A 53015-nucleotide genomic window follows, 5' to 3' on the forward strand; every position below is an offset into this window, starting at 1 on the left:
CGCAGAATAAATATATCAAATATTTTAATGGAATTTTTAAACTCCTGTCAACTATACAGAACTATCATAAAAACATGCCAGTAAACTCCTATCGGTTGGGTTGTTATAAATCTAGTCTAGAGTGGGCAACTTTTTTATAACATGGGCCAGAATAAATTTTACGTTTTTTCCGCGGGCCGTAGTAGTTAATTGACGCCTTCTTGTGACTTGTAATTTTTTTTAGTTTGCAAATATGAAATAAATAGATAAAAAGTTAATTACTACATTTATTTCTCTTATCGTTTTCCAAAATTACGTACAAAGAATTGGAAAAATAACTATTAATTAGTTATTTTTCCAATTTAATAATCTATTAAAGATCTCGCGGGCCGGATAGAAACTTTTCACGAGCCGTAGCTGGCCCGCGGGCCGGGGGTTGCCCGCCGTTGATCTAGTCTACTCATGATTCATATAATCGGGCGTAAGCGGCCGAATATCTAGCAGGCAGGCGGCTAACAGCGCAGAACCGCTCCGGGATATAAAATTGGATGCTTTATGCGTGTGTTGCTTCTACCAGTTAAACAGGGTGAGGTTGGTGCTCTGTAAACCGCGTGTGCTAATGCCTATATAATCTGGCTGATTGGAAACTGACCCGGTTTCGACACTCCTTCCGCCACTGAATTATTCGAATGTACAATAGCAATCATATCGTTTTTTTCACATGTAATATAGAAATTTGTAAAAGATACATAATGCAGTTATAATAAAATATTAATTTTAATTAATTCAAAATACGTTAAAATATGAAAATTTATATTTCATAGGGTACGTTCGTTAAGTCGAACGAGTTAAACGCGTTAGTAACGAATCGTTCGAAAAGTAGTAGTCTCACTCAGTGCGCATGCTCCGCGGTGATGACGTATCGAACGAAACCCTAACGAAGCTCACGAAGGAAAGAGTTAGTTTACTTCGTTAAGAAAATGGCGCCCGACGATATCGATGTTTCTAGATCTACTCGAGTGTTTAAATTGTGAATTAAAAAGTGAAATGATTGAAATAACTGTCCATCCGAAGCAACCTAAGAAAAATATTTTGGATAAGGCTGCACTAGCAACATTCATATCTTCGATTTTAGAAACAGCCATTTAGTTATAACGAATCGTTCGAAAAGTGTAACGAAACAAGAATAACGATGACGTCATTCTCGTTTAACTCGTTTGACTTAACGAACGTACCCATAAAATACAAGGGAAGGTCATTGGAAGGTGGAAGCAGCGCTTCCATCGCTTCCAATGACGGCACGCCACTGCACTAACATGTAAGAGAAATATGTTTATTAAAGCAATCGATACTTTATTTTCAATCAATAATTAACTAACAAGTAAAATTAAAAGTACTGTTAATATTAATTTTAGTTGATCGAGGGCATTTTCTTTTACAAAGTATCGTCATCTTCTAAGCTTTTTAGTTGATCTTGATCGGAAATATCAGCAATGTTTTCATTTATTTAATATTTTTATCATAAAAATAAAAATGTTATTAATCGAAAATGTGTTCTAGAGGGTCGCGTTTGTTCAGTCGAGAACCAAGTTAAATTTTTTCCAGAATATGTGTTCGAATACCGAATTGTTCGAGTACCGAGTACCGCCGTATTTCGTTTGTCATTTTTACGAATGATTACTTATCTACAGTAAAAGTAGTTTAAAGTAGTTTAATAGCACTTACCTAAAAGTGTTAAATAAACTTTACTAAATACGATATTAAATCTATAAAAAGAAAATACAGTGACAGTCTGAAGGCAACGACAATGACATCTGGTTGATAAGAAAGCTAAGGAAGAAAAAATTCTATCAGTTTTCATTAAAGTGAACCTGACAAAAGGCACAAAACAAATTGAAAATTTCAATATTGTAAAATCCGTAGTCAAATTTGAGACAAAACGTGTGCTTACTCGAATAAAAAACATATCGAAGAATGAAGTTTACACTTAAAAATTGTGAAATATTGTATGGAAGATTTTCAACACCGTGTTAGAGCGAAACCGAAAGTCGTGTTATACAGGAGATATCCCCAATTTTCAAACCGTGTAAGAATAAAACCGTGTTGCACGAGGGATACCGGTACTTTGCCTTTTCACAATAGTAACTTATATTCTTATAAAGTTTACGATTTACTTCTAATCCAGTTTTAGTTGTATTTTATTAATTATTCCACAGCCGCAAAAGAAACGAGCGTATTAAAGTTAAATAAAGTTAAGTAAGTTATAAAAAATTTACTCATGAAAGCCTGTCATTTTCTAAATAGAATGGTTCTCCATATAGCAAAGCGGCGTTGGATATCATATTTATCATATATCTAAATAATTCAGATAAATATGTGTGCAAATGCAGTATAGTGAGGCGAGAGTGGAAATCCGCTTCCTTCAATCTCTTAAAATGATCAAAAGTAAAATTCAGTCAGTGATGTCGTTCATAAATGATATTTTAGACATAAATTCATTGTAGTGATGTAGGCCTATAGCTCAACCCCCAATGTTTTTAAAAGCGTTTAAAAAATTGTTTTTTTTTTTAAATAAATTTATTCAAAATTATATCCACAAAACAATACATATACACAATAGTAAATTTTAATTAGAATTTTGTTGAGAGAAAATTAATGGATACAGATCCAGACCAAAACTAGATACTAAATAATTAAGTGATAGTATAAATGTTTCAAATCTTCAAAATTAATTTCTGCTTTTGAGGAGATATTATTTGCGTATAATAAAACTCTCTTGTATCACAGTAATTATGAATCTTGAACAAATACTAAAATCAAAATCAAAATAATAGACATATATCATTGTTATTTTAATTTTTATTTTAAGGAAATATTAAGGAGTTGGGACCATATCTCCCGAACCAATGGTCCGAATTTCCTGAAAATTTCTACAAACATTTCCCCCTAATACAGAAACCTCCTTGCAAAATTTTAGAAATTTTCGACCAAAGGCATAGGAGTTATTAGCGAGGTTGAGGCCGAAGTTTTCACCGCGAAAACGTGTACGTCGGACGTTCGGCGCCGCTTTCCTGTAAGCCTAGAAGCTTGACAATGGCGTTTGGAATGTCGAGCATGATTCCACTGACTTTCCAAACACCATTGTCAAACTTCTAGGCTTACAGGAAAGCGGCGCTGAACGTCCGACGTACACGTTTTCGCGTTGAAAACGTCGATCTAAACCTCTCTATTAACTTTCAAAGTGCGTGAAAAATCATGCTCCCAACACACTAACATCCATACATACGGAAACCTCCCTTTTTTTTTACATTTTTGACGCTTGGAGGTTCCTTGTGCGCAAAATATAAAAATCTTGCCGGATCATTTTTTGACTGATCGTCATACTTTCAATCCGTTAAATAACAGCCAAGAAAGCAAAAAATGCACGAATGACAATAAAGGGGGAATTCCCTATAAAAGGATTTCCCCCTTATTTCCTAAGAAATTCCCTGCGACAGTTAAGAAAATTAGTTTTATGAAATAAATTTATTAAAATTTAAAAAGAATTTCGAATTAATATTAGTCATAAAAATTTATTTGTAATTTCATAGCTGTATTTAAAAAAACGACCGTTTTATGTTCGAGAGTAATAATTTAATGAAGTAAAGTCCGGGGAACGAAATAAAAATTTTTTTAATTATTATATTTAATTTTTTTATAAATTGTGTCAAACTGAAAGTAAAAATAAATTTTATATGTAATTATATTCAATAAATTTTTGTTTGAAAGTTTTATATTAAACTATTTTAAAATTCTGTAAATAGGGAAATTTCCCTACAGGAACTATTGCGGCATGAATATATGCGAATATTGGTCTATAAATACGAATTATTTTTATACTTTTATTAAGTTTTAAAGTAAAATAATGAAAATTTGTGTTTATATTTATGATTCAAATTTATTTTTTTAAACATTTTACTCTTTTGTATCGCTTTCTACAAAGACATTTGAAAAGACGCTAACCTAATCACTGTTCAATATCGGTTATTCTTGCGACTGAGTAAATAAACCGAAACAATTGTTTAAGTACAGAATTAGTCGACTGATTAAATACGAAATTATTAATTTATAAACAAAATTATTTATTACTCTTTAAATATTTCCAATATAAAACATAAATAAAGAGATTTTTAAAAAATAATCGTTCGGACCGTGAACTTACTATTTCGACCCCGTCATTGAATGTGCACGTTCTTTATTTCCAGCTATTTCACGGTTAAGCGGGAAAACGTGTCTCTTGTCTTTTTTAGACAATATTTGCTGTTAATATACAAGAAAGTAAGTATTAATCTATAACATTATTAACTAATTAATATCAAAGCTATTTAATAACATAATTTACGTTAATAGACATTAAGTAGTATTTTTTACTCACGTGTTTCATTAAGCCTAACTTTGATGCCGGCCCGAGTCATCATCGGCAAATTATTACCGTTTAGATTCAATTCTTCGGTAGATTTATGTTATTTTTGGTAATATGTTATGGGAAAAGATCGGATATTTCAGTAACGATCGTAGTTTTACGTAGAAACATTTTGATATTTAATCACATGACCCATGCCTTAGTTAACGTGATGCTTTTTATATTCGTTATAAAGAAGCGCGAGATCCGTTTGTAAGTCAATGAATCTATAAAACTGCAATCGATTCTATGAAAATCCCTCGTGGTTTTATTATTACTATACGTGTTTAAGTTTTAATACACGTATTTACGATGATAATTAAATTAAGCTGTGATCGTAACAATGGCTCAGTGCGAGTTTTTTTTTTGCTACGTTAATCCTTCCGTTATTAACCGTGGAAGCGTGTCATTGTATCATCCAGCGAATCCTTTACCATCTCGTATTATATACAGTTATGAGTAAATATAATTTGAAATTGTTGATTACCAATGCTAATTTTTTTCATTTGTGTTTATGGTCTACGAAATTATATTTTGTAAAAACGAAATTCCAGTTGAGATTCAAAATTTTCTAGGTGAATATGTTTCTAAACTTTTTGAATTTACACTGGAATGAAATCTTTAATATTTGTAATTGTATTGAAATCTGTCAGTGCACAAAGATCAAAAGATCATATGGGTTTAATAATGTTATATTACACAATTTTCCTATTAATATCGTGTTTAGGTGATGAAAAATAAGCTTTTTTAGAATTAACCGCATTTAAAATTAAGTGAGAAAACTGTAGTTGTTTAACTATTTAAAGTGGTTAGTTGTTTCCTTTGTAAACAATCTTTTATTGATAACTAATATTTTCGTAAACATACTGATTAAAATACAAATCAGATTTAGTTGATAATTAAAATAAATTGTTGATTGTCTTAAAATTAAGTGGACGGAATAGACAGGAAGTCTTGTATAGTGTTTGTTATTGTCTTAAATACGGTAAATATAATTGAAATTAGGAAACAAATTATATGCAATAGAGTTGAAAAACCAGACTAATTTGGGCATGACCCCATCTGAATTTTCAAATATATTGTAAATTAACTTTAGGTGTTTTAAATTCAAATCAGTATTTCCCAAAGAATATAAGATTCAAAATATATTTAAACAAAAAATACACTAATCATAATTTCAAAATTAAAAAATTACAAATTCTGAATGAATGTTAGAACAACAATAAAGTTACTATTGAAAGAGTTTATCCATTTTAAATCAAAATACCTTCAAAGCAATGTAGATGGTTGATTGTTTAAATAGTGTTAAACTAGGTGTTTTTATGCAGTTAATTAAATATTGGCTATTTGGCTATGTTCATTGTCACTTTCAGATTATAGTGTTTTGAGGAACGCTTTGTTTATCTGTTATCAAACAGCATTATTGACACCCTATTGGGTTTTTGGCTAAATGACTGTAGCTTATGTTAAGATAAGACTGGAAGACAAGAAAACACAAAAATACTATAACAGAAATCATTTTGGTTAAAGGAAACTGGTTAATGCACGAAAATACACCTTAATTCAGCTGAACTAATTCACACTACTGCCAAACTAGTTTAGGTCATTAAACTAGTTTGGCAAACCACATAGAATTTTAACTTTTCTAGTGTAAATGTAATATAGCTATTGCATTATGACTATAAGACTTATATTTAAATGGATTAGAGTTTATATCTTATCTAGATCCTGATAATTTATAAAAGGTAGTAGTATTCCTCCAATCTTCATCTTTGTGATAACTTTCCATTGAAACTACCAGTATACTCATACTATGTTTACACTGGGAAAGTTGAACTTTTTCAAATATATTCAAATTAGGGGTTGGTCTGGAAAATTTTTAAAAATTGTCAACCGTTTTGTCAGTTTAAAATTTTTGTTCATCACATCAAATTATTTATTGCTACCAGTTTTACTGATTAATGCAGGTGCTGGTAGCCTTATTGGTTCGGAGTCTAGAAAGCAAGGGTAACTTGTTAAGCTGTCACTTAGAAATAGGAATTAGTTTTTGAATAATTTTGAATAACACATTTGATGACAATGCTTAAATAGCATTTCATGTGTTCTGTCATGTAAAAATTTTTATGCTTTAGTCTACTGAAAAAAGATCAAAAGTGAAAAAATGTCACATGAAAAAAAACCCCAAAATTTTTTGGTCAGTTGATAGATCCCCTATCTGGAAATGCTGGATAGCATTGCATGAAAACTACCTGATTCCTGCTTTCCTATTTGACTTTTTATGTGACATCATGAAATCACTAGGTGTCGTGTGCATGGTACTTCCATCGCATAGGAGCTCAACATTCTGCTGTTTTTCCTGAAGTGTGATTTATGATTCAGTTTCATGCTGAATGTCAAAATAAGTGGACTAGGTGTTTTTATTGCCACTTTAATAAAAAACAAAAATATTGCTGAGTAGTGATAGTGGCACTATGCAGCACAATTTATGCAGCACTATGCACCCTGCCAAATTTAAAATTAAATGTGTTTAACTACTGTGCTGTTCACATTGACAGCAATGAGCTTATTACTAAATCAAACCACAATAAACATTATCATATTTACTCACATATAAGATGAGGATTTTATTCATTTATGTGCATTTGATATTTTATTTGTGATTAAATGAAATAAAATTAGAATTGTATTAATAAATGTAATTTTCTTTATTTTGATCTTTGAAGTCGCCTCATCCTATATGCGAGATCGTCTTATATGCAAGTACTGTAATTAAACTACAAAAGGAGTTTTATATTCTTAATCTACAATGTTACAGTACATATATTGAAATCATAATTGTGGTCAAAAGAATATCCAGATAGCAAAATTATATATATCTGAAATGATTGAAAATATGGTGGCATATACAGTTCTGTTTGCAACTGTTATCCAGTCAAAATGCGTAAGTATGCAACAAACAAGTTTAAACAACTTAGTTATATAAGTTAAACTTCATTTAACTTGGATAACTTCATGACATTTTAAGTTAGTTTGACTGAACTAATTCTGTTTTTACTATGACTGTATAAACTAACTTGTTTAACTTTCCTAAACTACAAAAGGAGTTTTATATTCTTAATCTACAATGTTACAGTACATATATTGAAATCATAATTGTTGTCAAAAGAATATCCAGATAGCAAAATTATATATATCTGAAATGATTGAAAATATGGTGGAAGCAGATCTATACTGATGCCATGTAATAAAATTCTATTAAGGAAGTATGTTACCGTATTTTATGGACTATAAGACACACCTTAATTTTTAAGCAATTTAAAAAAAAAAAATACCTATAAGATGCTATGGACTATAAGACACACCTGAATTTTGGGGGCAATTTTTCGAAGAAAAAAGTGCATCTTATAGTCCGTAAAATACGGTATTTAAATATTAATGCCAAAGTTATAAGCAGGTTATAAATCATAACTGGAAAGTACAAATGATAAAAATTTCTATTTTCTATTATTAATGTAATATTCATATAGATAAAAATTAATAAGTTTAAAACTTTGTCAGATGTTTTTATCTATTTATATTCTATGTTGCAAATATTGAAATTTCATTTTTCAAAACAGAAAACATTTGAAAGTAAAATTATAAAAAAAAAACTCTTATAAAATTTAAACTATTTGTTTTACTTATCTGTAAATTCAATTGTATCACTAATTAATTTTAAGTGTTTTGTTATCTATAATTAGTGATATTGTTGTTCTGTTTACCAGAGGTTGTGATTTGGATTTGTTACAAATCATTTCTAGATTTTATTTGTTTTTGTTTTTTAGAAATTTCACAAGGCAACTTGCTTACACTTTTTGATACCATAAATAAATAAATTTGCAGTATAAAATTCATTGTTATATATATTACAGAATAATGTGTGTGTATGTATGTATGTATATATATATATATATATCCTAACATTAAAACTAGTAATCCTTTACTGTTCCAAAAAAAATGTAAAAACTAAAATGATGACTTGACATGATTTGTTTATGTAAATATCATCTGTAGAATTCTAAATGAATCTATTGTTTTTGGTTTAATGTGAACTATTTTCAATAGTTATCAAACAAAAACACTTGCTTAATACATTCTCCAACTTAGTTTTCTAAAGATGTAATATACAGTAAAATACATTTTACAGGGTTATTGATAGTTATGCAAATGCTTGTGTTGTATTTAACAATTTAGAATAATGCACAAAAGTTTTGGTCATGTGTGCAACAAATCACAAATCCTTACAACTTTTATCTATTTCTTGTCGTCCTCCAGATTTCTGAGTTCTGAACTTTATTTATTATAATACTACCAGACAAACAGCATAATCACATTGCTAATACGTACATACATGATATAGTCTGTGTTAAATTTCATTTATGTTGCAATGTGGATTGTATATGTTAATAAAGCAAAATTATTTTAATTGCATTGATTGGCTATGCACAGGATAGATACTTAGGCTTGAAAAAATGTAGAATGAAAATCTTTTTAATTAAAAAAAAAATAAGAAAGTAAATTTTAAAACTGGACATTGTTTGTATATGTGGGTGTGGGGGATGCAGTTTTGTTCACCTTTGAAGCTTAATAACTCTTGTGATTTTTATCAAAAATTTCTGAAATTTTTTAGAGGTTGTGTACTAGTGGGATTGATGCTTTTAAATTTTGGTGAGTGAAGGTCAAGGGGATAGGGAGATAAAGTTTTTAAATAAAATATTCAATTGTCTTCTAAAAGGTGGAATTTTTGATTAAATTATACATGCACTTTTCATATGTTAACAGCATTACCAGTTAATGCTGAAAACATACGAAAAGTGTTTGTATAATTTAATAAAATGTCATAACAGATGTTGTCATACAGTTTTAAATTTTGCCAGGAAAGTTAAGCAACTGGCTGCTGGGTTTTTTGAGATAGAATAGAGAAAATTTAAACTTTAGTTATTTTATGAGATTTCAGAAAATGTGTTGTTCAAACATTATAGTTTCTATAGTGTTTAACAATATTTTGTGAAAGTTTGAGTGTTGAATGGGTGTTATGCAAGTAATAAGTTCATGTTGAAATGCATTAAAATGTTGCAAAGTTTAAGAAAAATATTCTGATTTGCTTTAAACAGTAAAAATATAGTTTTCATTACATAAAAGTAATGAAAACTGTATTTTTACTGTTTATATCCTTGATAAATTTGTATTTTGGACTTACAGAAAAATATGTAAAGGTAATTAGTGAATGAACTAGATGTTACAGAAGTTAAAGTATAACATTAGTTATATTCATTCAATAACTAAATGAATTCAAAGTTTAAAATTATTTTACTGTTTAACAAAATATAAAATTTTAAAGGCTTCAAGTCAAAATTATTATTTAACATGTTACTAATAATTAAAATTTAAAGTAATTAAAAAACACGCCTTTGCACTATTCCAGCAGGTGATCTCTTATATAAGCTAATGGTTTTAGCCAGTTTTATGTTATGAAATAACATTTGCTTTAATGGTTCTCACTATATTTCAAACTTGTGATTAAAAGGTTAATTTTTAATTTGATGAAATTTATGTTGATTATTTTATTGATCTTGATAAATATGTTGTAATTTAAAATAATAAGTTTATTGCAGGTGGAAAATTTCTTTTAGTATATTTTAAAATTATTGGTTAATTGGTAATTGTGAATAACAGTAATTTTAATGAAGTTGCTTGCTATTTATTTCCATCATATACAGTAGAGCATCAATTATTCGAATACTTATCAACCAAAAGCATTCCAGTTGGCAAATTCAAATTTCCACTAGTACTGTGGTGCTGCAATATTTGGCTGTCTTCAGCTACTCCAATATTATTTTTGTTGGTGTTCCTGTTTTAGCTGGCAGCACTGGTGGGACCATGAGAGGGTACTTAAGAACGTGCCAGTATTTGAACTAGGCTTTTTTCTCATTGTGAGTGGTGAGCTTTGCTTGTTTTATGTGGTGTTTTTCTGAGGACTGTGTGTTGGGATGTGTGTTGTGCTGAATCAGAACGTTTTTGATACTAGATTAACTTTCAAAATATAATTTTTTTGTTTTTATATTTTTCAATATATATATTTATTTATTTATTTTGTGCAAAATAAAGAAATAATTTTTAACAATACAATAGCCATGATTATTATATTTTAAAAAATTACGTTTGACTTAACATCGAAAATTCAATGTAAAGCAACACACAACTGAGAAAAATTTCAACATGGGATAAGTTAATATATTTTTTCGTACATGATCAGTTATCTGAACAACCTCAGTTTCGAATTGTTTTGGATAATTGATGCTCTACTGTACATACAGGGTGTCCCATAAGTTTGTAAATAGTTTAAAATTTCACAAAAGTTGAAAGAATTGGTATATTTCAATGTGGTTTGCATAAAAGTTATTCTTGCAAAGGGTGATTTTTGTGGGTAGAGAAAAAGAAAATAGTTCAAATTTTTGTCAACAGAGGATGCTGAACGCAAGAAAAATCACTGAAATTGTGCAAATCTGAATCTTATAAAATGCAGGGTGTACGATTAACAGCTCATTTCTGAATTTTCCTGTTACTGGCGCTGACATATGGATTTCATTATGATGTTGACGTTGGTGGATAAAGAACTATTGGTGAAGTTGTTTTATTTCAGCCACGAATCTCCAGCTGAAACTTTATGAAGGTTTAGGACACAGAAGAGAATGAAGAAAGGTTCAGGTCCAATCACTCCTGTTGGATTGGTTTCCCTAGTATGATGTTTTGAAGAAATGGGAAATTTGTTTAATTGTCCATGCAGTGGTGCACCACATTTATAAGAGGTTCATACCTTTGATGTGGCTTTGCAAATAGAAATTTGTAAAGTTTCAGCCTGAGATTCGTGGCTAAGATAAAACAACTTCACCAATAGTGCTTTATCCACCAACGTCAACATCATAATGAAATCCATATGCCAGCGCCAGTAACAGGAAAATTCAGAAATGAGCTGTTAATCGTACACCCTGCATTTTATAAGATTCAGATTTGCACAATTTCAGTGATTTTTCTTGCGTTCAGCATCCTCTGTTGACAAAAATTTGAACTATTTTCTTTTTCTCTACCCACAAAAATCACCCTTTGCAAGAATAACTTTTATGCAAACCACATTGAAATATACCAATTCTTTCAACTTTTGTGAAATTTTAAACTATTTACAAATTTATGGGACACCCTGTATATATAAATTAGCATCTAAATGTTCAAAATTGTGGATTTGGTAGGAATGGTCTAATAAATAAATTAAATAATATATATTTATGATGTTATCAGTAAACTTTTTTAAAAATATTAAAATTTATTTTATTAAAATTACTTGATGTAACAAAGTACAAAAACTGGAGGGTATATCAAAAACTTCTCACAATCTATTATTTAAATATTGTGAGAAGAAATAACTGAATAGCATTAGAGTTTATATAAAATAATATGTTGTTGTTTATGCCAGTTTTACTTTCCTGGCTGTAATATAACACAAGAGAAAGTATACACCTGTATACTTTCAACGATGTTATATTAGTTAAATCTTCTTCCCATCCTGTTTTATTTATTTATTTCTTGATGTTCTGAAATTCCAGAACCGAAAAATGTAAAAATAAATTGTATTTGTGTGTCAGAATGTATTTTGCATTATATTAATATCTCAGGATTGGAGAATGCATTTTTTTTGCCCACTCCAACTCAATTCAATATTTTCAACTTTCTGATATGATACCTAACTCCTTAGTATTTACACATTATCCATAATTTCATCACTAACATGTAATTCATTAGGCTAATTTACTAATGATGATTATAGGATTGTAGTTATGGTTTTTTTACTCTATTTAAAAGACAAAAATTTACAGTATGATAAAAAGGTGCATAACTTCATTCTAAGGTATAGATGCTAAACAAAAACTTCTTATGTACCTAATTCTGTTTTTACATGATAGATTGTTTCTAGAAATTACATATAAGATTTTTTTCATAAAAAAATTTAAATTTTGGGAAGAACTAATTTTTAAATTGAAGTTTGAAATTGTTTACAGTTAAAAAATTTTAACTAATCAAAAGCATAATTTCAGTTTCTGAGTAGTGATGCAAGGATGAGGAGTCAAGAAGGTACACATTGACATTTTCTGTTATGTTTATAAACTTAGAAACAGTGTAATGTGCAAAGGTACTTTCTGATGATTAATTAAAAACTTGCTATACTTAAAATGTTATAGCCGTCGCAAACTACAGGAAGCGAGAGCTAGCGTACGCTCGGTCGCGCTCCCAAGCCCCACCTTTTTTCCCCATGATGCTATGGGCCATTTTTGCTAGGTAAGCTACTCAGGCACAAAGCAGCCACAAACTACACAACGTTTGCTCGCGTAACGTAGTCCACATGACATGGATTCCACAGATGTGGATTGGCTATAGAACAAAGATTTTATTATAACCCATACTTGTAATCAGTCAGTTTTCATTCCAAACTTTGAAACAGCATGGGAAAAATATGCCTACTAGTTTAGCTTCACCGAACTAGGCTTAAGCCTATTTATAAATAATTATTTATTATTTTAATATACAATGTTTATACCATTTCTTTTCAATACCGAATGTATTAATCACGTAATTTACGTACATCGATAAAATTCTATTATTTCTTTTTCGACATGTGGCATGTTTATTTAGTCATCCATTTTCCCCTGCTCTCTTTTGCTAGCGTAATGCTCTTGTTGAATACGGTGAACAGCGAGAGTACTCGCATATTGCTGCTCTAGCAAAGGAAAAACCACGTGGGCAATAAAAGAGGGGCAGAGCCTTTGATGTCATCGGTTGTACTAGGGCACATTTGCTAGCATTCTGCTCTCACAAAGTGCTAGTTTGTGGCGGCTCTTATATTTTAAAAATGAGGTGGTTGAGAATATTGTCATTTATTGATACCATTACCTGAAGAATTAGATAGGATTCTCTTAGAGGCAACAGCCTAAATTTCTCTTTGTGCTAAAAAAATAAATTGATCAAAATTTTTTTTTTCTTTTTATGGATTTGAAGTCACTTCTGTTCTCTGATTAAATGCTTTTAGAGATGTGTTCATTTCATTTCAGATTGGTTCAAATCAAATATTGGCAATATAGAAGAAATGTCTACATTGCTGAGATATTCTACTGTATTTCATTTTCATTATTTGCAGCATCTTTTATGAACATTAATCCATGAATTGCTTTAAGCCTTTTTAGTGTTGGAAAATGAAAATCTTATCTCAGTTGTCATGTTTGAAAGTGATTTTGATATTTTGCAACAACTTATTGGTTTTGTTTATAAGCAAAAATTACTCTGATGTCTGTAAAAAATTTGTTTGCACATTAAAAATTCATTCATATTTTCACAATATTAGTTATACCATCAGAATTGTATGAAATCAGCATGCTTAATACTGAGAATTTATTATGTAATTTGTTGTTTTGGAAGTAAAAGTTGTCAAAGCAAATTGCAATAAGTGACTAGTATGCTTATATCTAAATTATTAGCAGTTCTGGAGGCAAAGATTGGATGGAGGTCATGTAGCTTAATCTACACAGTAAGCAGAAGTTGAGGGCTTGAGTCCTGTTTCAAACTAATTTTTTTCCAGAATTTTCTAAATTAAAATTTATCAAGAGATGGTGGCATGAAGAAAGAAAAGGGTGTCAATAATTGCTTTCATACAAATAGCATAATATTGTTTTTCAACATAATGAAGATATAAAATAATTTCAGATTACAAAAAAAATGAAAGCTATTGTTTTGAAAAAAAAGAAAGTGACAGTTTTCAGAATTGGTTTTAACAAACCTTAATAATAAAAATTTGATGAAAAACTCAAGTTAGGCCACGACTCCACTAGACTCTACTAGCGTAAAAATGGCCGTAAAAGCTTTTAATCATGTGACCTATTTGTGTTTGCACTCAGATTGCGGTGGAGGTCCAGTTAGCGAAGCTTTTTACGGCGACAGTGCTATTACGGTTGTATACGTGATATATCAATATAAAGACAATGATTATATTTTACAAGTTTTTTTCTGTACTATAATTACAACTGTAGTAAAAAATAATATCTTTACATTCATATATTAACCTTTATTATTGTATTATTAAGATAATATACAGCACTTATAAGCTTAGCTTTTTTATTATATACGCCTCTAAATGAAGGATTTTCCTTTGGCCATCCATATCTCATGTTTTAGGCATTCATTATTATAATTGGGATACCTCTTGTCGTAGATACATGAATACTTTCAGATGTTTTCGATAAATCTTTCCAGATCTATTCTAGTTCTTTTCCAAGTAGCCATGAGAGAATGTACACAAAAGCTTGTTTTCGGCCATTTTTGCACCGTGTCACAATGACCTAGATTTCACTGACTTCTGATTGGTGGATGGTACCGTTTTATTTGCTTCGAAAGTTGAACACTGCTCAACTCGCTGTTGCGTTGGTTTTACGACCTGCTCAGGCGTATTTGCTTCGAAAGTTGAACACTGCTCAACTCGCTGTTGCGTTGGTTTTACGACCTGCTCAGGCGTAAAATATCATGGTCACGTGAATAAAAGCTTTTATGGCGAGGGGTTTTACAGTCGTTTTTATGCTAGTGGAATCGCGGCCTTAGTGTATGTGATTTGCAAAATTTGTGATGACTTGTAAATCGATTTTATAAATTTTTATTTTTCAATTTGATATAAAATATGAAATTAGGCTGCATTTGCATGTGCTTATTATATAGTTTTATAACAATGTTTCACTTAGTAGGCTAATAATAGTAAATTTGAAAAATATAATTTTGTTATTTAAGTAATATAAAAATTGGCTTTATTAATAAATGGGATGTTGTATAGATTACTTCTGATAGAATTTCGGGATTTTGAGTATATATGTGAACTCAGGACTGAAAAGAGTTCAACGATATCCTACTTTTGAACCGGAGACAAAAAATAAGAAAGTTATCATATTTACAATTTCTTGCCTTTCACAATGCATTCTATGCCATTTTAGAGTTTTCCACTAGGTGGCGCTACTTGTAGTTCAGTATACGTTTTCTTTTGTTCAAGAACTACCTTGAAACAATAACTAGTGACATTAAACACTGGGTGGCTTTCCTCTGGGTGGAATCTGTCGAGAGCACGAACATCCGAACGCCACCTAGTGGAAAACTAAAATGGTGTAGAATGCATTGTGAAAAGCAAGAAATTGTAAATATGATAACTTTCTTACTTTTCGTCTCGGTTCCCTGAGTTCAGATATATACTCAAAGTCCCAAAATACCACGGGGAGTAATCTGTACCACAGCCAATAAATGAATTGCATATTTGTTCAACAAATGTCATTGTTTGCCATGAGAACTGTATGACCATAGTCATACTGAAAGTATCTTTTCTGATGATGCATCTCACTACACCAAGTGCTCATATCCTAAAATCACTTTTGTATTTTAAAATATGAAATTTGAAAATGGTGGAGAAATTGTTCTTGAAAATAGTACTAAGCTAGTAGTCAGTTTTTGATATTGAAGATGTAATAGAAATAGCCTAATCACTGTTTGTTGCTTTAATACTTTATAATTCCTAAATATATTAGAAATTTTTTTCATAAGTTAATAATAATCAAATATCTAATAATTTGATGATATTGGTTCTAATTAAAAAATAGCTTTTTCTAATAAGTAAGAAAGACAAGATGTTGGTATACTTTGCATGATACATAATACTAATATATATTAAAATGCTTGAAGTAAAATATTTTGATATTTTTACTAAGATGTAATTAACTATAGGAAAAAAATTCATAGATTTTTTAAATTTTAATGGATTTTAGAGTATTTAAAGCATTGGCACTTTGAAAAGTGTTCACTAGTGGCAGAGTGGATAAAAGTACTAAACTTTGTAGTTCATACAGATTTGTGGCTGACCAGGCTGGTTTTGTGATGTTTTCATGTTTCTAATATCTACTATAATTTTGAATGGATAATCTTCGGGTTATATACTGTTTTTAAATTCCAATTGCAAGTTATACTATATATGATTAGATGATGACAGGCAACAAACCAGAGCAACTATTATCTATTGGTACATTTGCAAGAAATGACACTAGTGGTTAACCATATTCCCCACTGTTTTTATAACCCTGACCCATTTCAATGGATTAAGATTTGATTTTTTTTAAATAAATACTTGCAATTAAGATACAGATCTTCAATCTAATACAAGAAGCAAAAAAATGAATTTTTAGGCAATATTTACAATTTAAAAAGATTAAGAAATGATTTTAATATTGATAATAAAATTATTTTATCATCATTTCACAAAAGGAAATTAGTCATAAGATAAAAATGATAAATTGAATTGTATTTATCTTTACATAATTGGAACAATTCATAACATCTGCAATCAAATTACAAGAGTGAATTTCTCAGTATTTCCAAATGATATCTCAGTATAGCCACTTCCTTGTTAAGGCTAAGTACTGTGTCATATGCAAGGATCTGCAAACCAGGGCTGCGGAGTCATGGATTTTATATTAGTTATTGATAGTTAGTCAAACTATGGTTCGAATAATTTAGAAATTAATGTGGTGATTATAGAATATATGGGCTTTGTTGTTTATGTGATTTGTTAATAGAAATGAAACAGAAAGCAATATTTTTTTGTGCTTTCAATGGCCACACTGGAGGCATGGGGTATAAGGTTGTGTTGGTTATATGAAGGTTTTGTTTTTGTTCTTGAAATTTTCTGTAGGGTATATGTTGTCACGGGTTATCTGCCTAAAATTATGGTAAACAAGGGCCAGTTTTCAAGGAGGCAAGACATTGACAATCTGTCAAAGGCAGATAATGTGTGTTTTGTGTTGCCTATCACATCAGTACAATCCAGCACTTTGCAAGAAAGTTATTTCTGAAAGCAATGATAATTTTAGGAATTTTGGAAAGAATGCCTTTTAAGCATGAATCAAAATGAAGGATTATTTTGATTACTGTGTGTTAATTTGATATGTCAGCTTATCATTTCCAAACTCAAATCAATATGTTGTGATCAATTAATCAATTTTCCAATATAATATTTCAATGATTATTCTGAATAAGGGACATTAAGGGAATGAATTTAATGTGTACTTTAAAAAAAATGAAAGTGTCAATAAAAAATAATTGACATGTCAAATACAAAATCATTAATTCCTAGCAACTGCATATTTATATTGCATGTCTAGTGTTTGTGACAATACATTTGTTGTATTAGTACCTATAATAACTTTGCATGAAAACTTACAGACTACTGTCATTAACAGTGTCAACAATCACAGATAGAACTGAGATATTCTATAATATGTAAAAATGCAAATAAGAAAGTACTGGTACAAGTGAATAAATACTAAAGGTTGATGAATATCATGCATTTTCTTTGATGCTATTTAGTGGTAATTGAACTTAATGAATTTCATTTTTCTTTATAATGATAGTCAGTTATAAACAAGACTTTTATTAATATTTTGAATGTTTTTTTAATAGCATGGCTAACAGGAATGGGACAAGCAGTGATCAAGAAATGGCTGAAGACAGAAGAGATGAAGATGAACCAATGGATCAGTCAACTTCAGATGTTCCTGAACAGATGATAACTGGTGATGGCTCAATGGATGTCTCCAGCGGCCCTCCATCAGAAGAACATCAAAAATTATTGGAATATGGATTAAGTGAAAAAGTTGTGAGAAAATTAGAGGAAATATTCAAAACTGGTAAGAATTATTATTAATAATGTCAACTGTAAACTGCAATTAATTTCATTTTAAATTATAGAATATAATAAGTGTGAATTTTTGGCAAAAAAGCTTACTCTACTAAATGTAGAGATTTATGTATTGTCACTCACTACAATTTATTGACTTAATATGAATATATAAGCCATTTTTAAACACAAACTTTAACAGATTTGTTCATAAAATTTCTGTTTTATATCAGGGGTCACCAAACTTTTTTTACAGTGGACCAGATAACTGAGAGAATGATTAGCAGGGCCTTCATATCCGTTTTGTTCAATACAGTACACTGACTACACATAAAAATTGATAGATAAATATGTTGACACAGTCAACATATTTATTTATTGATACACAAACACAATCACTGCAGCAAGGTCCTAATCACTTTTCTTAGAAATTTCATTGCAGATACTTACACAGAAAGCATTCTGATTTCCAAAATTGCTGGATTTTTTATTTCACTGATTTTCCTAAAAATTATTTTACTGTCAGATGCAAAAGTCAGATTGAACCAATTTTGCCATTTTTACTTACACTTATTTTAATTTTTTCTACATAGTAAGTTTATGAACAATCTGTGATATTTCCATATAATTATTTATATGGAAATATCATAGATTGTTGATACTCATTTGTGGCACAGTTTGGCAGTGGGCCATAGTTTGGTGACCCCTGTTCTATATGATGTAATTTGAATAATTACATTCTGGAAACTAGTGCTAGTTTTTATTGATAAATTCGCCATGCTTCAATGGCAATAAAGATTATTGCTCTGTGTGTTATAAAATGAACTTGAAAAATTTGACAGTACTGCTTTCAATAAAAATTGCTTTGGATGACTGCCAAAATATGGATTATAAATCAGTATTAAAAGGTTGCATTATAATATTTGAAGATCTATTCACTGTTGTTTTAAGTATGAAATCAAATTTATAGCAAATTTTAGGAGGGAAAAAATTCAGTTCAAAACAAAGGATTGATCTGTTAACTTGATAAACTAGAGTAGTCACATTACTGTCTTTGATTTATTTTTAGAACTTAATTCACCATATTTTATGAAACATAAGATACATACCCATTTTAACATGAATATTACTGTATTTAAGCCATATATCTTTGGTATTATGCCTCAAAATATTTTTTTACTATATTTTGGTTTTAAAAAGTAAAATTATAATGTACACTTTTATTTATGGGGAAAAAGAGATTTTAAAAGAAATCATTTACAATTAAAATATTTAACACAAATCCTTCCAAAAGCTTTTAGCCATAGCAAAAAATAATGTATTGACATTTTTATTCAAGAGTTGGGCTAGTTACTGGTTACCTGTAGCCTACTGAGGCTTCTTGGGGAATTCGTTAGCTTATGGGTGCAAGTTGACATATAAGAGGAATGGTAATTTTTTTCACATTTATTTTTTTAATTGTTTTCAGTAAATTCTAGTTGTATCCTTAACAGGATGTACTAATCATTGACTAAAATGATCATTTCCATTTTTAAGGAAAAACACCCTTATGATATAAGTTGGAAAATATCCAATTGATCCTGTTGAGGATAGCTACCAAATTTGAACTGGCAGTTGTTCAGTCAAGTGACATCAGATGAAATACTTTAACTCATTCGTTAACTTGTCAAAGAATTACTAACACTAATTTACTAAACTATTAATCATTTCAGAAGAAACTAGAACAAAATGATTAGATTCTTCCTTTGCTAATTTTATTTCATATTTAAGCACTTCTAAAAACATTTGTGTTTATTATTTATGAATGATCTAGTCCAGATATCAATCTCTAGTCAGATGGCAAAGATATAGTGCCCAATATATCCTTTGTGGCCTGCTGGCACATTATGCAAAAGGCATTAAGTAAACAAATGAAAAATTAGCTGCTGTTCATGTTGTAAACAAATTTGATAGAATAGCTTAAGAATACATTATTTTTGTCATTTACAGAAATATTTGTTAGACCAGTTTGAGAAACTAATAAATAATACTGTATTGTTGTTCAGTTACAAAAATGATATTCTTGAATCATTATACTGGGACAATAGTAAATATTCTTAATGTTTTGTCTAATATGAGTTAATAAAATCTATAACTGAACAAAGTGATTAATACTGATTCTTGTCATTAATGGAAGCTTCATAACAAAGTTGTTGAAAGCTTTACATAATAGCAACTGTGCACAGAAAAACAGTCTGCTTTTGATATGAGTTGGCATATCAAAATGACATTGCTGGTTTTAAACTAATCTGTGATATTGTTTTAAGTGCCAGCATGTTAACAATATGCCATTCACACTGCCTTCGTTAAATTTTTTATGAAAGAAAATGACTACTTCCAAAACTTTGATCCCAGGTATATACAAATAACTTTTGGTTTTTTACTCTGGAAGTACAAAAAATTATTTGGCAAGTGATCCAAAAATTGTATTTTTATACTGATTAAACCATTTAATAGCTGAAGCCAAATTTATGAACTATTAAGTGTTCTCTTCCTTTAATTCAATTTATTTTTCGTTTAAGTTCTGATTGGTAAATATATTGGATTTGTTTAGATCAAGGCAAATATTTTAAATGCATATTTAAACTAATTATCTTTAGCAATAATCAAAATGGTGGTGAATTGTTTGGTTTCAGAAAAGTTTTTCACTCAGCTATAAAAATTATTTTTAATATTAACCAATAACAACATAAAACCAAACTAATATTTGTTAATAATAAAGTGATAAGGCTGGATTCTTATTGGGCTGTATATGGCTAATTAATTGTGAAAATCAAATGGAGGTCTGTGTAGAGTAACTTGTAATGCAGTGTTTCTCAAACTTTTTGGACCGCGACCCCCTTCTGCACTTAAAAATTTCAAAGGACCCCCAAAGAATAAGTGTGTGTCAAAAAACATCCCGGAGAGAGGGGGTTAGGCTCGTATTTAAATATTTATATTATTTTTATTATTTATATGTGCAATTTATTTAAGTAAAAATTATTTTATATATTTTTTATTTCTATTATTTCTAAACATGAATCCATAGTAAATTTATAAAATATTTGAAAAAATTGATCTGGCATCAATTTTTCAGCGACCCCCCCCCAAATATTTTTCACGACCCCCACTTTGAGAATCACTGTTGTAATGTATGTGCATAGTAAGCAGGAGTTGTGGATTATAGTCCCATTCTGGGCCAGCTGTTTTTTCCTATCAAGATATTCTAAATTCAACTTATTCTAGTGATTATTAACATGGAGATGGCAGCTTGATCTTAGTTAATTAGCCACATTATAACTTGATAAGAATTCAGCTATATCCTTTGATTACAAATTAACAGTCATGATAAATTTTTTCAGAAATAGATGACTATAACAAAATTCATGTGGTAGTAATTAATTAGAATGATTTTAAACAAAATTTATATGAAAAAATACTTTTTTAAAGGTTGTAAACAGATTTTTTAAAGTCTGGATTTGAAGATCTGGTTCTGAATGATATATTTGAAAAATTAAATATTTATTTTTATAGGAAAACTTATATATTCAGATTTGGATGAAAGGGCATTGGATGCTTTAAAAGAATTTCCTGTTGATGGTGCATTGGTGGTTCTGAATCAGTTTTTAGAAAGCAGCTTAGAACATGTTTCGAACAAAAGTGCTTATTTGTGTGGAGTTATGAAAACGTATCGTCAGAAAAGTAAAATTCCAGGTGGCAGTTCGGGTACGGCCTCAGGGAAAGGTCCAAATGAAGAAAAAATTAAAGTAAATGGTTTCTTATTACTTATTAACTAACTGTAAAATTAGTAACATTTATTATAAAATTTTACTGAAGTACAACTTATTTTGTGTTCAGAAAATTTTTGAAATTTTAAATAATTGAATATTAAATAATGAAATTATATAATTATGAAGATCAGAATTTTTAATGACATATGTAATGTAAGTATGTTAACTACACTTTACCAACCTTTATCATGCAGTCTATTTTATTAACGTAGTCTAATGTTTTCGGTCAATTAATTGACCTTCATCAGGATCGAACGATTTTTTGATTTATGACGAACAAAACTGATTATAGAACGTTTTTAACTTTAAAAGGGGCTGAGAAAACTTTTAAAATGAAAAACATTCTATAATTGGTAAAGTGTAGTTATTTTTGTAAGTGCAGTTCGAGAAGGGTGTAAGTATGTTAATTTTTATTTTATGATTGGTTAACATTTATAAGCAGTTTATTTTGTTTTTATTATTAATTTTACATAAATTTGTTATTTTTGTATAGCTTATGTACACATTCTTGTAAATGTGATTGAATTTTTATTGTGATTTTACTGTATTTTGCTAAGAGAGAAATTTTAAATTTTTTTAGAGAATTTTTTTAATGTAACTTTAAAATTTTTTCTAATGAAGTTTTAGAAGTTAATCTATATTTAATGCATTTATTGAACTTTATAATTATTATTAAACTACAGTATATTTTTAATTAATACTGTTTAGTTACTAAACGATATACTTAATTACCAGTTGATGAATAATTAGTGTATTATTCTTAATTCAAATTATCTGAAAGAGTATCAATTCTTTTAATAAACAAATCCACATTAAATTTTAAAAATGTCAAAAATAGAAATGTCTGTCTTGTCTTGTCAAATTTTTGGCTTTTTGTGTTATCATAATTTTTTCCAATTAAACAGTTACTGTTTATTATAAAAAGTTTTCTTTAGAATCACTGTCTTAATTACAAATAAATCTTGTTTTTGATATTAATGTAGAAAGACAATCTTCACCCGTGATTACCGGTACAAATAAATTCCAATACAGTCTCTTCAACCTTAAAATTCCCGGTACATAAGACGACAGTTAACACATAAACTAACGTTTTCGATCCTCCACCGAGGTCTTCGTCAGGTTCGTTGATCATGGAATGCGAAAAGAATCGAACGCTTTCGAAATTCAAAAAAAAAAAAAAAAAAAAAAAAACAATACAACAAACGTCTGCATTCCCTGTACAAGGAAATAGCGCTAAGGAAGGGCACCGAGTTGGCATACTCGAGGACGCGATCTATCTACTCGCTTCTCAGAAACGCTAAAGACAAATCAGATATGTTAAGGGCACCAGGGGTGTATAGTATCCCGATAAGAGATCACAGGTTCCAAAGGGACCTGGTATACATTGGGTCTACCAAGAGATCTGTTCAAAAAAGGGTTTCTGAGCATAGATATGATGTGGCCAAAAAAAGACACACCACCGCCCTGTCGACGTACGCTACGGACCCCGATATAAGAGCAGACTTCGATAACACCAGACTCATTAAGAAGTCGTTTAAGACGGACCACATCAGGGCTTTGGAGACTCTTGAGATTTACAAGGCTACCAAATCGGGGAAATGTATTAATTTCAAGGAAAGTAACGTATTATCGTACGCGTGGCGATATGCCTCTGAGATACATCCGCAGTGGTAATCATGTTTTATTCCTGTCTATTAAATTTACGATGTAGCATTCGTCATTACTGCACGCGGGGATATTCGATTTTTTTTGAATTTCGAAAGCGTTCGATTCTTTTCGCATTCCATGATCAACGAACCTGACGAAGACCTCGGTGGAGGATCGAAAACGTTAGTTTATGTGTTAACTGTCGTCTTATGTACCGGGAATTTTAAGGTTGAAGAGACTGTATTGGAATGATATTAATGTAAATACATTATTAACTTTGTTGTAGTTTCATGTTGCAAATTATTCAGTAAGTATACATGCTATTCAGTAAAAATGTCTGTTTAGAGTAGTCTTGACAGTCATTTAATGTTTACATTTTGTCATTGCTCCTATGTTTTATTCTTAAAAAGTTTAATTAGTTGTCATGAATCAAAATAACACATACTTCAGCCTAATTTGATTACTAATGCTGAATGAACTGCCAGATTATCAGATTGTACCATGCTTAATTTGATGATTAGATATAAAGCAATTTGGCTATAGGTAGATTATCTGTCATCTAATAATAAATTTAATTTTTAATTTAAATTTAGAATATTTCAGAAGAAAAAATTAGCCCAGAGAGAGACTTTTACCTACAACTCCTGCTTGTCATGCAGATGCATTGCAAGTTATGCTAACATTCTCATGGTCATATCTAAATTAGTTAAGTATTTAATAGCTCTGGAAATGAAGATCAGGTGAGTACAAGTAGTGTAACTGGCAATGTATCTGCATGACAAGCAGGAGTTACAGGTAAAAGTCTCTCTCTGGGCCAATCTTTTCTTCAAAAATACTTTAAATTTAAAATTAAAAATCAAATTTACCATTAGCTGACAGTTTATCTATCTACCTACAGCCAACCAATAAACAATGCGATAGTTTGTTTGGCAATAATAATGAAAAAACATGTTAAACTGAAATATAATTAGTTCGTTAACATCATTGATTGCAAGCTAGTAGCAAATAATGACAAGAGTGAGACTTAATGTATGTCAGCAGTTTTCCAAGCAAATATCTGTCTGCAAGGTAAGTATCAAGCAGAATTGTAAGCCATTACATTCTTTATTGTAGTGATGTGGCTTTGAAACTGCTTTTATATGATGGTGAGAAATAATAATGTTGGAAAAATTATTTCAAAATTAGGTAAATTCAAAATTTTTAACTTATAATGCATATAATACAGTTCTCAACATGTTCTAAATCTATTACTATAGACTATTTTGATGTATTTTTAAATAATGCAAAATTAATATTTGATTACTACAAGCAATATAATTGAAAATTAAGTAGTTAGTCATTTTTGAAATAAATTTGAAAAATTACTTTTTTCTTCTCTCACTATTTAAATGTTTTGCTCATTAGTTTCCATGTGAAGTATGTTATATATTACAAAATTTATATTATAGTTTATTTTTTGTTAATTTTAACTTTATTGAATAGTAACTTAGTATAGCTTTTTTCTCGTGTTGTTGAAGCAAAATTTTTGTGAATTTCTGAAGAGTTCAAGTTCTACTATTAAAAAAGTAATCATTGCAGATAATAATTAGCTAATTTTGATTTATATGATGTATAGGCTTTTACCTTCAAAATAAATTAGGTGCTAGATTATATTCATGTTGAAATGTAGATTACTGGAGATTTTAACATCTAGCCTGACATTTTTATTTGTGTTTGACAAAAGTTAATTTGATGATACAGTATCATTTTCATGTGTGTGGAATGTATGGGTCTTAAATGTATCTTTAAATACAATTTTAAACATGTAATGTTTGAGATTTGTAATATATTCAAGTGCCTAAAGATGATGATATTGTATCATCCAAAGCAGGATGGGCATCTGTTCTATAATTAAAGGTCATATGATACTATTTTAAGTGAGATCAGGCCAAATTAGTATTTTATGTATTTTCTAGATAAAAGCGATTCTATATCAGTAATGGATGTTTGAATACTGTGGGTAACTAATTTTCAAATTTGTTACAGTAGAGAGTCGTTAATCCGAATCGGCGGTTATCCGAACGATTTTCAGTCGGACTGTGTCGTGCTGAATCGAACGTTTTTGATACTAGATTTACTTCTAAAGTATAATTTTCATGTTTTTATATTCTTCAATATATTTATTTTGTTTGTACAAAATAAAGAAATAATTTTTAACAATACAATAGCCTTGATTATTATTATAAAAATTTTCGTTAAGCTTAAAATTGACGAAAATTCAACACAAAGTAACACGCAACGGAGAAAAATTTGAACATCGGACAGGTTAATATATTTTTTCGTACATAATTAGTTATCCGAACAACTCCAGGCCTCAATTGATTCGGATTAACGACTCTCTACTGTACTTACAACCTTACAATTTTTTGCTGGACACGTGGGTTTATCATAAATTACTTACGGTGCAAATATTTTTAACGATCTTACTGATAATAGAAAAGAGGGCTGCAAGCGTCCTTGAAACTATAGGTTCTCTCTGTCTGATCCAAAACACTAGCAAAAAAATACATTTTTAATTGGAAACTTTAAGATTTTTCTTATTTATTTGATATTTATAAAAGAAGACTATTTAGCCAAAAAAAAAAACTATTGAGTAACAAGTATTGAAATACAATGATACATTTTTATTAGCCTATAGTATTTTTTTTTTACTTAAATATTTTTATTAAATTAAGTAAGGTGTGATCAATTTGTTTCTATAATGCATTATAGTATTTTATTTATTGTATTTTATACTGCTACAGTTTTACTTTATATCAAAAAAGTGTTGTTTTAGAGTGCTTATTTAAAATTTATTGCATAAAGAAAAAATAATCTAAATGATTTCTACTTAGTCAGAACTGTTTTTGCAATTTAGGCAATTTTAGAAAGAACAGGTTATACTTTAGATGTGACTACAGGTCAGAGGAAATATGGTGGCCCTCCGCCTGATTGGGAAGGTTCTCCTCCTTCTAGTGGTTGTGAGGTAATTCAGATTCTTACTGAAATAATTAATTCATATTTAATAATAATGATTAATTATTTAAATGTGGAATTCAAAATATTGCATATAATTTAGATATTTGTGGGAAAAATACCAAAAGATATGTTTGAAGATGAGTTAATTCCATTATTTGAAAAATGTGGAAAAATCTGGGATTTAAGACTTATGATGGATCCACTTACTGGACAGAATCGTGGTTATGCTTTTATTACATATTGTGAAAGACAAGGAGCACAAGCAGCAACTAGACAAGTGAGTAACGGCCTGATATATAAGATCAGAGTTTAAGTAAGTACATTGAAAAATTTCATATGAAAATTCAGCTTTTTATTGGATGTGAAAGACCTGTGGAGGAGAGAAATCCAAAGTGCTTATTGTGATGGTCTCCTCTTTTGCTCCAGAAATTCATCAGGAGAATATTTTTAGAAATAAATTGATTTTATTAATCAAAATGAAAAACATTATTTGTGTTAATATTCTACAGAATAATTAATTTTTTAAAGTTAAAATTTGTTATTTTTCAAATTATTTTTAATATTTACATTTCAGGAGAGAAGAATTTTGAATTTTTGTGGGCTGGGTTAATAGAATAAAATTTGAATTAGACTAAATTTCAATTTAATTTCAGAAAACTTAGATTTAAAATTTTCATATGGAGGGTGAAATTTTTCATCTAGGCTAAAAATTTTGAAAATTTTTATCTAAATTTTTATTTTGGCTTTTAATTTGAATCTAAATTATTTGTGAATGGGAATTGTTTTGGCATTGTGGCTAAATTATCATTTGGCAAGCTTGTCTGGTCTTTTTTACTTTCAGCTGGATAATTATGAAATCAAAAAGGGCAAGACACTGAAAGTCAATGTATCAGTACCAAACCTTCGGCTTTTTGTTGGTAACATCCCAAAGAGCAAGAGCAAAGAGGAGATCTTTGAAGAATTTGGTAAATTAACAGGTACGCAAAAACATCACACTTCGCTTTCCAAGTGACTACATGCAGGTATTGTGAGAACTAGCCTGCTGTCCCAGGTTTTTTACACTTGGTCTCATCAAAGGCAAACAGAGGTTGTTTTACCTTAGAGTATGTATCTTTGGAGAGACAAAAAGTTTCTAATTAATAGCAAATGACAGAATTAATTTTTTGTTTCTATCTTAATTGTTTGCATGAATTGCTTTAAATTAACTTAAAATTTTCATAGTTTAAATATTTTCTAAAATTTTTAAAATGTGTGTTGCTAGTTTTTTTTAGTGCTCTTTTGTTTTTTTTGCAGCTGGTTTGACTGAAGTGATCATCTACAGTTCACCTGATGATAGAAAAAAGAATAGAGGATTTTGTTTCTTAGAATATGAATCTCATAAAGCTGCTTCATTGGCTAAACGTCGTTTAGGTACAGGAAGGATTAAAGTGTGGGGGTGTGATATTATTGTTGATTGGGCAGATCCACAAGAAGAACCTGACTCTGAAACAATGTCAAAGGTAAAGTAAAATAATTGAAATGCTTTTTATACTTTCATGAAATGGTTAAATATTAATTTAGTTTTCAAACGGAATTAGTCAATTAAAGTATTAGAAAATATCTGAGAATAATATTTAAATAAAATTAAATGTGCAGATCTGTACTCGGAAACAAAATGTTTTATTATCTTGCAAATCTTATGTGGATGTAAGATCTAAATTGCTATAATAGAGCTGTGTTTTTTGTTCTTTATTGAATAGGCTTGATACAGAGATTAATTCTATAAATCGATAAATACTGAAAATTATCAAACATTAAGGAATATGAACTATCCAAAAGCGTTGAGTTTATATACTAAAGGCTTTTTGCAAAATCCATCTTTAACTCATGTTTTGAAGATTGGTTTTGAAATTTACTGTTACTAGGCTAATACACAGCATCAGTTACAATGCAAACAATTAAACTTCTGACAGAGAGATTACATGGATTTTTTTGAAAAAGTACTGGCGTCAAAAATCTCTGCTATCACTAAGAATTACGTTGGATATTAGTAATTACTTCTTGGCATGCCAATAACCAATGTAACAAACCAAAACTGATAAGTTTGTATGATTTGGTATATTGGCATTCTAAAATATGAACAACTGATAAAATACCAAATATTGGTTTTTGTTGTTAATGATAAACAATTCTTTTCTACTTTCTACATAACAATGCCTCTAACTGTTAGAAGTTTGTAGTGTTAAAAACAGTTCCCAGAATTTTTAACATCAGTATGATCTTTTATAATTTGAGTAATATGATATATGATGATGTATGTAATATAAATATTTTATTTTTCAATATTTCTTCAAAAATTTTCTTCTTATAACACAAAAGTATTTTATAATTCACAGAAAAGGTACATATTATCCTCTTTCTCTAATATATTTACTATGATCATATTTGTATTTAACAATCTGTAAGCAGGAAAATTATATCAAATTTTAAACCATTTTAGAGTTTGTTCTATAACACTCGATCAATGTGTCGAGTTTATTTTCAACGCCTGCTAATCAGTTATAACAAGTACTGTACTTTCTATGAAGAAAGTTGTACAAGGCAAAACCAGTCAGACAACAATATGAGTTATTGCATTGATGGTGCTAGTGGTTAGATTGCTAATTTTCAGATAGCTTGTAGTGTGCAGTCAATGTATTAATGTATTTGCTGTCATAGATATAGGTGTTTATATCAGTGGTTTTTGTTTCATAAGAATTCATCAAGTTTCTAAAGTGTGTGTATATGGGGGTTTTTGATTATTTGAAAAAGTTCTCAATACTATAAGTACATGAATTTTAAAAAGACTGTCGATTCAATACAAAGTAAGAAATTACTATTATGTTCAGTTTTTATCATCACTTTTATGCTTAATTAATTTTGTCTTATACCTAGCTCTTAATAATTTTAGTTATTGATGAGGGGCCATAAAATGTAAGTCGGCCTGAAATGCATCTAGTTATGTATGCAATCAACCAAAATAAACATAATTAAACCATAGTTTCGGATCATTGAATTACTGGTGGTGCTCCTAAACACCTGCAGATGCAGGATCATTTGAGTTTCCAAGCATATTCTAATTGGAATATAGCTGGTATACCAACAAGAAAGGAAAAGTTTATTGTTATATTATTCCAGTCTTCTAATTGATGTTGATTTTATTTATTTTTATTTTAAAAATAGTATAATGAAATTAATTTAAGACAAAAAGTAAAGAAAAGAAATTTGTTTTTAGTTTATTAAAATTTGAATTACACACAGGCATGAGTAGGTGATTTATTTCAATTTGTTACTTTATTTTTCTTCGTATAAAAATAGTATGTCAGATATATGAGGTGTAATATGATATAAGAGAAGAAAATTTGTAATTTGTATTCATTCTGCAAGCTTTATTAACAGTGAACTTATTAACTATATGTATGAAAATTTCTGAAAATTAAATACAGTAAAATTGAGAAATAGTTAAACATGTTAAAATGAAATTCTACAGTGAAGGAAAGCAAAACCCTTGTTTCATCATTTTTAATATGATGTCTTTGTTAACTTTATGATCTGTTTTGAATTTACTTATGCTATCTATAAAATCTTCCTGAATTTTATTGAAAAGTATTGCTATGTATATTAAGAGCCAGTTACAGAAACAAGGATTGACTAACCTAAGGCCAAAAACTAAAATCACAGTCTTACTAACATGAGGCTTAAATCACTTTTCACAAACAAGTAGCAAATGTTTAACCATAGCTTTTTTTCTGTTGTTTTGAAGTTTTTAACCAGTCAGCATTTCTTTTATTACATAACAGAAAATGATGGATAGTATGAATATGAGTAGTTGGCAGAAAACTTTGTAAGAGAGGGAAGTTTTAATAGATTTAATTGAAGCTCACCTAACAATAGAGGAAAGAGGATAAGAAAAATTGATAAATAGGAAAACATGCATGACAGAAAATTCATGAAGAATTTTCCTTCTCTTTTCACACACATGTAAGGCTACATTCATACTGCCAATGATGACCACAGATCCTAAATGATGATAACAACATGTCTTTTGTCATAGTTATCCATCACCAAAGAATTGGTGCTTTTCATTAATTTTTGTGTTAGCACAACTTACATTACATTTAGTGATATTCTGTATGTTAATATTCTTTTAGACGGGACTCATCTGTTTTAAAACTGGATATACAGGGTAAAATATTAATTTTATGTCAGTAGTGAATCATAGCTATTAATATTGAGAGAAAAACAAGATTTTCATACTTTGGTCTAGGAATTACAATTAAAAGACATCGAAGGAGTTTTTTAATTAGTTTGTATGTTTTCAAATACTTTCAATCATCTTTTAAGCTTCACAGGGCCTCATTCTTCAACACACAAGATTAGCAGTACTTCCATTTTATTCAAAGGATTGTGGAAAGATATATAAGTGTGTGTGTGGACATATCGTGCTAACCCTCAGAATCATATTTCTGAGGTAATTGAGTTTGATGCTTTGAGAAGTCCTAAAATTGATGAATACTTGTGTGTTAATATTTTTGCTTCCTGTAGATGTGGCCGTCATCTCATCATTTTAGGATTTTTTTTCAAGCCTTCAAACTCAATTATCTCAGAAACATAATTTTGAAATTTTACATTATTCATCCCCAAAGGCTTCATATATACAACTTTTTATGTGTTATATGTGTAATTAACATGTATTTATTTTTTACAACTTTTTATTAACTATTACAACAGTTGCTGACTGGATTTTACAGGTGAACCTCATTTATTAACCTGCATTCATTCGTATTTTTTTTAAACTTTTATAGTGATGATTTTTCATGCATAATTACATTGTATGTAATTGCCAAACCAAATGATTGTCATAATTAATTTGGCTATATTTTTGCTACAGTTAATAATTAGAAATAAGGTAATTTGGTACTAGTGGTAGATGTTAGATACCATCTCTTATTGAAATTAATAATTATTATAATAGGATGGAGAGTTCACTGAGTTTGGCATTATTAGTGCTTTTTATCACAAATACTTTCAATGAATTTATATATCAGTCAGTCGTCAGGTGAATAAAGATTTTTAAAAAGATCAAACAGAAATAGTCTGAGGAAGAAGAACAGAATTGCACGTTATTCAAATTAAAACTTTTGATAAAACTGTTAAGAACAGGTCACTAATTTTTGAATGTATTCGAAGTTGTACATGCGATGTTATACGTATGCTGCCAAGCAACACATGCATGGATGCTGCTCACGTTAGTAATGTGACTGTGGTTTGAGAATCGTTGTTTAATCGTTTATACAGTGTAACCCATACATTGGGCAGGTTGGGAGTGGGGAGTGTTGCATGCTTCTGAGGTTACGGTGAGAAGGGACTCCCATATAAAGATGACTTTTCGATTATTGCAGCATCTGAACATTGTTGCTCGAGTGCATAATGGATTGTAACCCTGTTTGAGCTTGAGCATCTTTTTTGCAAGTTCTGTGGTGTGCTTTTCCTTCACTACATCATCTTGGTGTTCTGCTATATGGCTAGCAAGCATTCTTGTTGTGGCCTCAATGTACTTTGTATTCATTCCCGTTGCAAGATTCTACAACATAGACTCCCAGTTTCTTAAAGTTTTATTATAATTTAATATTTATTGAATAATTGCAGGTTTGACTTCTGCTCTGGGTCAGTTCTTTTCTTCTGGACTTCTAAAATATATAATAAATATTAAATTATTATAATTATTAATTTTGATAAGAAGTGGTGCCTAACATCTACCTCTAGTACCAAATTACCTTATTTCTAATTATTAATTGTAGCAAAAAATATTCCAATTAATTGCAGCAATTGTTTGGATTAGTATTAATGGATTGGGCATGTAATTGACATTCCTCAAATTTGATGATTATGGAAAAATCCTGTAACATAAGATATCTTCTCTATAGAGAGGTTTCATGTCGACATCACGAGTGACGTCATGAGCATGCGCAATTGTCCAGCGCCATCTTTGTGACTGTTTGTGACTTGTTTACGTTTTGTGTGTGTTCACGTGCGTTTTAACTGGAGTTCTTGTGTTGTTTTTTTCGTCGCGAATATCACTATGGTGATTTGTTGTGTAATTGGGTGTAATGCTAGTTCACTCAAGAACAAAGGAACATCATTTTTTAAAATTCCCGGCATTATTTGTCATCAAGGATCTCAAACTGAGGAGCTTTCACGACGAAGGCAAACTGCATGGCTCTCGAGAATTAACCGGAAAAATTTCGTTACGAATAAAGTGAATATCAATACAAGAGTTTGTCAGAAACATTTCATTTCAATATTTACGTTAATAAACACTAAGTTATATTTTAAAACCTAAAAGAGTTTACTGATTTGCTTATATTAATTTAGTTAGGTATAATGCATTTATAAACGAATAACTAACGTAATTTCAGGCTTTAGCTAGTGCAAACTTATAAACATTACACGTTAAAACGAAAAGCAAGTAGACTTATTATATGCTAGTTTCAACTAGAAAATAAAGGTACTGAACAATTTGAATTAAAAAATTTCCACGGCTGTTTTTAATTAGACTTTTACTTTCAGACAAAAATTCTTACTTAAGAAATACATAAAAACACGAGTTTAAACAAACAAAAGAAAACATATCTTTCCAAGCAATATTACTTCACTGTTATTAATTACTTTTACTTTTATATCAGGAGAAACCTAGCCACTTGTTAAATAGTTATGGGCCTCTAAAGATTTATAAGCTTTCATTTGTGACAGGGTGTAGAAATTTGTTGTAAAAACCAAATAGTTTATAATGTCACCAAATTCTACTTTCGGCCACAACTCTTGATATACGACGAAGTCTGATAAACTGGCTTCGTATGGATCGCCTTGACATAACGAAATTTTCTCTTTGTACAGAGCTGCATCTCGTCCTGTTAGACTGCTAGAATAGCTTGCAAGAAAAGAATCTTTTTTAACTTAATCCATGATAATAGAACTGCAGTATTTTTGTATGTTTAAACTAAAAAAAGACGTCGAATAACAGACTACGTGCAAGCTAAGCGAGCGAAAACTACCACAAAAATGGCGAATGGGCGGAGCAAACGTGTGTTTTATCACGTGAGATGCGACCTTGAGATATCTTCTCTATATGTGCCAAACTTCAACATCATATGTTGTTTTGTTTACAAAGCAATGTCCTTTGGCTGGGCTTCTGTAGAGAGTCTTTGGAATTTTACAATAGTATGGGCTGTGAAACAAGCTAAAAATAAATGACAGAAGGGCTGAGGTGTTTCTCAGAAGATCAGAAAGTGATTTTTTTTTTTTGACATGAAATAAAGCCATAGCAATATTTAAATTGTTGACGGTCACCTTAAGGAAACAAACATTCAAGGTCTTAGCAACTTGAAGTTCATTAGGTCGATCATAGCTAACAAGTATCTATGATGTTAAAGTGTAAAATCAGTGTGTACATAGCATACAATTTTTAACACACATCTAGAAGGCAGCAAATTCCCCAGCAGTTTAAAGGCCTGTGATAGACAGGAAAAATTTTTTGACTGAAATTTTTATACATTTAATTGGATAGCATGTAGCATGAGGATATCATGGAAGCACAGTCGAGTAAATATTTTTTTGACTCATCATGTTACTATTGCTTTGTTTTTGTCAATTTAATCTGTCACAAAACTTTAAAATGTAAAGAACATCTATTTTGAAGTTAAATTGAATGAAAAATTGAGAAAGGCTCTGTTGTCTAAATCACACATTCAAGTATTTGCACCACAGTTTAAACTTGCCTTTAGCACAGTCTAACCTGTGGTTTTTATTATCATTTTTTATCCACGTGTTTCTGATGAAAAATTTGTTTTTGAAATAGAATTTAAGAAATCCAAGATTTAAGTCACAGCCATGGCTTAGACCAGTGGTGGCAAACCTATGACCTGCGGGTCAGACACTGACTCACGCATTGATTTTTATAAACTTATTTTTTTATATCATAAAAGAGAGAACAGACAATCAGAAATATTTAAAAAATAAAGTATATATATCTAATGTTGAATTTATAAAAAAACAGTCTAAAGGCATCAGGGCAAAAAAAGTAGTTTTTAATCATCCTCCCTTCCCCTTTCCAAGTGTTTGTTGTTTGTTTAGTTATGGCAATGCAACACTTGGGCGATCACCTAGGGGGATGTCTTTTAAGAGAAACAGGCCCCTATTTAGGTGTTACAGATGTGAAGAAAACTCCATGTGACCAGCCCATCCGAGCAAGGTGCGAACCCATGACCAAACTCCAGTGTTCAGGGGACAAAGACCAATTGGCCACTGGTGAGACCCTGTCCTTTCCAAGTGATGCCACTTAGTGACCCACGAGCTTGTACTAAAAAAAATTAATGAACATAAATTGATTCACTTCTCAAAAAGGTTTGCCATCACTGGCTTAGACCTTGTTTTTGTAATCAGTTGTAAGAATGGGATTTTGTAAATATTTCACTGGGTAATTAGTTAATCTTAAAGACAAAATTTGAAATGTTGAGGCGTGTAAAATAAAATTAAGCTTTCCCTCCTATAATTAATTTTTTTCCATAGCTATAAAATATGTCAATTGCATTGTGTAAATTATCTGATAATACAGATAATTAAATGTTTATATTAGTGTGAAATTTTAACAGTTTTATTTAAAAATTCGATAGGTGAAGGTTCTATATGCTCGGAACTTAACAGGTGATATTACAGAAGCTAAATTGAAAGAAATGTTTGAAGCTTTTGGCAAAGTTGAAAGAGTTAAAAAAATTAAAGACTATGCATTTGTTCACTTTGAGGAGAGAGACCATGCTGTTAAAGCTATGGATGATTTAAATGGTAAAGAAATTGGAGGTTCTATAATTGAAGTATCTTTAGCTAAACCACCATCTGATAAAAAGAAGAAAGAGGAAATTCTTAGAAATCGGGAAAGAAGAATGATGCAAACAATGCAACAGAGAGCAGCGTAAGTATGAACTTTTTAAAAAATATTAGTTTAAAATAAATAAAAACTTGTTCTAGTTTATTGAATTTGTGAAATATAGTTCAGAGAAAACTTTAGATTATTCATTTTTTTTTAGTTTAAAGGTTGAATTTATAAAATTAACAATAGATATATACAAATGGCATCTTATATGGTCTTTTTTAAGCCTCACTCACACAAATCTCTATATAAGCTACACTTGCTATGAGTCAAGATTGTGGACACTGCTTCTTTTGTTTTTTGCTTAGCCAGTTGCTTGTTTTGTACAGTTGTGCACAAAACAAGCATTATTGCGTTTTGTGTTGCTAGAACATGTGTACTGAGGAATACCATCAAACTGGGACATGTTAATATTTTTTGAATTTAACTTTATTTTTATGAAGATAATGCATCAGATGATGAAATTTACCATATTTAGATCAGATCTCTTTTCATTCAATTCATGAACTCTTTTTTTTTCTCTTTGAGTAATTGTAAAAGTAAGGTATCACTATTAGATGAATCACTGTCCTGTGGTAACTATGAACATCTGCTCATTGTTTTAAAGTGGTGAAGAACATAATTTTGAACAGTTAAAAAATTCAAGGTTTTATTTGTAAATAAAACTTTACTAAGTTGAACTGTAAAAGCTGCCAACCAGTCTTGAGGATGGTGTGTAGAGTTTCCATATAATATGCTCCTGTTGAATCAAAATTACCAATACTTGTTAACTTGAACTTATTATTCTGTGTACCTTCTGCACTTTGATAGGTTTGTGATCTTCATTTTCTCTTATATTCTGTGTGAATACAGACAAATAAGATATACAAACACTAAATATCAAACAATACCAGACCATTACAACCTTGTGTTGACATTCTTTTACTGATAAAGTATATTAGCAGTGTTCCGTTTGGAATGTAAGGGGTTGCCTTGACAATTCCCTCAAAAGCACCATAAACTGTACAATTCTGTAATTGTTCTGTGAACAGATTCTTGAGAAAATTGGGTGTTATTAGACTTGTTAATTTGGAAACTCAAAGTTGGGGTTTTTTTACTCCTTAAACATTGACTTAATGAGGGTTACTGTATTTCATTATTCTCTAGCTTGTTTTTTTAACATATAGCAATTGAATTCTTATAAAAGCAATTTTTATTCAAGTTACCTATTTGGATGAATTCACATTATTTTTTGTTTTGTGAAATTAATACACAGAATGATTTATTTCAAATCTATTCCCTATTATTTAGTTTTACAAAACCAAACTAAACTTGAAAGTTTTCAAAGAATAAATAATTTTTACTGCATAAATGTCTTACTGTTCTGTCATAGTAAATTTTATGATTATCCTGTACAAGCATACATGCCAAATGCTGCTTGGGCAAAACCAACATTAAAATGAAATGCAAATTAAGAGTTTTGTTATTTTAGCTTACCATTGTCATGTTTAACACAAACTGTTAAATACATTATAATAAAATAAAAGAAAATGTAACAAAAACAGAATAAAAATGACTAAAATTTACATTGAAGAAGAAAAAATGCAAATTAATCTTATCTGAGTTTATATAACAAAAATAAAAACAAATGAACAACTAGATATGAAGGCAAATGAATCAAAGATTCATGCTTTTTAATCAGGAAATAATCATTGGCTTTTTCTTGCACAAGAAGATAATTCAAGACATCAAAATTTTTTCTAATGTTAACTCTTAACATACCACTCTCCATTTTCTATGTAAAACTGAAAAACAACAGTCTCTGTCACAGTATAAACCAAAAATGGCCACTAGGGTTGCCCCTAGCTATTGTTTAAATCAGTGATTCTCAAACTTTTTCGATACACTGCCTCCTTTGTTCCATAAAGTTATACCCAACGCCCCCTAACCTGTTTTCTCTTGTGTGAGGAAGGATTGGAAATATTCTTAGGAAAACTTTTCTATGAATCTCACACTTTGTGCTCTTACCGTACATTGTTCTCAACATCTGGAAACCATTAAACAAAATGTTTCCTCTAATCAGTTTAACAGAGGAAAGGGAACAGCTGTCAGTGACCCCAACTTTTGCCTTCAGTTTCCTGCCTCCAGCTCTCCCTAGATTTACTCACCGCCCACAAGGGGGCGTTATTGCCCACTTTGAGAAATGCTGGTTTAAATTAACGATAAATTCAGTTTTTTGTGTAACAATATAAAAATAATAATAAATGTGGTTTTTTGCATTTTTGACTGCATTTTAGTAGGGTATGCCATAAGAAATTCAGTATATTATTATTTATTTGTAATGTGAATTTATTATTTATACCAAGGAATGACACTGCTGTTCTAGAATGCCCACTAGGGGGTGTCTCCGGCTACTAGTTGAATATAAAATGGTAATTGGCTAACCAATCAAATTTTGCAAAAAGAAAGAAAAGGGAAAAAAACGAAATATTCAACCTCAACACCCTCAAACCCCTAAAAACACAGTATTTTGTGCTTGCTGGTTGATAACTTTGTATTAAGTGATTTTTTTTCATTTGAATACCATTATCCTACTGTCAGCTACAAAGGGACCCTGTTGTGGGGGGGTGAAATTAATTTGATCAAAAATAGTCTATGACCTCCTGAATAAATAGATGGTCCCCAAAAAGGTTCATTGAATTTGCTTAATTGTGTCAAAATGTATAAAGAACTAACAAACTTGCTTTTTTTTTACAGATTACATTATAAAAATTTTGATTATTTAAAAAATTACATTAATATTTTATTCAACTATATTAAGTTAAAGTATATAGTTGAATATTACTAGATTAATACAACTGTCTAAAGGTAAGCATTAATAGCCTTCCTGTAATCAAATTGATTTGTATATAATTATTTATTAACCTTAAATTAAAATAGCCATTGGCGTATTTTAAGACAGTGAATTGTTTGGTGATAAAATAATTAGGAATTTCATCATCATAATTAAGAACAATTTCTAAACAAAATTGTTTCTTATTGTTAATATTCTTTTAAACTGAATAACCTAAAATGCAGGAAAAATACACTTTGCATTCTATAAATATGCAACTATATTTAGCAGAAATAATTTTATTATTATACCAATATATTGAGTCAAATATTTTGCAGGTTGTTTGCCTAAGTGTAATGCAAATTATTTTGCTTAATGAGAAAATTTTCATGTTTTAAAAAGAAATATTTATATAATGTTTAATTAACATCAGTGTATTATGCAGGAAATATGATTTTACTGGATGATGATGATTTAAATAAATCTTAGATTTTCTACTAAAGACCAGTTTTATACATACAGAAGAAATGTTACCTGTATAAATTACAATGTCTACAACCATTCAGATTAATTAATTTTTTAGATTATTAATGATGATTTACTTAAAATTTTTGTAAATGTTGAATTATTGTAAAGATTATTATTAAAATTAAAAGATGGTTAGGTATAAGCAATGCAACATTTGATGAAATTCTGTTTCTGATACTGGATTGTTCTGAAAATTAATGATTGATATAAAAACAACTTTTATTAAATGAAGACTACTTTCATATCAAAGTTATTGGACTGCAATTTGAAAAACTTTTACACCTATAAATTTCTGTTGTTGTCCACTGTCTGTCCTTTCTTAATCTCAAGAACAAAGCTAGATAAATGAAAGTTGATGCCATATACAGACAGCTTAAGGAGCGGTAGTCCCTGATTAATTATATGTGCATTTCCAGTTTATCCAGAGGGCATGTTTCAATTAAAAAAAATTCCCAGAACAGAGTTAGATAACTGCACAATTTCATTGCTAACAGGAAAAGTATGGTGTACAGGGGCAAGACACTACTAAAAATTGATAATGTTATGACAAAAGATTGCTCTTTAAATCTGCTTTCATATTTAGGAACCAAATGCTGCATATGCAAATTACAAATAGTTCAGATCATTTTGGAAACAAAAATTTTATCAGTTGCAATGAATTCTTTAAAAAATTGTAAATTTTTTTTATTTATTAATGTTGGAAGAATGTAAGCTATACATAATCAAGTGATATTTGTCTGAAATACCTGATTCTTTATGTAAGAATATTATATGCAGCATGGAAAGAGCAGTCAAATTTTTGCCTGTTTTTCTATTACAGTGAAATAAAGTAAGACTTAACTAAGTTGCAGGCTTAAGATATTTGAGATAATTAAAATGATTTTATTTTTAAATGAGTAGAATAAATAGAATGTACAGATTAAATTGTAATTGATTGTTAAATTATTTAATTGAAATTTTTTCTGTAATGATGATGTAGTGATGTTTTTATTTTAAAATTTTTAATTTTTAGGTAGATGTAAATAACTAGAATATTGCAACTACACAGTTTATTAACAAATGTGTTTATTATGTAATTGCATACTATTTGATCAAGAATAATTGAAATTCTGAATGTGTGTTATTTAATCAATAATAATACACTTGATTAAAATGAAATTCAGTTGAAATGGAAGCTATTAATTATGTTTGTTAGAAGCTAGCCACATTTGTGCTAAAAAGCAAAAAACAAAATTTTGTTGTTAAATAAAATTTCTATAATTTTGTTTACTTCAAAAAGTAAATGCTTTTTAACAGAAATATTTTAAAAACTTATTCTTTTAAATTATATTTTCATCACATGCTCACATTTGTCTTGTTTCTTTGTAATTATAGCATTTTCCATCTGTATATTTTTATGTAGATAGTGTATACATAATAAAATATCTAGCAAATAATTATAATGATTACAGTTAGGAAAACAAATGGTAGATCTTTTTGTTACAGTTAAATCTTAATTTTGTACTATGTTGGATAGATGATAATTATTTTCCTGGGTAATTAATTATGAGAGTATTTGACACTTCAATTGCATATAGAAAAGTCATACAGTGATTCTTAATAATGACTTTTATAAAACTTGAGAACATTTGAAATGTCATTTGTAAACCAAACTTGTAACAGAAAATGTCTGCTATAGTTTCTGTAATGATAATTTATTTCAATTAATGTATAACTGATTAGCAGTGTTTGTGCTACATTGTCTGATTGTTTGGCATTGAAAGATCAGATAATTTTCAGTAGAACATTATCCATATTTATAAAAAAGGATTGACCTTAACATTTTTAAAAATGAAATTATAATTCTGCAAAATATTATAAAAATGGCTTAGTTCAAAAACATTTTACTTGTGCATAATGTTATACTACAATATTTGAATAAATGAATTCAAATATTATGAATAAGCATATTTTTGTATTCTAACAGAAAAAAAAAGTAAGTTGGACTACTTTTATCAGTCACTTAAAGAATACTAATTAATGTGCAAAATTATTTATGAATTTATTGTTGCAATGTGTTTAATGTAGCTTAAATGAAACAGTAACCGGAAATCTTCAGGATATTGATAACTGAATTACTTGACATTGAAATGTTTAAAAATCTAACAAGTCTATAAATGTAATATAAAAGTTTAAAGCAATAAAATTTGCTACATTATGAGAATAATTTGAAAATTGACATTTTTAATGTATTTAATAAACTTTCATATATACTGTATGTGTATATATTGCTGAAATATATACACATATATGAGAGAGACATGAGAGACATTGAGAGAACATGAATATGAGAGAGACATTGCTAAATTTATTATATTTTAACACAACTTTATTTGATAATTTTTAATTTTAATGTTGCAAATATGATACAATAATAGAATTAGATTTTAATAAAAAATTTTCTTAACAGCATGATGGGTATGCCGCCACCTTCTCCACGAGGTCGAGGAAGTAGAATGCCACCACCTTTAATGAGAAGCTATGGTGAGTTATGTTCCATTGTTAGATTTCTTCCCAGCATGTAAATTTTGGCTTGTATACACACAACTATTGTGTAATGAATTTTGCTGATTCAGAAGGATCAGATAGTAATTTGCACTAATCATATTAGATATGATTGTTAATTGTTACCCAATAAGTCCTGATTGAGAATACTGTTATCCCCTGGCAGATTATGACTACGACTATGACTACTATGGCTATGGAGACTATCAGGGAGGTTATGCAGATCCCTACTATGAGGATTATTATGGTCACTATGATGACTACTATGACTATGACTATGCGCCAGCACCAAGGGCCCCTACCCGTGGAACACCAGAGAGGGTGGGTTGTATTTTGGCACTTTAGCTCTCAGTAGGTTTTGTACTTGAGATGATGAGGAGAAAAATTTTACATTCTCGTTCATCTCAAGTATTTTATCATATCCGAGCTTACAGTGTAACAAGCCAGGGAAACAGGTGTTAGTAATATAACTTGAATTAATACTTAAAAGCTCGGATATGATAAATAAGGTGTAAGAGTTGAGATTTAGTTCATAATTTTTATCGATTTTTATTTTGGGTTTCTCATTTGTCATCTTTTTTCTTTTGCAGGGCCGTGGGGGGCGTGGTGTCCGTGGTACGACAACCCGTGGTCCTTCCAGTGGACCTCTCCTTCCCCGTGGCAGGGCATCGGCCCCTCCTCCTCTTTCCCGAGGGCGCGGCACCCGCGGGGGCAGTCGTGGAGGGGGAGCCCCGGCTCCATCACCCAATCGCGGGGGTGGACGAAGGGGAAATCTGGCCGGTAAGCGTAAATTTGATGGGGGCCACCAGAACCAAGGGGACTCTAAGCGTCGGTTTCAAACCAAGAGGGCTGCCACGGGTGGCTCCTGGGGTAGCCAACCGATCCCTCAGCAACCGCTGGACTCCTCCGGCTACAATAGCTACAGGGGTGGACATATAGGAGGCGAAGACCAGTGGTATCAGGATTCCTACGGCCAGCAGTGGGGTTGAATAGTTCTTCCACATCAATATCCTATTACTTGGGAGAAAGCCACTGCTGCTACTATCTTATTGACTGGGTCACAGTTGGTTCTACAATTTTCTGATAAATAGCCCACTTGTAATTGTATGTTCTTAAATTGTGTATTAATTCCTAGTACCTTGCTGGGAAAGGGTGTGAGTGGGCAGATAGCTTATAACCAATTTGATCAACAATCTTCTTCATCCAAACTTCCCAACCTTAGCTTGTCTGTTACCTTTAACAAGTAGCAGTCGGTCAGTACTGCATGTTTTGTGAGCAAATGTGACATTCCATGAACTGCTTGCATAAATTTTTACCAACGTATGTGTTTGTGTTTTACTCATGATGTGAAGCTCCAGGGCTGTTTACTGGAAAATACAGTGTATGAAGAGAAAACAAGACAGTGGTGGTTTACGTCTCCCTTATCTATAAGAAATAATGTAATTGACTGCTCTGTGCTGGAATAGAATGGAGTTTCTTTTTTGACGGATCATTTGAAGTAGAAGTAGGTTTATTGGCCTTCCATGGTGGGTTGAATCCCACGTGCACACATGTCAGCATGGAGTATATATACTGGGTGACGTTGCCACTGCCACATATTTGTGGTATGGGGGTTAGTTTAGCATTTGTCCCAGTCATTGTGTAGTTATTAGCATCTTCGTCAACACGGCAAACATTTATTGCACTCCCTGCTGAGTGGCAACTGGTTGGAACCTTCCAAGATTTTAATTTTTGATTCAGGACCGTTTTGGCTCTTACTTTAAAAATATCAAGGAAATAATTGGTCCCATTAATTTTGATTTCTATAAAGTAGCCAAATCCGGAGGAGAATTTGTAACAAAAAATCAAGTTTTACACTGTCACTGTACTGAAAGTGTTCGATTCTTGGTTTACTCTTTTATTCTCAAGCAGCTGCCAGTCCAATTCTGTGTAAGATTTAGATATATTCATTATGTCATGTAATTTGCTTGATTGGGAAAAGGAGTGTGGCGTGTATTTTTGATTTGAAGTAATTATTGTGACACTATCTGGTTTGTATAACTTTGTCAAGTTTCTGTACACATTATGAGGCATTGGTAGGCTGCTTGTTCAAGTCCCCTGAGTGGTGGCACGACTCCAGTTCATAAGTAAGGTGTAACCTGCCAATACTATTATCTTAAATAAAAGTCGTGTTTTTAGCATTTTGTGTGTTTTGAAATTTTATGTAAATGTTTTTTGTGTATTAATTTAATCACGATTTAAAAACTCCATCTAGGAAACAAAATTTATGAAAATTGAGCCATAATTTGTGCACTTTGAATGTCTAGATACATATTAGTCTTAAGATTTTCAACTTGGCAACATTAGGTTCCATACTAATCTACAGAATTTGGTTTTTAACAGAATGAATCTAAGCCATTTATTAATGATTAAGATTCGTATTTCAAAATAAGCAACTCAGATTTTCATTTCAGAAGAGCTCTGAGATCGTGTCCGTCAATTCTATAATGTAATTTAAATAGTTTAATAGATATAACTGCATAAATCAATTCCTTCCAAATTCTATACCTCATGTAATGCAAAGTAGTGCATGCTTGGAAATTTCCTTAGAATTGTAAAGAGAGGTTAAATTATTGTTTTATCAAAGACCAGAAATAAAGTATCCATTAGCTAAAACTTTAGATTTTTTTTCTAACAAGTTAACATATTAACTTGAAATTAAAAAAATGAAACGAAGGCAAACAAGAAACCAAAGAGGAAACTTAAATTTTGATGAGAAAATCGGAAGAATAGGTTAATGAATGAGATGTTTGGTATAAATATACGTTTAGAACAATCAAAATGATTTAAAAAGTCACTATAGAACATTTATTTTTGCTTAGGTTGATTTTTTTTTAAATGTAAAAATAAGCACTACATCGTATCTGTATTTTAGCACCTTGTCTAAAGATTCCGAAGCAATTTATTTGATGAGGGCGTGAGCCAAGACTCGTCACGAACAGTATTAAATGACTCACCCTCTGATCTGTAACTTTGGAAATTGTAGGAAAGTTGCTGTTATGGATCGACAATCCTTACTTATTAGGGAACAGCGTGATATAAGTATTATTAGCAGATTGAAGAAATTGAAATAAAGTTTGATTAGCCCGCTTATTAACTAGCTCGAATTATATTAATTTTATTGCTATTTGAGTGAAAAATACTAAACATTGCATTTCGTTGGATGAATGTACCGTACAGTACATCTACACTAGCTACAGGATAAATATTCACATATTTTTAACTTATCGTTTATATGTGGTTTTGTATAGTATATTTGAACTTTTCATCCGTATACAAATTGTAAACGTAATTATATGATGTGTAGTATGATGAAACGTAATATCAATATTCTACAATTAGTTACAATAGCGAGATTGAAACTAGAAATAGGATTCGAATATTTTGAAAGTAATAAATCGAGGTCAAGAAACTCTGGAATTTTTTGTGGGTAGTCTGGTCCGGATGTGTCGACCCACTACCACCACCCGGCCGCCGCATCGTGATACCGGCTAAATTCTTTCCAACTTGTATGCACACAAGTTGGAAAGAATTTTTAAAAATTGTATTGGTCATTGCAGCGTGTTTATCAACACACGAACTTTGTGGTAAGTAACTGAAAACAATAACGAGGTAGCGCATTGGTATTTTGTTGTAAGACGTTTCGTTATAGTCTTATAATACATGCAACTATTCGTGAAGCTATAAGCGGTCTTCCGTTCTATGCTTGCGTTACAAAAATCGGAATGTTTGCGAAGATATTGAAAATGAATTATGGAGGCATATGCATTCTGCATTATCCTCATAGGTATACTAAAGTAAGAAAAACTACGTTAAATATACTGTAATTACATTGATATGTATTTTTAGTTTCAAATTTAATTTATAACGAGCTATTGTGCAAACGCTACGATGTTCGATGTTAACTTAAACGTGGTATAAAATTACAAGCATAATGGAAAATGTCTGCTCAAACTGGCTAATTTATATCATGGCCGATAAAAGTAGACTACACAAAATATCTAAATTTAAACATTTAACGGTAAGTGAATACGAAAATGCAAGAACGAATGGAAAGGAAGAAATCGTATTTGACTATTACAAATAGAAAATAAAATACACATTGTCTATTAAATCCCGACTAATCTGTCAAGTCGAACCGCCAGCGCAGTTGTCGGCCTTATAATGCTAATAGATTATACAGATGACTACAATTTCGTTCCATTAATAACGGCAGGTCTCACTCCTGAGATCGACCGGCATGGGAGATGACAGATGATTCGTACTGCTCATAAACTATGGGAATCGTGAGAAGATTCGAGTTCGGACATCCAAGGTTTAGGGAATCGTGGCGTACCGTCATCCGATCAACACCAATAAATAAAATTAAAAATTTCTCTTAAACGTCTTGTATTTAAAAAAAAACGAGAGTATGGTTTAATATATAAATGTTTTGCTGTATATGTAGATGATATTACGATTTTAGTCTCTGTAATCCAAAAATTATTGGTAGACCAATCTCACAGCAATATCATTGGCAAATTGATTTTATTTAGAATTACATCATATGCATTTCGGTTGGTCTAATGTATTCCAACCCCTCTTCAGTGAATATACGTTGGTGAAAGTTATACGTTGGTGAAAAAAAACAACAATATTTATATAGGTGGGAGGGCAAACCTTCCTTACATTGACTGGTATCAGATTAAAATTGTTTTCAAATCTGTAGCGAAAACAATTTTAATATGATACCAGTCAATTTCCTCATTTTTCCACTACGCTCAATCTCAATTGAGAATACTTTCAAGAAAGGCAGTTTGAACTATTCAATACCAAACCCGAGATAATAAAAATACGGCATGTCTTAAAGCCATAATAAATTTATATCAGTTATAAAGACTGCCTTTTATAATGTCGAGTAACATCGCGCGAATGGTGGATTTCAATTGTATACTAAATGATCTGGCTGAACGACTCTAGTTTTTGTATGAAATAATGCAAATAAATTTTGGTTTTAAAAAAAAAAGTTTTCTTTTTTCCGTGTTACAGTGGGGACAGTTGGAAGTCAGACATACCGGGATAGACTGTCCACGAACCATTCTTGTGGTTTCTCTTCGAGATTGTGAATATTCCTTAGTGCAGAGGTAACGGTTACGTTGCCCGTAACTCAGATAAAATTAAAAAATGGTGAACAGAAATGTTAGAAGGTATTTTTTAAAGTACGTAATATACGTACATTTTTAAAAATCGCACTCTGCGAAGGCATAAGTGCTCTATCCGGGCGGTTGGTATTTTCGCCCGCGCTAATCAATATTTTTTAAAACCGCGATTATAATTTCTATTTTCGTTCGTTTTGAATTTGGTTTTTGCGTTTTAATTCCTGACGTTAAAAAATGAATAAAAAAATTTATAAATTATTGAATTCATAAGAAAGCCGAAAAGATTATTTTAAAAATCCTCGTTTATAGTTGAAGAAATAATATTTATATTATTTTTCTTAAGATGATAAACAATATCTTAAATACAAAGTAAAAAGGTGGATATTAAGAAACCATTTCAAAATCTTTTAAATAATTGCTAATCCCTTCTTAGTGACATGAAGGTGAACTGCAATTGGTGTCAATTTTTTCACATTTAAAAGATTATTTTAGATTACTACGTTAAATATCCTGTAATTACATTGATATGTATATTTAGATTCAAATTCAATTTATAACTGCCTATTGTGCAAACGCTAGCTTAAAGTCCACCCAGTGGCGTAGCTAGCATGGGTGACACCCGGTGCGGATATCGTAGTGTCACTCTTTTTTAACTCTTTTATAAAACACTGTTGAATTGTAATATCTTCGCACTCGAGCAACTTGAACCCTATATTGAATATGCGATGTCGCGACGTATGAGTTTATATTTATAGAATAAATCATAGTAAGATTTTCAGCTGGTGCGAGCTCTCGTGGCGTTTCCTCATATCGGAGAAACTGTCAGGGGAGGCTTTTTTTTTTTTTTTTTAGGTACAGGCCTACCGGGGTGTCACCCCTACACGGATGACACCCGGGGCGGGCCGCCCCCACCGCCCCCTAGCTACGCCTCTCAGTCCACCCATTCGAGCAATTCTACTTGACATTATAAAAGGTAAGCTTTACAACAGATCTAAATTTATTATGGCTTTAAGACATGCCGTATTTTTATTGATTATCTCGGGTTTGGTATTTTACTGCTGATAAAAGATCGTGCACTCATTGCCATAAAAATTAGTAAGAGAGTTGTCGGAATCGAACGAAATTGTATACGTGTGAGTGTAATGGTGATATAAGTAAGTGATTATAAAATGAAAGCAAAAGGATCATTGCAGGAAGAACTACAAATGAAAGAAGGTTCTAGTACTCTGTTCGGCCTTCTCTAGCGTGAATACACAATGTGATACAGGCGGGCATGGAGGCATACAGGTGCCGTATGAGTCCTGAGGCCAGTGGCGTAGCGTAGTGGGGCGGCAGGGGCGGCAAAATTTCACAATAAATACACAATACACCTGTACAATACACAATAATGATGATTGTTCTTTGCCGAAAAGTTCTTTAGAATTACTGTATATTTTAGTCTTTTGAATTGAGATACCTAAATAAGGGGACGACGAAATTTTCCTCCGCCCCGGGCGGCTGACACCCACGCTACGCCACTGCCTGAGGCATCTCAGTCTACAGTTGCTGCAAGTGATCCTCTAATTCGGCCAAACGCTGTCCAACTTGGCATCCCAGATCCCAGACATATTTAATCATTAACAAATCAGAACCTGGCAGGCCAGAAAAGTGTGGCAATGTGGTGAAGGCGGTCCTGTGACACGCTTGCTGTGCATGGTCGAGCATTGTCCTGTTGAAAAATGTCTGTCTGGAGTCCTGTCATAATAGACAACACGTGGCTGAAGGATGTTACTAACATATCGCTGCGCTTCATAGTCCCTTGGACCATTACTAGAAGTGATGGCACCCAAACCATCACACCAGCTGTGGAGATGGTATGCCGCTCCAAAGCGTAGGCAGGATTGAGGCATTTACCATGGAGCCTCCAGACACAAACACAGCTGTCATCCGTGCCCAAACTGAATCTGGATTTGTCACTGTAGACAACTCAGTTTCATTCCATTGTAGTCCAATCCCGTCAGGAGTGACACAACTCCAAACAGAGGCGATGATAGGTGGCTGTCAATGGCAGCATATGTAATAGCTGTTGCAATAACAAATGTTCCTTACCCAGACGCCTCGAAATGGTACAGACAGACATAGGGACCAGTAATGATGGCGCCACTTATGTCCGGATGGCGGACAACGCTACAGTCGGCTGTGTGCGTGATTGTCGAAGGACTAGTGGTGTGCCGAGGGCATCCTGAGCCTGGACGCCGGGTGTGCGAGCTCGCTCTCGTCCACTGTCCCAACACCTCCTCCACAGTATTTTCAGAACGGCCTAGGGCGGGCTATCCGGCGAAATGACCATTCGGCTTCTCTCAAACTCGGTTAGTTGATCATACCGTCTTCGATTGCGACGTAAAGGCAGCTCTAGAGATACAGCGACCCTCTGCAACAGGTAAACTACGGACAGGATGGTTTTGCGCGGTTTTTTATAGTCTAGGGAGACACGCTTTAATGCTCTTTGCTGGCATTACGCAATGTCAGCATTATCTGCATGTCAAGTTTCGCAGCCATATGACAATTCCTTCTTGGTGCGCTTATTTTTCATGGCAATGAGTATAATTGCTGATAGCACAATTCAAAATTACAATAATTTCGAATATTTTAAATTTTTGAATTTTTTATCTAATTTTATCGCAACAAATAGTTTTCGAGACACCTACTAACATAACGTTCAGTTCTATTAAATTATTACCATTTTCTGTGCTAAAGATGCCTAAATATGCATACAGAGAATTATTTTGGTTTAATGTATTTTCTATGGAGGGTACGCCTAATTACCATGAAAAGGCGGGATGGCATAAAAATTAAATTTTTTAAGGGCGAGGTTCCCTGGGGTAAGTGCCCTCAATTGTCTGGCTCTAACGGCGGTACTGTCCCTAGATCTTTAGTTTTCTGCTAGTTATATCAGGTCCAGTGAGCACCATCTCTTTTTTCTGTACTAGTCTATCCTGCGCTCTTGTCTTTAGCTCCTATAACTACCCACTTTTAAGTCATCCACTATTTTAATTCTTCTTCTCCCTGTTTTTTTTTTGCCTGCAACCGTTCCTTTCATAACGTCATTCCATAAGCCTTCCTCTCGAATCGTGTGTCCCATCCAATTCGCTTTTCGCCTTTTTATTGTCTCTAATATGCTCCTTTTATCATCCAATCTTCTTAGGATTTCCTCATTTCTTACCTTATCCCTCCATCTGACATTCTACATTCTTCGCCACATCTCTAGGGCCTCTATTTCCCTAATGTCGCATTGTCTCAAGGTTCAACTTTCAGCACCACAGAGGAAAACACTCCAAATGTAGCAAATGACCAGCTTTTTTCTTAATTCTAATTTCAGAGATCCACACAAAATTGTTTTCATTTTGCTAAATGATTCTTTCACCATTCCAATTCTCCTCTTGATTTCGTTCTTACTTCTGTACTCAGAGTAAAGCCAAGCACACATGTATCTAAACCCGTTACTTGTTCCACTTTGTCACCATTTATATGGACATTGACCATTCTTTCCTTTTCTCCAATCCATAGCACTTTGGTTTTGTTAATATTACTTTTCAGGCCGGATGGCCGAGCGGTCAAGGTGGTAGCCTACCGCTCTGGGGACCCGGGATCGAATCCGAACGGGTCGAAAAATCCCCAGGAATTTTTCGGGGGTGGTCCGTTCGGATATGTCGGGCCCCGTCCCTCACCACCCGGTCGCCCCATTGTGGGCCTGGCCGAACCCATAATGGGCCTACTAAAAGAGGCCCTCTTGGTGCCCACAGGCGGAAAGAGTAAAAAAAAAAAAAAAAAACGTTACTTTTCATTTTGAAGGCCGCAAACCCCCTCTCTAATCCACTCACGATTTTTTTCCCTTTTATCCTCGCTTTTTGCCAGAATTGCCATATCATCACCATACCTTAGGCATCGAATCTGCCATTCTCCAATTTTAATGTCTTCCTCTTCCTCTAGATATTCCATAATCATTTCTTCCGAGCATATGTTGTAAAAACGCAGTGATAAGTAACCCTACCTAACACCCTTTTCAATCTTGATTTCCTCACTGTATTGACCATCCACTTTAACTACTGTTCTCTGATATTTGTACAAGTTTAATATTAATCTCCTGTCCTTCCAATCCACTTCTTTTTTTCTCAAAATAGCCATCAACTTTTTCCAGTCAATTTTGTCAAATGCCATCTTAAGATCTATAAAACAGACCAATCCCTTTTTCAATGTATCGTTCTCATATGGTTCTCAGCATTCCTATCGCTTCTCTGGTGCCTCTTTCCTTTCTGTGACCAAATTGTTCTTCCCTTATGAATGGGTTCAGTTTTCCATAGAGGCGTTTCTCTGATATTCTTAAAAGGATTTTTGAGGTATGGGAGATCAAGCTAATTGTTCTATAATCTTCATATTTGGTTGTTTTATCTTTCTTTGAAATGGGAATTAAAATATTCCTCAAAGTCCTAAAGTCACTTTGCAAAGCTTGGCAATTTTCTTAATTCCGTTTTCGCCCATATTCTTAATGAATTCTATAGAGATATTATCGATAATCGTGGTAATTTTAGCTGTCAAAGAGGAGAAGGGATGTTTCGTAAAACTTCGTTAAATCTAGGGGAATTTTTAAAAGGACGTATCCCATACAATTTTTAGCCAGTTTTATTAAAACTCATTTATGGTCGACAAAATATTTTAATTGTTTTTAGTGTGTGCATTCACTGAAAGCCATTAATAACATTAATGGTTATGAGTGCCATTATTAGCCATAAATAACATTATCATTACTAAGAGGCTCTTTTTTCGTACTCGTCATCAATTTCGGCAGACACGCAATGAAGACAGGATTGTGAAGGACTAGATCTGACGTATCCGACAATAAAACCAGTGAAAACTGGGAGTTATCTGTAGGTTTGCGCCTCACCAACGGGCTGGCCACGTGGGTTTTTCGTGTTTTCTTCACGTTAATAATACGCAAATAGGGGCCAATTTCCCATAAAAGACCTCCCGGGAGATCGCCCACGTGTCTCATTGCCGTAATCAAATAAATAAATAAATAAATAAAACAAGATAACCATAAAAAATTTCATGGATCCAATTGGTATTCGAATCCGGGTATACGATAGAGGGTAGACGAAAGTTTTGTAATTTGATCGTTGATTTTATTACGACCAACAGTGTAACAATGCTCCTCAGAACCCCGGGAATCTAGGACCCCGTAATAGTTAATGTTTTAAAAATTTATACAGTATTAATATATTAAATACTACATATTTCAATATTAAGTAAAGACCCCAAAATAAAGTTTTTCAAGCAATATAAAAAAAACCTTGAATAATTTACGATTTTCATTTTTCTTACACTGGTAAGGCTCAGAAAAATTTTTTGCTGACGACCTCAAAATTATAGTCGCGCCACTAGAAAGCTCCTCTTTGCATGTGCTCTAACTTTTGTTTTAAGATCTAGAGCAGCAAAATCTTTCAGTAAGTTGAAATCAATTAAAAATCTATACGCAAAATAATATAAAACAACAAAGACCGAGAGGTCTTTTTATAGTGGGAACGAAAATGCAACAGCTCAAACATTAAATCTAGATCAGTGGTTCTTAAACTGGATGTTGCGGGGGGGATAAACGGAGGGTTGCAAGATTCTTTTTTGAAAGCGTGAAACTGCATTGATGTTCAAAAAAATATACGTTTAATTAATAACAGAGATAGAATTATAGTTTTTATAATAAAACATTTTTTTTGTCTATGTGAAAAACTTATAATTTTTACTTTACTGCAGTTATAAAGTCAGTTTTATGTCTATTTTTTTCTTTTTTAGTAAGTCGATAGTTTTCTGAGCTTTTGTTAAACCCTGAGAAATGAATCTCGTGTTTTGAGTCTTCGATTGTGATATGTCATCTAGAACAGTGTTTTTGCAGTTGGGGTCACAGATCATTTCCATGAGTCACAGGGCAAAAGTCAATTTTCGGGGAGCCGGAGCAAAGTGGGGGCAACGGTCGGAAAAAGTATTAAACGCATATGAAAACGATTAAACTTCACCGAGTAAATTATTTGAGAAATGCATGTAATTAATTAAAATATTACATTGAAATAAAATACTTAAGGAAAGTTTGAATCTAAAATGTTTTATTGGTTATCAAACAATATACATACATTTGTTTCTTGTAAATGAAAACATGTCGAGTCTTGCACATAATTGTAAGCAAAGCATGTAAAATCTTGTGCGTATACGCAATATGAATATTATTGTTAGTTGATCGATATATATATATTTAATATATTATTAAATATATATTTCAAATGTGGAGGTTTTTTCTTTTTTTAGTTTCTTTCACGTATCTAACTCTGA

The 53015-nt window shown here is 31.2% G+C and overlaps 1 protein-coding gene across 1 annotated transcript; it reads left to right on the plus strand.

The window, feature by feature from the left end:
• Nucleotides 1-4150: 4150 nt before the first annotated feature.
• Nucleotides 4151-43664, plus strand: Syp (Syncrip). The gene is made up of 11 exons (XM_067275950.1): nt 4151-4296; nt 17987-18213; nt 21756-21988; nt 26556-26663; nt 26757-26933; nt 27498-27633; nt 27950-28155; nt 35347-35642; nt 41390-41463; nt 41651-41805; nt 42075-43664. The coding sequence occupies exons 2-11, from the start codon at nt 17988-17990 to the stop codon at nt 42471-42473; spliced, it is 2010 nt and encodes a 669-aa protein (XP_067132051.1). The 5' UTR covers nt 4151-4296; nt 17987; the 3' UTR covers nt 42474-43664.
• The last annotated feature ends 9351 nt before the right edge of the window (nt 43665-53015 follow it).

The sequence above is a fragment of the Centruroides vittatus genome, unplaced genomic scaffold (assembly GCF_030686945.1).
Source record: "Centruroides vittatus isolate TY-2023 unplaced genomic scaffold, ASM3068694v2 contig_651, whole genome shotgun sequence".
Classification (NCBI taxonomy): domain Eukaryota; kingdom Metazoa; phylum Arthropoda; class Arachnida; order Scorpiones; family Buthidae; genus Centruroides; species Centruroides vittatus.

What these genes read in the sequence shown, in the direction of transcription:
- Syp (XM_067275950.1), top strand. Translation starts at nt 17,988, where the DNA reads ATGGCTAACAGGAATGGGACAAGCAGTGATCAAGAAATGGCTGAAGAC. An exon ending in AGAATTTGGTAAATTAACAG is followed by an intron (nt 27,634 to 27,949) that starts GTACGCAAAAAC and finishes TTTTTTTTGCAG; the next exon opens with CTGGTTTGACTGAAGTGATC. An exon ending in CCCGTGGAACACCAGAGAGG is followed by an intron (nt 41,806 to 42,074) that starts GTGGGTTGTATT and finishes TTTCTTTTGCAG; the next exon opens with GGCCGTGGGGGGCGTGGTGT.